We start from the raw sequence: 64,083 nt of genomic DNA, 5'->3' as shown, positions 1-64,083 counted from the left end.
GGGTTTTCTGCAGTGGAAACAACCCATCTCTGACATGGGCACAGCAGGCAGTGAGTGTTTGGCTCTGAGCAACACAGCCTGGCTTGAGTTTATCAGTGTAAGAGGCATGAAGATATGTTTACATAGTGTGATACCCAGCAGCGAGGCATCCTTGCTTATTTTATGATTCCATCAGCATGTTCTTGACTGATTATGAATGGATTCCTTGCAGGTTAACAAGCTGAAAACATTTTTGTTATGAAAGAGAGCCAAATCAAACTTTATTGAACAAATACATCTTGGATCTCTGGCTAATGAGTTTTTCTGCTGTTCAAACATGTTATGTGATGTGAATGAAATTGCAGTTGAATTAGACTTAGCAGTTCGTGTAGAGTTCACAAGCTGCAATTTTTTTCTCACAGCTTTATTTTAGTCAGGTAAGTTATTTTTGGAGGAAATGACAGTTTTGCAAAATTTGGCTATGTAAAAGTGATTACTGAAAATAGTATTTACAGGTCCTATTTTATGAAGAAATTGAATCAGAAGCATACTTTGAAATGCAAAAGGGCTGATCCTTGCATGCTTCCCATCACTAACTCCTGAATGAAACACTTGTTTTGTGGTTTGCTTTGTAAAGCTGTGCCCTGTCAGAGGAGCACAGGACACAGCTGCTGCAAGCCCAGCCCCAGGACTGTCACCAGAGCTGAGTGCAGCCCCCATTTTGGTACCTGCAGTGACTCTACTGACTTTGATTTATTTCCAATAATTTGGTATGAATAGTATCAGAACCAGGGTTATATCTACATCCATTAGTGATGCAGAACAGAGCTTAAAAATAATCCTCCACTGACATGCACATTTATATAATGAAAGATGGGGCCATTCCAGATTTCTCCAGCAAACTGGTGTTAAACAAGCTGCTCTGAGTGCTCGAGACCTAAAGGCTGTGATGGAAAAGGAACATTTAGACAGATCCTATATGTGAATGATTTGTGGAATTATTGTTAGTCAAATCTATTATGATGCATTATATTCTATTTTCACCTTTTAAAATAAATTAAGCTGTAGCATTACTAAAAACTAAGAACTGCCAAACTAAAAGAGGGAACTGACATTTAGAGCATTTTGGAGATTTCTTATACTGTAGAAGGATTTTGTAAAATTTAAACTGAAGTCACAAGCACAGATTTTCTCCATTGGGAACATTTAGTGTGATTCTCCTGTTTCTCTGGCACTCCCCATGAAAATCTACAGTTTTTAACCTATAGAAAAAATAGAGCCCAAGAGAGCAGATGACACTGATGTCCAGCTCCATTGGAGGAGATTTGCTGCCATCTTTTGGTAGATGTGTGTTCCAGAAATTAACGAAAAATTCTCTCTCACAGATACTAAACACTTCTCTGCTCATTCTTAACCCACCGGCAGCATCAGCCCCTGGAGGGATTAAAAATTGTGTAGACATGACATTTAGGGACGTGGTTTAGTGGTGGACGTGGCAGTGCTGGGTTAACAGTTGGACTTGATGATCTTCAAGGTGTTTTCCAATCGAAACAATCCCATGATTCTGTGATCCTGTGCACTCAGCCTCTACTGCAGGGGCAGCCTGTGAAAATTAATCTCAGCCAATGATACCCCAAGGAGCTCCTAAAAACCCTGTGGGGCTGGAAGGGCTCAATGCAGGGCAGGGCCTGGGCTGGTTTCTTCATGGTCTGGCTGCTCAGAGAAAAGCTGTAAGGAACAGGCTGCAATCTCTGCATGTTTACAAGTAATAAAATACTTCTTTATGCCCAGAGGTAATAAAATAATACATTTGATAATCTGGGGCAGCAGGAGGATGCTGCATGGGGAGGCAGCAAGGCTGGGAGACAGTGCTTCACAAATCACACTCATTGCTATCAGATTTACCTTTGCAGAGGGCAAAGAGCTGAGGCTGCACTTTGGCAGGGGCAGGTTGAGGAGCTGCTGCTCAGGGTGAAAGTGCACCCTTGTGACCTGGCCAAAGGGATGTTGGGGAATATCCTGTGCCTCTGCTCCCCTCCGGGGTCCTGCCTCTGCACCAGCAGCCTCCTTGCTTCCCTTGCTCCTCTGACTCCTGATGAGGAGGTTCAATGCACCCCAGCAGAAAGCTGCCCACTGTTTTTTTGCTGGGCTACGTTTTTTTATAGGGCAGTGAGTGAAATCCAGGGCAGGCTTTGACAAGCCCCAGGATGCAGGAAAAGAGGCAAGGTACCAGCTGCTGCCAGAGGGAGAACTGAGAGGGTGTTGAGAGCTGGCACTTCACCCTGGCTGCAACTCAGTGCTCTGGTTACAACACCCACACTCGTAGTGGTGCCTGGATCAACAAAATGACTGTGGTTAGAAGAACTTTCCAAATTTGAAAGAGACCTCTTGTTTCCGTGGGTTCCTACCCTGGTGGCAGACTGCACACTTTATTTTAATGTGGATTTGGTATCCAGCACAATTCCTTCAGCCTTGGCTGCCTCAGCTGCCCTTCTAAGGTCAATATGTGGCTACACACAATCCTTTCCCCTCTACCACCCTGTCATGACAAGAAATTCCTGAGATCCCACTGAGTTCCACAAGCCACTTCATTTATACACTTCAGTTCAACATTAAGTTCCTTGCAGGGTTTATTTAGTTTGAACCCTGACCAAAGTTCCCAAGTGCTGTGTGTGTGCTCAGCTGAATGACTCCAACCTTGCTCCTGGGCTGTGCCAGGGCAGGCACCACTCACATGATGGGGTACAGCCCTGCCACGGCTGTGGGAGCAGTGCCCTTCAGAGAAATGCTGTTGGGAAAACAAAGGTATGAGCCCGGTAAGAGCAGAAGCAGGGAAACTTCCTCCTCTCACCATCCACTGCCACTGTGCAAGGGAGAAAGAGTGGGAAAGAACTAATTAAAAAACAAACCGAACCAACGTTCCTGTGAGTGGGATGTAAACTTTCAGCAATGATTCTTTTTTTGACACACACATCCCTTGCGTGGTGGGGGCAGAAGGGTGACCAGCCAGACCATCAGCAGTTCCCTGGCTGAGATGATTCCCCTGTTTATCTTGTGGGTGATGCTCTGTGTGTCCCAGGGACCTCCAACAGTGCAGGACTTGGTTGGGATCTCATCCTGAAAGTAGCCCAGTTCCACCTCTGTTCCCCTCTGATAGCAGAGCACTCCCTGCCTGAGTGTTTTGTCACCAGGAGAGTGTTGCTCTGGACCCAGTCCAGCTTCCCTGTAAGCTGTGAGGGCTGATTCGTGTATCTGAGGGAGAGTTAGGAAAGCCGTCAGCTCCCTAATTCATGAGAACCTCTCCACGCCCTGCAGTCAGTCCCCGGGGGGGGAGTCTTGCTGCCTCGCTGACCCCTGGCCCCCTGGCAGCTCCGTTGGACACTCACCAGATATCACACACCTGCTCACAGATCCTCTTTCAAATCCTCCCTTCCTCCTTTCCCACCACTCTTGCCTCAACCAGGATATGGGGAATTGAAATTTTTAAAGGATGCAGAGTTAGAATTAAATTCTAAATTGAATTCTAGGCAATTCTAATTTAGCTAATTCAGACTAAATGGGGATTTTCATCGAATCAGTGTAGTTTGGCTTGGAAGGGTCCTTTAAAAGTCACCTCGTCTCGTTTTCCGCAGAGCCGGGGATCCTGGTACCCAGGCGGCTGCAGATGCCCCGGCTCGTGCCGGGGCTGGCGCATCCCGCGGATGCCGCAGCCGGGGGCCGGTGCGGCCCCTTGTGCGGGTGCGGCCGGGGCGCGGGGGCTGCCCGGCGCAGCCCCGTGCCCGGGGAGCGGCCCCGCAGCCCGGGCCGCCCCGCCCGCCGCGGCCGCCCCGCCCCGCCGGTCCCCGCCCGCCGTCACGCACCGCCGCCGTCGCAGCGCCCGGGGAGGCACCGGCCAGGGGCAGCCGCCGCCGGAGGAGGCCGAGGCGGAGCGGAGCGCAGCTGCCGCCGCGGCGGGGGCAGGTAGGGCTGTCCCGGCCGGGGGTCCCGGGCCGCGGCGCGGGGCGATGCGGGCGGCGGGACCCGGGCACGGGGCATGCGTGGGAGCGGGGGCAGCCCGCAGCGCCCCGGGCGGGTTTGCCCACTCGCGGCCCGGCGGAACGGGGATAAAACTGTGTCCTTACGTAATGCCGGGCATTGCGACACGGGGGCCTGCCGGGGAGGCGCGGGTGGCCGGGACGTCGCGGCCGGCGGGACCGCGGGCGCGGCGGGGTCCCGGCGCCGCATCCCGGGATGCCGGCGGCCGCAGCCTGGAGGCCGAGCTCAAGGAACCGGGCGCTGGCCCCGTGACGGGAGGAGAAAGGTCACTGGGCCACGGCGGGCGTGCGGCTCCTGACGAGCGCTTCAGCATGCGGCATCGTTCTGCTCCTTCCCGGGAAGCAAAGGTCGAAGGTGGCCGTACCTGCCCGCGTTTAGCACCATCTTAGCTCTGACATCCCTTTCACCTCGCTCCTCCGGACCCCCGGCATCCTTCTTGCGGGTTGGCAAATTCATTCTGATATGTACCAAAACCCCAAGCCGCAAGCCAAGCAGGCAAACTGATTTTTTCTTCCATTTCATTCTGCTTATTCTCAGAATATAGGTTTGTACTTGTGGGGAATAATGTCACTTTAAAAATCCCCATGTCTCTGCTTTCTGCTCCTGTACTGAGCACTGTGGGGCCACAGCAGCAGCTACCTCAATTCTGCCTTGTCACAGCCCTTGCTGGGAACAACTCTTGCTGGAGGGGGGAAAAGTCTTTGACTCGTTCAGTCTTTAGGTATTTGCAAAACAAAAAAAAACGGTAACAAAATTTTCAGAAAATGGAGTGGAGCTGACTCATCATCAGTGACCAATGCAGGGTTGCGTCTCTGGGGAATATTTATAGTGATTCTAGCAGAAACAGATCCCAGCTTGTTTCTCAGACGACTTAGTGAGAATAGAGGTGTGTTGCAGTTTGTTTTGTTTGGTACAGTGGATGGTTGAATAATCACCTTTCTCATGGCATTTCAACTAAGAATTTTTGTCAGAAATGGGCTTTTTCACTATTGTAATGACATTCCAGAATAATGCCTACCCCTAGCACTCTCCATCAAAGGTTTGCACTGATCCACCTTTTCTTCCTGCCCACATTTTGGAGTGTGTGTATGGGGGTGTAAAGGTGTGGGGGACATCTCTCAGGCTGGTGTAGCAGCAGGAGAATTTCCCCAGCCCTGGCACTGTTAGGATGGAGGCAGGATGCAAAGCTCAGGCCCTCCTGGGCTTGGCATCTTGCTGCAGGTAGGGAAAAACACATCCACCGGTGTAGCAGATGCTCCATTTCTGTGTGAGCTGTCACATTGTGCTGGAAGACAAAATTCCATTTTAATTACTCATCCCCATTGATATGGTGCTGGGTGTTACTGCAGTGGGGCTGGGAGCAAGGGATGTGTCCCTTCCTGAGTGTGCTGCCGGGCATGTGCTGGCCTGGGCCCTGCCATGCTGGGGGCACAGGGTGGGACAGCAGCACTGCTCTTCTCCTCCTCCACAGGTATTTAACAGAAACAGGTTAATTTAACATGTGGAGATGTGGTTCTGTGTTCTTCCCTTGCAGTTTAGTAACTACAGTAGCTACAGCAAGCTGTGACATCCTCTAAATTAATTTAATCAATACTTATATGTTATAGTTTAATAAGGGGTTGCCATACAACACTGCAGATCCTAATGTGTACCCATACAATTAAGAACAGGCTGTGTCTTTCTTTAATTCTATAATTAGTATAGCCTAAATAATAATATTTACATTTGCTTTTAAGGGGTTTATTTCCTTTATGCTCCTCTTTATTGGGCTACAGAGGTACTGCATAAACCCTTCTTTAAATCTGCTCCATCATGCATGCAGTTCCAGAGCAAAGCTCCAGCAGGAGGGCTGGCATCCTGCGAGTGTCACAGGGATGCTGCATGGCTTTATAATGCCTGCAACAAAAGAAATTGTGGACTCCCAATCTTAAATTTTGAGTCATAATGGTGCATGGATTATATGATGTTGGCATAGTAGCAAGCTGGGACAAAAAGTGTTGTTAAGTATTGTGTTTAATAATGCCAAGTATTTACAAACCACGTGCTTTTACTGGCTTCTCAAAAGCCTCGTGAATGTGCCCAGCTTGATGTTTGACCTCTGTGTGACTGTGCATGTATTTAGGGGTAAATGTGCTCTTAAATCTCTGCACAGTGAGGCTGCTGAACCTGATCTGAAGCAGACTGTGGGCATGACTTGAAGGGATTTCAGATCTAGACCATAAAACCCAATGTGTGGAGCCAGCACTGAGCACCCCTTGGAGCCTGGGATGTTGTAGAGGGATGCTGGTGCCAAGTGGAGCTGGTGCCTCCAGGCAGCCATGGGACATGGAGGGAGCTGAGCCCTGCTCTGTCTGAGAGCAAAGCCCCATCCTTTGAGGTGTATTGCCACCACAACAGACTTTGGCTGGGAAATGACACTGCCCAGGCTGGGGGTCCAGAAAGGCACCTAAAAGCCGCTTCATTCCAAGGAATAATTTTTCCTTTATTGAAGGACATAAATGAAAAATAAATTAGTATTCTTTTTAACCTTGAGGCAAAAGACCCTCATGTGGGTTTTTCCCCATGCATGTATCCCCATGTATCTGGTTGCATAACCCAATGCTGTCTGTCCCTCCCAGCTGTCCCTAGCAGCTGTAATGTGTCCACCTTGCAAGTAGCATCTTTTGCTACTTGCAAAAGTAGCATGTACTATGCTACTTCCATGCTTTTGGAGACAGGGAGCTGGAATATTCAGAACTACTGGTACAATCAAGAAATGGTACACGAGTTCAGATTTATTTGGAATAAAATGTGGCTACATAAGGATAAATCCAACCTTTTTACTTTCTTAGCTTTCAATCTGATAGAATTCAATTGTCTTCATGGGAATTTTATTCTTATAATGGACTTGATTCTTATCTTAAATTTTTAGATTGTTCCTTTCCCCATGTAAATATGATAAACCTGATAAATATGTGCAGGGAATCTTTAACCTAGGCATGTATGACAGTTATCAAGCACAGAGGAGTTTTCCTTTGGTTGCAGCCAATCCTTGTATTTGCCAGGGCACCCTGTGGGTTCGTTACTTTTTGGACTGAATTTGATTTAATTGCCCAGAACTGCATCACAAAGTGAAAACTTTGCCATCTGTGACATTGGAAAGTACTCAAATTTGGCCTGCTGTAATGAAATCTTCACTGGGGCTGCCTCTTGGGTCCTGCAGCTCCGCAGGGAACTCCTGTTTTCTCCCTGTGGCAGTTATAAATCAGGCATTCCTGGAGGTATGCTCACAGCAGCACTTGGAGCTTACTCCTCAGTTCAGGTTTTCTTCAGTCATCATTTGTGCTATGGTGTTTCTTACTCAAGAAAACCAAAATATTTTCCCACTTAGAACACGTTACAGATATTCTACGTGGCCTGCTCTGTGCGGGCGTTGAGGTCCGTAGTCACGCTGAGCTATTTGCACAGTTGGACAAGGATAAAAGCAGTGAATTCATTTCAGTCCAAACCTAATCTGAGTTAATGTGCAGGGATCCCACTGGTGAAAAGCAAGGGCACTTGGCCACGGCCATTCCTTGATCCTTTAAGAGTTTGAATCCCTGCTAAGCATGCTTGTCTTACAACCTGTACTCGCACAGGATGTAATCAGTTTTGTTTTCCATCTGTTAAACAAGAAGCTTCTTATTAGCCAGTGCAAACAGAAATAATTATTTTTGTTTTGTTCTTGCTGACAATGGCAAGGTTAACCACCAAGTACACAGCTCCTAGCGTTTTCCACACTCAGCAATTTTAAACACCTTACTCTGTGTGTGTTATATGATTTGCCTTACAACCAGCAGGGATTTGGCTTTCAGTATTGTCCCCTAATTACAGTAATTGTCTAAGTGGAGCTCTCATGTCTCCCACTGTTCTGGGCCCAGACTGCAGCAGTGGAGCAACCTGGCACAGCTCATGCACCTGATGAGCCTGGCCAGAGCCAGAGGGGATACACAGGCATCAGGGAACAAAATTTGGCTTCATGGGTCTGGAGAAGGGAAAAACATGACTGAGAAAATCCAACCCAAAAGCATACAGCATTCACTTATGAAGAAAATATTTTGATTTTATGAAGTGACTCAAAGGGACTGTTGATAAAATTGATCTGATAGATTCCGAGATGCAGCTGGCAGAGCAGTGCATTATCTTTCAAAGCAATGCTTATATGATTTTTCAAGTGTAGAGATTTGTAATATTTTTAATTTTTGATGATGCTAAATGGCAATATCCATCAGAGGGTTCTCATGGGGCTGGGCTGCTCTGGCAAGGCAGAAGCATTTGCTGTACACAGACAGCTCTTATTGACTCCTGCCATCCCTCTCTGGAGTGCTGCCTGACTTTGGGGGGTGATTTCCAAGCAGGATATTGTATCTGCTTCTAGTGACTTCAATGAGGAGCAGAGGAATTACTTAAACAAATGTGGTAATACTTTCTTAGGGGTTTTTTTCTGCTTATGTTTTTGGGGTTTTTTTCCCCTTTTTCTCCCCCCTTTTAAAGGCTGATTTTGTGTATAAAAATTAAATCCCTGCTTTTATGTTTTCACAAAACAAACCCAAGCAGAGACATTCAGGTGCAATATAAGCAGCTAAAACTGCTTTGGAATATGAATTTGAAAAAATTAACACTCTAGCTGATTGTGTATTTGGGGATGCATTTTAATACTGGATATAACAGGGAAGAAATTACATGCACCCAAGTAGTCTGCAACTGAAGCTACATCATAATATGTGCCCTTGTATCCTACTTTATGTTCTGAAAAGACTGTTTGCTTTTATTTAGCCACCAGATCTGTTTTGTTCCCTCTAGGACAGGGATTCTTCCTTTATGCAATGGCAATATCCTGCTTTAACAGGCACCAGCTTGTTTTCTAGAGTGCTTGAGGCGCTGAGTGACTGCTGAAAGTCCCTATCTGATCTCCATGGGGTGGGGAGCTTGCCTGAGAGCTGCCTCCCAGTCTTCAGCCAGAGAGATAATAAAGCACCCTCGTGTTCAGAGCTAGTGGGTTTGTGTGGGATTTAAAGGAGTCGTTTTCTGCTAACATTGAATTCTCTGGAGTAAGAATGTCAGGCAGTTTTTTAAAGCATTTGCATGCATGTGTAGTAAACTGCTTATTGCTTTTGAATAGCCAAAAAGTTTGTGAATATGGAATTTTAGTGCAACATCTGGTATCGAGAGGATTAGCTTTGTAAGTACAATTTATCCCCTTTGCTGTGTAGAATTTGGAAATCTTGTCTACAGAGGCAGAAGATGTGCATCATTTCAGATTGCTTGACTTTGTCTCCCCTAAAGAAATTATTTATTTGAATAAGAGAGAAATTATTGTACTTGGATAAAAAGGAGATTCACTTGGTTTGTTCCTCTCAGGATGCTATCTTCTCCTCTGTATATGGTGAGAGAGTTTTCCAAGTGGCAGAGAAAATGGGATGCATTTATGTCTTCTGCAGGAGGCCACTGAAATAAGAAGGTCAGGGCCTGCTGAAGATGGGAAAGTGAGGACCTCCATGGCAGTGTGGGCATCCCTAGGAAACAAAACACAGTGCAGGAAGCTGCCCCTGCAGTGTCCCCAGCACTGGGCTGTGCCTTTGCAGGGAGCTCCAGTCTGCATTTTGCCGCTGAAGCGGGGTTGTTGCTGCCCTCCTGATGGCCTGGCTTCACAGGGTAGCCTCCCTGCAGGCTGAATTTTTATCAGCAAGGTCATTTTTTCTCAGGTGCACAGAAAAACACTTAAAGGTCAATGTCTAAGGAGACATATTAACCCATTAACAGTGATAGCAAAGTCAAAGAAAACTGAAGTATAAGAATGACCATTTATTGATTCTGCTGGCATAAATGTTAGCCATTTGCTGTTCTGAATGAGGGGAAGAGAGATGTTCCTGATGGTAGATGCTCGTTCTGGTTGTATTTCCTTAGTGAATGAGTTGGGGTCCTAATGCTTTACATCAGAATGCAGAGATCCATTGCGAGAAACAGGAGAAACATTTCCAAGAAATGGTTTGAAAAAACCATAAGCTCATTCATGCAGTTACACTGATAAGAAAACAACAGTTAACTCTTTGGAAAGGCATAGACAGTTCCCTTTATTTTAATGTATATTAGCTCTGCAGCCTGTTTCACATGCTCAGTGGCAAGTACATGGTCATTGCTGCTGCTGGCTCCCGAGCAAAATGAAATCACCCTGTTTGCAATAGCTGCTTTCTTCAGGCTGTATTTAAGTGGTGGGTGAGGGATACAAAATGAAAGGGGTTGAAATGGGCTTAAGTTTCTTGTTGCTTAAATGAATTAAGTAAATTTTGAACACTGTAGTTTCCTCTTTTTATTTCTTAAATTTTCCTTTCCAGAAAATGGCTGTTCCACCTGCTTATGCTGACCTGGGCAAATCTGCCAGAGATATTTTCACCAAGGGATATGGTAAATAAAGCCAAAATAATTTTGGTCCTTTAGTCTACCTGATCCCTGAAACTGTTAGGATTTTATTGCTTTTCCCTGAGAAATACTCCAATTATTTCCATTAGAATTCACAGCATCACAGCTTCACATTGGCCTTGCTGTTTGGAAAGGGAGGGTAACTTACTTTTCTTTGATAAAATTCTTCCTGTTCCCCATAGAACTGTTGTTGGTTTTGTGAGAAAATTGTGTGCTGTATTTTGGCTGTGCCCTTGTATTGATGAACAGGATCACTGATGGCAGTAGTTTGCTTATGAACAGAACAGAACAGAATGCTGCTCACTGTGAATAAAAGTATTATTACCTAATTTGGTCCCAGTTGTATTGCTGAGGTCAATAGGATTCATCTGTCAGTTGTTATCTGAATTGAGTACAAGCTGCTTCTTAGAAACACATGGTTTGATAACTGTGCCCTTGGTTCAACTATTTAATAGTTCACAGGTGATATAGAACAGCATTTTAAGAAATAAATCAGAAATGCTTTTCAAATCAACATATATATGATTCATATTTTTTACTCACTCCCTAGGTTTTGGGTTGATAAAGCTTGATTTGAAAACAAGATCTGAAAATGGATTGGTAAGTTTGGAAGCACATTGAAATGCAAAACATTGCAATGGTTTTGTGATTACTGTATATTTCTTTTTAAAATAAATATATTTGTATTTATATGAACCAATATTTAACAAATTATAATGACTGATACGTTCTATAAGTATAAGCATTTGCCTGATTGCATATATGTATATATTGACAAATATATATATTTATAAATTATTTTCTTCTTTTAGGAATTTACAAGCTCAGGTTCAGCAAACACAGAAACAAGCAAAGTCAGTGGTAGTTTGGAAACAAAATACAGATGGACGGAATATGGATTGATGTTCACAGAAAAGTGGAACACCGACAACACACTAGGCACTGAGATTACTCTTGAAGATCAGGTAATTTTTGGCTCCAATAAAGCAATTTGTAAATTCATTTACACTGATGTCTAACTAGAAATCCAATCACTGAATTTCTTTTCTGTTCAGCTTGCACGGGGCCTGAAGCTGACCTTTGACTCCACCTTCTCTCCTAACACTGGGTAAGAAGTGAGTAAGCTAAAGTGACAAAAAAGGCATTTTTAATTTTTTGTCCTGAGGTATCAAGACAGGTAATAATCAGCCTGAGTATGATGAAATCATGTCCGTGTCACTTAGACCTTAGTGTTAATAATCCCTTTATAATCCTTAACTATAGCAAGCAAACTTAAACACAATTGCTTGAAAATTATAGTTAGAATTAGAGAGTGAAGAAAAAGTTGTGGTTTTGCTCCATTCTGTATTTCTGGCCATGTCAGAGGATGAGCTGCTGCATTAATAAAAGCCCTAAACAAGTCAGCTGTAATGCAAAGCTTAATGAGCTCCAGGGGCCAGTTGGCCACAGCTCTGATAGGCTGACACAGAACTGGGCTCTTGTCCCGAGCTGAATTTATCATCCGAATTCTTGCAGGCCACAGTGTGCCTGGGTGGTGATGGGTATTTCTGACATGGTGATTGGATGCCATGTTTTATGTGGGCCAGAGGGATTAAGCAGCAGCTGTAGGTCTAGATGTTGGTTTATTTTTTTCCCCTGATTATCTTTGTGCAAGCAGTGCTGCCAGTGAGTCAAAATACTCTGCACATCAGCTTCCCAGAGCAGCAGGCTGCACTGCAGGCTCTCAGGGTAATAGTCCCAGGGGACCTTTCACCCTGCCTTTTAGATTTAGTGTTCTGCATTGTCAACTGCTTTCAGTCCACTCCTATTCTAGATTAACAAGATATTTTTGTTAGTCAGAAAAATCTCAAGCAGATTTTTATAGTTATTTTTTAACTGGTAGGATTCTTAGAGAAATTAAAAAGAAAAACCTTATTCAAGAATGATGTTACAGGTCTAGAACTATTTCTTGGGCACTTCACAGACACTGTAGTTATGATTGCCTCGAGAGAACTGTTAAATGTGGGTAAATGGAGTGAGATTCAATCCTGGTGTGACCTGGCTTAGTTTGACAGTGATGCACCATGTCTGAATATAAGACTTCTTCTCCCCCTCCTTATTACTTACTGACTGTGAGGAATCTTTCAGCAGGTAAAGTAATTTTTTGGAGCACTCTGTGTTCCTACCTCTGTCCCTGTGACATTGGTGCGAGGTACTGCTGACTTTTACAGAAGTTGCAGATCAGTGCTTTTGGCACTCCTACACTTTATTTTTGATTCTGCAAAACAGAAGAAATTCCTGGGTCTGAGCTAATAATAATAAAAAAGAGATCAGTCTATGTGTGGCTCTGATACTGGACACTTGGATAGCACCAGTACTGTTCTTGGAGGTTGTTTCTGTTAGCTTATGTGAAAGGTTGATTTGAAATTTCAAATTAGCCTGACATTTCCAGAAAGATTTCAGTAAAGATTTGGTCAAAGACAGAAGACACTTGTAAAAAGAGAAGAAAAAAATCTTAAATAAGAGTAGCTGAACATATTAGATATAACTCTCTTGCCTTGTGAGAGTCTGCACCCTTGATGAAAATCAACCTAAGGACACATGAGGAAATACTGTTCTGACCAATAGTATAAAAATAAACAGGTGACTCAGGAAAGTTTATTTCTGCCAGATTAAGGCTGTAACCTTTAAAGTTCTCCAAGTACCCTAAGAAGAAATGGGGATGTCAGAGCCACTGAAGCAGCCTGCTTGCTTCACAGCAGAGATTGTCACAAAGTAGTGATTTTCTAATGTCTGTCACAGTAAATAAAATTACCCAAATCACTAGGATTGTCAAAAATTGTTTGCCTGGGACAGGCAAGCAAGTCCACTACTGTGAACTTTTGGTGGCAAACCTGTAAACTTCTACAGTTTCCATTCCTTCCTTGTATGTACCAAACTTCCAAAACCATTGCATCAGTTGGAGATGAGGATATGGTTTTGTCACTTCCCATCTATGTGCAGCTGCTTTTCAGAAGACAGTCCAGAAGTGCTTTGTGGGGCACCACACCACCTTTTATAGCTCATTTGCAAAGAATTCACTGTAGCTGACTTAGGATTTTGCAAAGGTGAACACTGAGAAGGTGACATATCATGTGGCTCTCTAGGGATGAACATGTCTTCAGGAACTATTACACTGAGTTAAAGTAAGTGATATGATGGAATTGCTACCTACAGGTGTGCCTTTGCAAAGATATGATATCTGTCTTTTCTCTTTAGGAAAAAGAGTGCTAAAATTAAGACGGGCTACAAAAGGGAGCACATCAACATCGGCTGTGACATGGATTTTGATATTGCGGGTCCTTCAATACGTGGAGCTCTCGTGCTTGGCTATGAGGGGTGGCTGGCAGGCTACCAAATGTCTTTTGAGACAGTAAAGTCTAGAGTAACCCAGAGCAACTTTGCTGTTGGCTATAAGACTGATGAATTTCAACTTCATACTAATGTGTAAGTACTGGCAGACAGGCTAAAAAGGAATTTGGAAGGATTTTGCTGCTTACTAAACAATGAAAGGGTCAGAGGTTCAGCAATGGTGAACAAGGGAATGGGGAATTGGAAAGTAATTCTTCATTAAAGATGTCAAGCTGTATTTTTTCAGCTGCATTACCTTTTCTTTGAGTTGTGTGGGTGAGGGAGTGCATGATGGAAGGAACTGGAATTCACTGAGCACCCAAGGGTCCAGTGTCTGTCTAACAGATAAGGACTGTTAGAATCCATTAATGGTATAATAAAAAAGTAAGTTATAAAAATACTCTTTGTGAAAGCTGAAATAAAAGCAGTGCTTTCCTTTTACACCTGTCAACATCAAACAAAATGGTGGTTTGATGTGTAGATGAAAGAATTAATCAGAGGATGAACAAGAACAGGCAAAAGGGAGTGACTGGAAGAGACAGGGACTGGGTTTGTTTTAGTACTGGAAGGGATATGGTGTAAAAGTTTATTTGGTATTGCAACTTCTAATAATCTATTTAAACAAGTATTTGTCCTTTCTGAATGTATCAACAGTGGGAAACCAGGATCAAATTCATGAAAACCTTAAATTCACAGTCTCTTGTAACTCCTAAAAAGGCAATTTATGCCTTTGGGGAAGACAGTTTTTTAAGATCAGGCAATCCCTAACCCATTCTCCTGCCCCCCCCATTCTGTGCCCTTGGGTAATTGGATATTTTGCATGTAGCAGAGCTATTCCAGGCTGTTTCCATCTGAGGGCTGAACAACTGTTCTGCCTTCCTAGAGCTACTTCTTCAAAGGCCTTCTGTTCCGTTTCATGCTGTTTTGCAGCGATCTGGTTTTGGAAGCTCCCGCTGCCTTACAGAACAATCGAACCCCCACAGCCCAGACAGTATGTTTGAAGGATTGCCAAAGCACAAAAATGTGGGCAGAAAACTTCATCAGAACAATATGTGGGGTCCCCTTCCACTCAGGAGTTAGAAGTTACTCCTTCAAGCACAATGACTTTCAACTTAGTTGTGCTGTAGCAGTTCAAAACATTGTATTATTGGCTTTTGCTATAAAATGCTGTAGTTATTATTGCTCTTAATTAAAGCAACAGCAGAAACAGCAGCTCTTAATTAAAGTAACAGCAGTGAGGGCTCAGATCTGTTTCTTCTGCTCCTGAGGGTCTGCATCTCAGGTTGCTGTTATTGTACAAAACTATACGTGTATTGTACAAATAGAAATCTTATTTATTGTTAATAATAGATTAGTTAGGTGGTTGATGTATTTCAGCTTTGAAGATGTGTCAGAGCTTTTATGTAATCCCAGAAAGAGTTGTGTATGGAACTCCCCTCACTAGGCTGCTTGGTTTTTACATCTACAGAGGTCAGTGTTTCACTGGGATGCCGTGGCAGAGCAGATAATGTAACTAGGTGGGGCATGAAACATGTTTTTTTTTTTTGTTCCTGGCATTACACAAACCAGCTGGGGACTCTAGAAAGTTACTTGCCTTCAGAGTGCCTTAATATATTAATTTTCATAGGAGGCTAGTGTTATTTTTTAATATAACTACATTAAAAGTGCTATTATTGGCACAAAAAAGTGCTGTTATTACTATTAGAGTTACAAAGAAGTTGACTTTATTATTATTATTATTATTATTATTATTCTTTAATAATATAAACAAAGGAGGTAGGGCTGGATAATTTCTAGTTTTAAATATGACGTTCCTCATTTTTTAAGCATAGCTCAGACCGCCCCCCCCTAATGTTGCAGGTCAAGACAGAGCTGTGTGGGAACCTTGCACAAAATCTGCCTGTATAACCACCTCTCCTCAGTCCTTTTTAATCCCTCCTTTTCTTGAGAGCCAAGCACATGCAGTTAATGTGAGCTTCAGTCTTATCTGAAGTAAGTATTGCAGTGTTTTTCTGGAAGAATTGCTCTAACCATTTAAAAGGCTGTTGCTATTGCTTGAACTTCTAAATAGGCTGCTTTTTGTGCAACTCTTATGAACTAAAGAATATCAGACCAGAGGGGTAAAAGGGAAAAGATCCTAAATGTACCCATTTTGTAATCACTAAAGGTCTGGTGTTATTTAATAATTGGAACCAGATTGTTTCACAGTTTAGAAATAACCCTAAATCTTCCTGGGGTTTAAAGCCTGTTTTCTACAATATGTTTGTATCTTCTCTTTAAGAAAATAAACAAAAATGGAAATACAGATGCTCACTGGTTTATGAGGAGTGCAAAGCCTTTAGCAGTCTTTTGGTCTTGTTTTTATGATCTGCATGCTCTACGTTTTTGCCTTTTATTTACCACACTTTATTCCAGTGTGACATTGGGGCAGTAGTAATTGGAATAATTGGAGTAATTGGTGCCACTCACCATTCAGCTGTGGGCCAGTGCTCTCTGCAAAGCAAAATTAGTTCAATTTCTGTTTCTAGTCCATAGACCATAGCACAGATGTACCATAAAGACTGTTGCAAATGGAACTCAGTTGCAAAAGCCTATAGACTTGCACATTAAATTGGCATCTTCACCTGTGATACAGTTCCTCTGTGTCTGGTAAAAGCACGCTGACATGGCAGTTTTGGGATGACTCAGGCTCTGTGACTGGGATACAGCCCTCTCAGGGCACAAGGAGACTTTTGCCAGGGGAAGATAATTATTTCAGAGTCACGCAGGGAAAAATAAATCTCTCTACTACAAAGATTCCCATCTACAGGAAAGGAAAATTTAGAAGCTGTCATCGTTGGTCTAATTTTTGATAGTTTGTCATGGTTTTTTTTCAGTTTCAGAAGTTGTTGATATAATAATCTGCAATGAATTGAAGTGTCTAAAAATAGCTTCAAAACCAATCTGGCCTAATGTCTCTATCTTAGTTGTTACAGGGATATTTAATGAGGTGTAAGTGGATGTTGTGCAAATACAACTCTTACTGGAATAATAAAAGATGATTGTTTTGGGGTGCTGTTTAAAACGACACTAATGCATTCCTTCCAGGAATGATGGAACGGAATTTGGCGGCTCCATTTACCAGAAGGTGAATGATAAACTGGAAACTGCTGTGAATCTGGCTTGGACAGCTGGAAATAGCAACACTCGCTTTGGAATAGCAGCCAAGTATCAGATTGACCCAGATGCCTCTTTTTCTGTGAGTCCTGTGCATGTACATTTATATGCATTTGAAAAGAAGTGCTTGTAATGGAAATGGAGAGCAGCCTTTCCATCAGCAGAGCACAGCCTTGATGCAGTTCTGTGCTGTGCAGTTGGATCTGTTTGGTTTGGTTTTGGCAGCCTGAGAGCACAGCTATTGGATTTTCCTTATAAGAGACACAGAATGTTTTATTGTATTACTGGGCACTATTTTGAGACTCTTTTTGTGTCAGTCTGGAAAAAATTAAAAATTATGTTAATAAACCCATTCTTTTCTACAGTGACTGTATATTCTTTGAGATTTGGGATTTAAGTTGTAGAAAACTTAACTCTAGATTTATCTGGGATTTAAAACTTGAAATCCCTACATGCTTAAAAGCTGTTGCATAATTCTCAGGCACAGAGAACTTTGAAGAAAGATACTAATTTAATACTAAATACTATTTAATACTAAATATTTAATACTATTTAATACTAAATATTAATACTATTTAATACTATTTAATATTACTATTTAATACTAAATAATGCTTTATTGTTTCCCTTTAAGGCTAAAGTGAACAACTCCAGTCTGATTGGGTTAGGATACACTCAGACTTTAAAGCCAGGTAAGTCTATGCAGAAAAAAGTCAGAATCAGTAAAGTGATACTTTAATCTTGAAATATCAGAAGTTTTTTGGTGATAAAGTATGATGGGTTTTGTAAGAGTGCTCTTCTTGCTTGGCAAGCCAGTGATGAACTTTTCTAGGGACTGTTCTGTTAATTTTGGATGTCTGCTGGAAGCAGAATTATTAGAGACTATTGTCCACTGACCAGTCAAATAGTCTCTCATGTTGACATAAAATATGTGTATAATTTTTTGTGTCACAGATCTGTAACTAAATTTTTAATATTTCAGAGGCTTCTTATTACGGAGTTTATTCTTCTTAAAAATGTGACTTTCTCAAGGTCCCCTGGCCCAGGAAGAGGGCAATCTTTCTGCTGCAAAATTGGTTTTAATGTAGTGTAATAAATCTGCTGCCAGAATACTGAGCAGATTGACATGAGATATTACAGCAGATGGGGATTGGGCTTTTTCATACCCAGATTTTAAAGTGGTTTAGGAAGGTGAGTATGTATCAAGGTCCCAGGTTTTTGTAATTCTGGACTCTAAAATTAGATTAATCAATAGACCAGCAGCAGTGAATTGGCTCAGAGCTTTAATTACTCAAAGTGATAAAAAGCAGAATCTATCATCATGGTTTATTATAAATTTCATAATTCAGAAAGATTTCTTATCTGCAAATTGTTTTAAAATGTCCAGTCCTTCCAAGGCCAGCTGCCAAATCCCATTAACTTGGCTACCCAATAAATTAAAGCAGTAACAGACATGGCACTTTCTGAACATAAAGCTCATTCCAAGTTTTAAGTTGACTTTTCTCTCGCTTTTGTCTTTTGCAGGTATCAAACTGACGTTGTCAGCTTTGTTGGATGGCAAGAATGTCAATGCAGGGGGTCACAAACTTGGTCTAGGATTGGAATTTGAAGCATAAGAAGTGATTTCACAATTGCTAATCTGAAAATACAGCATAGCTACCTTCAGAAAATAGTGTACCTTTCAATGTTTTGTCTGGGGTGCAAGTGTTGCTACGTATGTGTCCTGCTAGTCCTGGTTAAAGACAGCTAAGCTTTAAAAATGATGTTAAAGAAGTGGAGACAAAATCATAAATAAAAAATCCTAGCTTTTTTTCTTTATGTAATTGCTCATCTCATCTGTCAGCTACCATGTGATAAGAAGAAGGAAGGTGTTGATTACCTCTGCTAATATATTGATGGCACAAGGAATGTGATAATGTGTTATAAAACCTGGGAATTGCAGACCACTATATTGTACTGTTCATTATGTAAGCAAAATGTTCTGACACCTAAGGTTTCAGTCAATGAGGGAATGTGCAAAATTGTCTGAAAAAGGGATTTTAAAATTTATTTTTTTAGATATGTGTTTCATTAATGGTTTGTCTTACTTGGTTATCCCACACCTGCTGCTGTCTCCAGAATGCTTTAGGTTGTCTACCTTGTCCAAGTCCTTGTGGAGGAGGTTTGATGTGACTCAGCCAATACTGCCTGTCCTGTGTTGTGGTTCCTTCCCCTTGCACTGATGAAAAAGCTTGTAAAATGGACATAATCAGGGAAGAGTCTTTGCAACTGCAATCACATAGTTGCATCACTAATTCTAAAACGGAATTTTCTTTTATTACCACTTTTTTTTAGCAACTAAATGGGTACATTTTTAGAGAGTCTTCCATTTTGTGTGGAACTAGACCCCAAAATGCTGTACTTGACACTACTAAAAATGGATAAAAAACCCAAACCTGACTTGAATAAAATATTGAAATGTCATCTTTTACTCTGTCTTCATATTAATTGTGAAAACAATTTCATCTACATTTGTGGCTCCACCAGAAGACTGGCAACATCTTGGTGCATGTTTTGTACCACACAAACCAAAAATACGTAGTAGAATTAAATTCCAGATGTGGCACTGTTCTTGCTGCTAACCTCTGACAACTGCACATTACACGTGTTTATCTCACGGGTAAAACAACATAACGTGACTTATTTGTCCTTTATTACAGACTTCAGTAGGTGAATTACCTGTCTATGAACAAGTGTGTGCAGTGAACAGTTCTGAGCTTGGATCTACTTCAGTGGCTGTTCATTAGTATTTGTATTTTCCACGTGTAGGCCCTTGCCGTGGGCGGCTGCAGATGGCGAGAGCTGCGGTGCAGGATGTGCCCGATGAGGCAATGCCATTGCGACAGTGAGAGAGTGCAGAGCCACCCCAGCGACAGCCCACAGGCTGGGCAGTGCTGACTTCGCCTCGCCGGGAGCCATTCCCGAGCATTTCCTAGCTCAGACATTTAACGCAGCACTGCGGGCAGGAGTGGAGCCCCTCCAGACATCAGCGGTCCCGAAGAACCGCGCGCAGGCAGCTCCCAGGCTGATGCAGGCAGTGAGAGGACCAGAGCCGGTTTAAAGCCGAGATTGGAGGATTCAGATCAGATATTCAGATATATCCGATAAAGGAAAAACCTTTTCACTGTCGGGCTGGCCGGGCATTGGACCGGCTGCCCAGGGAGGCGGTGGAGTCACCACCGCCGGAGGGGTCTCAGAGGCGCGGGGATCTGGCGCTGGGTGATGTGGTTGAGGGGTTACAGTGGCGGTGCCGGTGGAGGGCTGCTCTGGACGGTGTGAAAGCTCTCCCATGACCGTGTTCCATGACCGCCCGGCTGCACCGCCGCCGCTCCGCAGCGCCCCGCTCCTGTGACGCCGCAGCGCCGCCCTCAGCTCCCCCGCGCCTTCCCGCCCGTGCGCCTGCGCGGCCGCCTCGCGAGGGGCGGCGCCATCGCCACGTCCGCGGAGGGGGCCAAGATGGCGGCGGCCGGCGGCGAGCGGCGGGGCCCGGCGGGGCGCGCCCTGTGCTTGCTGCTGCTCTGCGGCTGGGCCCTGGCGGCCCGCGGGGAGGATTCCCTCGGTGAGCGCCGCGGGGCCGGGCGGGGGGACTGGCTGGGGGTTGTGGGCCTTGTGCGGTCGCCCCGCCGGTCTCTCTCATCGGTCTCTACGGTTGGGCCTGGAGCGCTGTGCGGCCGCGGCCGGCGCGGGTCGTGCCTTGCGGTGACCGGGCCTGATCCCGGGCCTGGCCTCGGCCTCTGCTCTGTTTGGGGCTGGGCTGAGGGCAGCGAGCGCTGGGCTGCGCGCAGGGGAAGGGCAGCGCCCGGGCGGGGGGCGGGAGGCCGCCTGCCAGGTGTGCAGCGCTTTTGTTGCTGGTTGCTTCATTCATCAGACTTGGGATTCTTTTTCTAAACACTCTGGCTGCGTGCCTGGTTTTAGTATCCCCTCCCCTTGAAATTAAGCTTATGTTATTCTGCAAGTTGACTCCTAGTTAAGTTTTTCTTTCTTCCCTTTGAAACTACAGATGGCTGTAACCAAAGGCTAATAAGAAATGCATTTTTCAGGGGCAGTGAGTTTCTCTTTGTGTTGGATGAAGGACTGGCTGGGCAGTGAAGAGAAAGGAATTAGTGAAGGAAAAAAGGGAACTCTTTGATCCATCACTTCCTTCCGTGCTTGTCAGTCAGTATCTCCACGCCAGCTGTATTTGTGTTGCCCCTCACCTGCTTTAATGGGTAGGCAGTAAGAATTTGGGACAGAAATCTGTAGGAAACGGAGAGTTTTTAACTTCAGGAGTCATGAAACAACTTGCTTTCTAAAAGCAGTTTTCCTGGAAGTGAGTTATGTGCGGTGTTTGTGTTGCTAATTCTGTCACCATGATTTAACATTAGTGTCTGTTTCTGAAGCTGAGGCATCTCTGGATCTAAAATCATCTGACTGTTGTGTAATTGTAAACAGTGCAACCACCGTTTATAACGCCAAATAGTTTTGGGTAAATATAAGAAATCAGTTGTGGTTTAGCTGCTAAACTTCTAGCTGCTGTTAAAACAAAAACCCAGCCATATTTTAAGAATAATAGGAAATGGCTCTTTCTCAGTCTGAAGGTGCAGCAACAGCCACTGGGAGTCCCTTGCATTTAAGCATATATCCTTCTAAAACTTCAGTGTTAAAAAGAATTCAAGAATAACTTGAAGTGTAAGGCCAGATGCAGTATAGATTTATAGGCAAAATATGCTTGTTTGTATTTTAAAAAGTTTAGCTATTACTCTCTAATAGTTATCTGTTTGGGGAGGGTAGCAGTAAGGTTGACCTCGCAATATGCCAGCTAGCTATAAATATGAAATTATTTTGCAATTGCCTTTCCTCATATTTATCTCTGCATATGCAAGTATCTGGCTTAAACCTGAGGAGAGATCAGAATTCCCTAAACTTGTCCAGGATAAGAACTGAACAAGTTAATGTTGGTATGATAATTCAGACGAGTAGTTTTTTCAGCAGCAAAAAGTGTATTAGATGTGAAATGGTTGACTTTGAATTTCCACAGAGAGGCACTGTGGTGTCTGCTTCATGTGAGCTGAGTTGTCTTCTGTGTTTTACAGTCGGTTAAATAGCAGCAATTCATACGGCAGAAGTGTGCCATGTAAACAAGAGCTCTGTTGTAACTGAACCTCAGCAAATATACAAAGTTCCATGAATAACATGATTCAGTGTCCCCTCTATAATATTTTATTTACAAGTAACCTGACACGAGCAATTGGTTGAATGCTTCATTTCTAGAGTCTGTGACTTTCCCGTGAGCCTTGAAAATGTTTAATGAAAGTATTGTTGCTTTTGTAAAATGAAAAATTAGTTTGGTGTGCCAAAATACAAGGCAAGTATGGTTTCCTGGTTTAAATGAAAATGCAGGCTGAAAGTCTAAAATTTGTTCTGCGTTTTTTAAGGTGCCTCTGGATTTGAATCTGGTAGTGATATGCTGCAAACATGAATAGTTTGCTAATTTTTAGGTTTAAAAAAATTGGCTGTTAAACTCTCTCTGCATCTTTTTTTTTACTGTCCTTTGGATAAAGAAAAGGGACAGTGGGCTCTGTATCTGGATTTAATGCTCACTTTGTTTTTTATGTAGTTTTGCAAAGCCCTCCCAGCATTGGAGAGATGCTGAATTTGCCTGAGGGTGTAGTGTTATGTGCTCTTTCTGACTTACTTCATTACAATAACTGCTGCCAACAAAAAGCTGTCCTCCCAGAACATGGCAGCGTTTCTTTTTAACCCGTAGTTCAGTAGTTTCATTTGAGGTAATATAAGGTTGGAAATCCGTTTCAGTGTCTACAAATTCAATAAAAATTAGTGCCTGGGAAGAGGTGCTGCTGTCTTGTGTCCTGATTGAAGGGGACTTTGCAGCGTCTTCTCATTTTTTGTTGGTAAAACATGCAATGGTGAAAGATGAAAAACTTAACTGCAGGAAAAGCTTTCCTGAGAACATCCTCCTTTGTAGACCTCAGCTCATTCTGTGGGAAGAAGAATTTGGTGATGGAGAAAATGCTAATCATGTATGATTCTACAAGATGTCATCAATCCACAGAGGGAAGGATGACACCTCTTTGAAGTTCTTATGTCTGGAAAACAGACGTGCTAATTTTTTCAGGGACACTTAGCCACACTAATCTACAAGGCACATGCTTACAAACTTTAGTTCCAGTCCCACTCAAGACTTTTCTTTGGAAGTTGCCAAAGTGCAGGAGTATGTATATCTGAAAATGAATGCTAAAAAGTGTGCAGTGTGATATATGCTGTGTTCTTTATATGATTTCTTGTCTATGAAGGAAATTTGTGGCAATAGTTTTCTGTCAGAGAAGTCAATGCTTTGTGCATAGTTCTGATAGTTTCTCATATTTTTCTCAGGTTCTGTGAAAGCGGATGTGGTTACAAGAAATATTTCTTCTACAAGTGAGAATGAAACACTGAGTAGATCCCAAAATTTGACAGACAGCTTGCAGAGTTTAACCTCAGCAAGAAAGGAGGCCAAAATCAATTCGGTGACTGCAGGAAAGCCACCTACAGCAAATGGTGACTCTTTGTCACCTGTTGTCCCTGCTAGTCCAGTATCACAGGTGGATGTTGATGCTTCTGAAGATACTAAAATTGAGGAAGAAGATCTTCTAACAGATTTGAAAGACACACTAAATAGTTCCCCACCCATCATAAAAGAAACTATGGAGTCAGATGGAGATGACTATGCCTATGAAATGACACCGAATTCTAGATACAATCCAGACCTTCTAGAGATGTCAGAAGATGACAATTCTGACACCATCAGTAATTACAACGAGGAGATCAAGACCCTTGATGAGAAGATAAAAGCTGTTTCTGTCTCAGGGTTGGATGAAGAAGAAGACAGCCATTTCTTTTTTCATCTGGTTGTAGTTGCCTTCTTAGTAGCGGTTGTTTATGTCACCTATCACAATAAGAGGAAGGTAAGTGTGCTCTGAAAGGTTGAAAGAAACAGCTGGAGTGTTTAAAATAAAGTTGCATTCCCTTGTACACATTTTTAAGAAGAGGAACTTAGCTTTTTGAAGAATTAAATCTTTGACCACTTAGTCTTGTGGTGATACTAATATTCAGATCATTAGTATAATTTTTATCTGCAAAATGAAAATGAACTTGAATCAAATATTTACAATAAGAAAATGAGTTAATTGGTAACATCAGTAATCAATCAGTACAGTAATGGACACTGGCAGTGTACAACATGAATTCTATAAAGGAGACCTGAGCCAAGTCAAGTGGGGGTGAACAATTAACTAATTTTTTTCTGCACAGGAAAACAAGAAATTAAGGGAAGTTTAACTGCAAATGGTGTGGGAATGTTCTTGTTATGATTGTGATAATCCTTCTAATAGTCACTTTAATATGGTCTTTATATCATAGACATTCTGAGGGTATAACTACGTACTTTGAGAAAATGTTTAATGCTGCTTCCAGTTTAACACAGAGAAGCTACTAAGTTTCTGTTATCAGGTAAATGTTTCTTCAGTACAAACTAATTCTCTGTGTCTCAAAAATAGCCTGATTGTTGTTACTCCAAAATATATTGCCAGCATTAAAAATTAACTTCAGCCCAACCAGACACAACAGAGGTGCATGCACAAATTTGCATTAAGCCATAGATTACTTTTTAGATAAGAGGAAAGTTTAGTGTTTATCTTTGGGGGAGAGACCACTGATCTGGGTGAGGATTTGCAGGACTCTAAAAAGAAAGCAGCTAAAAACCCAAAACCTCCTTTACTGTGCAGTAGCCTATTTGTAATGTGCATTTCCAACTCTTTATAGGGGAAGATGTTGAAGACCCTTGCATTTTGAAAATTTATCTGAGAGCAGTTCAAATAAGTGATTAAAAAATGCATTGTCTTTGCCCCAGTAATGCCCCTGCCAGCATGGGGGGTAAAACCGTGGTGTCAGTACCACTGTGAAGCTGTCTGTCAAACCCAGAATGTTTCTGCACAGCATCTATAAATTGTCCTGGTTTTCTTTCAGATCTTCTTACTGGTGCAGAGCCGAAGATGGAGGGATGGCCTGTGCTCCAGGACAGTGGAATATCATCGTTTGGATCAAAACGTTAACGAAGCGATGCCTTCCCTGAAAATAACCAATGACTACGTGTTTTGAAAGCACTGTGACTTGAGTTTGCTGAACTTATCACTTTTTGCCTGCCCAGTCATGTAATGATATTCAGGTATTCTAAATAAGCTGCTTGTACAGAAATGAGATGTACTTTCTTTGACCTGGATGTTTTGGAGATTAAATCTTGTGGAAGATTAAGGGCATGATCCATCTGTTTGCTACTTTGGTCGGGTTTTATATCAACTGTAAAGATAGAGAATTTAATAAATTAGTGCTCTTTCCATTCATTAAGCATCATTCCCTTCTGTCTGGAGCAGTCTTAATAGTCATACTACAAAAAAATAAGCATAAAATACTTTAGGTCTAATAAATTAATGACTTTGGCATCACTAAATCAAATTAATGATCTCTTTGCTAATCACTTACATGGCTCATAAATTCCACTATATTGCAAACTTTAAAATATAATTACTTTTTTCTATGCTTAAATTCTGATGCTGCAAGTCTTTCATCTCATTTTTTTTCTGATTCTGTTTTCTTGTTGCATAATTTGATCCTATTTTGGCAAAATAGCTAGAATGGCAATTTAATAATTTATGTATGTATTCATGCCGTAAATAATTTTAAAATAATTATGTATAACCAATTTTATTTCAGAAGTTCTATACCATATATCTCCTAAAATGTTTCATGTGTTTGTGAAGGTATGCAGCTTCTTGACTGTCCTTTTTTTCTCTAATGCTATTTATGACTTCATTGTCATTGTAATTAATGAGTGGAAAACAAGCCTTGTTGAATAATTGTACTAAAATGTAGATAGCTGACAGGCTTTCAATACATCAAAGCTTTCTGTTGAATTTTAAGACGGTTGGGAAATGGCTATGTGATTTGTTATATTATAAATGGGAGAAACTGTAAGAATAATTTATTTGGTTCTTTTTCTGACCCAGGTAACAGACAGGTGAAAATAAGGGTGTGGGGCCTGCCAGTCTGTGGACAGTGCACTCTCATTTTTGACAAACATTTATGCATTAGTGTAAATCAAGTTACTGCTACAGTAGTTTTTTTGGGTTTGTTTTTTTTTTTTTAATTTTGTCTTTTGTACTTCCATTATTTATGTTTTCATGAGTTGTAAAATATAAAATTTTAGTTTTTTGTACATTCTGTTTGTGATTTAGTTTTCAGACTGATACATTTGTAAATAATGGTGAATCAGAACCCTATAATTAATGACTTGGTATTCAAGTAGTTATGTAACATTTGGAAACAAATCAATTTCACGCCTGTTGGCATGAGGAGTTTGCAGGCATGATACTGTTTTAGGAATGAAATGCTAAAAGTTCTATATCCTACTGTTAAATGCGTTCTTTTCGTAACCACAGGAAGTAAAGCACAAACAAAATATCCCAAAACTCTTTTCTTGCAGTAATTTTTATTGTACTTGGACTTGTATCACTTAATATTTTGAATAAGGTTTTTAAAATAAATTACAATAATAAGCCTGTGTTTCTTAACTATTTCACTGCTTTTATACAGTAACTTATGATAAAGAACTTGTTTATGCTTGGAATTGGAAACCGTTTCAAAACCATCTTCTCTGTTGCACACACTGGATGTATGAAGGTTTGTTATATGCATCTGTTAAATGGTGCGTAGGGTAGATACCAAGGCTTAAATTAAATATTTTAAGCTATGGGAATTAATACATTCTTTTACAAGATTTGTTTATCTTAAGTTATTTAGTCTGTAATTCTTCTGGAAGATATTTGAAATTCTTACCTGAACATACCTGCTTTGAAGTGTAACACTGCTGTGGTCAAGATCTAAAGGGAAAGGTTACTTCTCAAAGCTTCTTTAGGATGTTTAAATATTGGAATTTGAGGAGGTGGCAAATGTTTTTGCACACAAGAAACTCAGTAACTTTGCCCTTAAAAAAAGTTACTGATTATAAAGTGTAGTGATTTTGATGGTAGAAAATAGTGCATTCACCCTTGGCAGAGGCTTGTGTTCCTTTCAGCTTGGTCCCACAGGCCTTACACAGGACCCACAGTGAGCAACCTGCCTGTGCAGAAGTACAGTGATACTCACATGAGAAGTTTCATTTTCTCTTCAACCCACCCAGTGAATTAGGCCAAAGAGACAAATATTACATTTTCAGCCACTTCCCTCATTATAATAGCTACAATACTGTTAAAAAAATTCATAAAATTAACATCAGTCTAAATTAGAAGAAACAAGGCATATTCTGTTACTTTCTGGAGTTCATAGATATGAACTTCACCCATGTTGACTGTCTTCCAAAGCTCTTGAAGCACAGTTCAATTGGTGGAATAAAACCAATGTAAATGTGTTCTTTCAGCTTTCGGAACAACTAACAGTGTCTTCTTTAGGACTATATGTTTGAGGAATAATCTTGCATTTCCTTGCTCTGCTTCTTTCAGATCGTCCTTCTGAATAGGCTGTCTTTAAGAAGAGATATTTATAAAGCTTTACAGCTTTTAAGCTGTTCCTTACAACAAACCCACTAACTACTGGGGAGGAATACACACAGCTAATAGCATGATTGAAAGCTTTCCCTGAAAAGCTCACAGAAGGCAAAGGCCTGGTTTAGCTCAGTTAGCAAACTAGGTTGTTTTGCAGTCAGCACATTTTAAAATGCTTGTAGGTTTAGCAGTGCCATGACAATACCTGTCCCACAGATGTGGGATGTTCATTAGGTCTAATGACCCCTGGGCTGGACTGCAAGTGTTAAATCAGTCCTTGGCTGAAATGCCCATGTAGCTGTTCTTTGAAAATGCTTTTCATGAGGTTACCTTAGAGGAGAAAATCACATTGTGAGCCTTGTGTTCATGAAGTCATACCAGGACTGAAACCTTGTGAGTTGGGTAAGTGATATTTGAGGTCATGAATGATGGTTTGCACATGTGTCTTCTCTAGCAGAGTACAGATTTGCTTCACTCAAGTACTACAAGCACTTAAGATGAGCATTTGTTCTTTGCTTGCTTTACTGTGGTGCACATCCTCTGTCGCAGAAGTAAGAAAAACTTTAAAAATAGAAATTTTTTTTTAATTATGTTCTTCACTAATGATCATAAGGGCAGCTTATAAGAACGATTTTAAATTCAAAGGGAATTTATATGAATTTGAAATCTTTGAAGTTCTTTAAACAGTGGGTTTAGTTGGGGAGTTACCTAAACAGATGCTCTTTTTGGATACTCATTTTAAGGGCTTGTGGTGAGTCTGTCAGCTTGGCAGTTACTGCAGAAAGTTGCTCCAGGAGATGGTTTGATCACAGCAAAGTTTGTGGATGCGTCACAGCAAATGATGCTGTCATGATAATATCAGTGTTCTTGAAACCTGCGCACTGCTGGTGCCCAGCGTTCAGTAACGGAGGCTGCAGTGCCAGCGGGCAGCGGTGATTTGTATCCTGAAAGGGACGCGGTGCCATCCAGGCCCTGCCGTGTGGCAATGTAGGAGTGCAGCTGCCTTGGTAGCAGGGTGATCCCAGTGGCAGTGGCAATGTCTCAGCTCCACCCTGACCCACAGTGGTGCTGAGTTGTTTCTCGGGCTCACTTGTGTCGTTCTCCCGTGGAGAAGGGACCTCGCCCTTGCGCACCTGAAAGGTTTGACGCGCACACAGTGACTGACTTTTTTTTTTCCAAGGATAATTTTTCATTCTCAATAGCTCTTGGGCTATTGCCTGAGCAGGGGAAGTGCTTGCTGAATTGACTTGGGCGGTCAATAGCTGTTGCCTAATAGCACCAATAAAGAGAGAAAGGTTTTTCCTGATCCGGTTTTACAAGGGCTCCAGCAGCACCAGGAGAGCATGGCATGTGTCATCCACTGTGCAATAAAAGAGCCATTTGCTGATGGGGCAATCAGGGTTGAACTACTGGGTTTTAATTTCTTTAATTGAATTTGCTTGTGGAAAATTAAGAGCAGGCAATCAAAAATTCATAAAGTGCTGAGATCAAACAGAGGAAAAAGCAAGTGGATTTATGTCACATCTCACCAACAAGAAATGTCTTGATGCATTTCTTTAGTGAAGAAAGGAAACTTTCTCACATTAAGGTGAATTATGACTTCCATCAATATTCTGATAAAAGGAATAAAATATTCCTGAAGAGCTTTCTGATTAAACTTCCCGAGATGAAAGTTCAAGCTCTATTTATGTAGGTTCTTGTTAGTGGCTGGATGTTATGAAACGAGGAAAGAAATAATGAATAGGATAGTTTAAACAAATGATACATTTCACTTTTACTATCCAGGAAATCAGGTATTTTAAAATATTAATGGTTTAATTTTCATTTAGCACCAGGGCATATTATTCAGCTTGAAGTCAACTGTCCTTGGCTGCTGCTCAGTTGTGTACAAGGTGAAGAGAGAAGGGTTTATCTGAGCGGGGTGCTTTGAGTTATGGGAAATTAATTTGCAAGGTGGAGATGAAAAATGTTATATCTCTTAAATGAATTTCAAGGCTATAAAAATAATAGAAACGGAAAAGAGAGTGTTCTGTGTCTCTAACACAGACTCCTATTAGTAAAAACATTGCTCAGGGGTTTTCCAAATTATGGTCAGTTTAGGAAACCTGTGATGAGCCACAGTGGGAGAGATATTATTTGCTTTTATTGTTGGTGGAAACATGGCATGCTGAGCAAAGAGAAACCTGGCTGGCAGCAGATACTTGCTCAGGCTTCAATTTTCTGCCTAAAATTGGAGGCAGTGAAGCTTCCTGGGGTTGGGGAGTTAGGAGGGACTTGTTATTTGGCAGCTGTTCTTGTTCTGGAAGGGAAGGAGCAGGGTCTCCCAGCAGAGTCCTCACCTGAGCAGTTGTTAGGGAGTGAAGGCTGCAGGTGTGTGCTGGGAGGTCCTGTGGGCAGCACTGGCCAGGACCTGGGCACTGAGAGCCTGACAGCCCCAGGGCAGGCTCTTGCTGTCCCTGCCTCACCATGCTGCCTGCTCTGGAAGGTAAGTGGGCTCCTAACCCAGTGAAAAAATTCCACTTTCTTTTTGAATCTTATTCCTGGGCTGATTTTCAGTCATTTTAGGGTTCTGAGCCGGTTCACTGTGCAGCCAGACCAGCACCAGAGGTGGCTCAAGGCAGGTGATGGGGGTGTTGAGAGCAGAGGTGGGGCTGATCCCTACTCAGTAGCAGCAAACAGTTTATTCTTGTTTCTTGTTACAGTTATATCATCATTACCATCATCAAGGTTTCCTGTAATCTTGAGTTGTCCCATGGCAGGGGAGTTTGGAACTAGATGGTCTTTAAGGCCTCTGTCAACCCAAACCATACTGGGATTCTGTGATTCTAGAGCTGTTTCGAAGTCATCTCAGAAAGCCAAGCCCAAAACGAACATTTATACAGTAGAGGCCAGGTGAGGCATGGTTGCTGCAGTCTCAGCATAATTTTTGTTGCTGAGAGGCCAAGCCAGACCGAGGATTTGGGGTCTCTTCTGGTTTGCATTGTTTCTTGTGGAAATTTTCTTTTGGGGACATCCCTGGGTGGATTCTCTGGGGAAGCTGAGGGCTGGTGCTGCCCCGTGGCAGGGCTGGTGTGTGCATGGTCTGCAACACTGCAGCACCTCCTGTGCTGTGCAGCTTCCCTGGCCTGTCCCAAATCCAAACTGAAGCTGCATTTTGTGTTCCTACAAGGCTGAGTGGCTTTATGTGAGTGCTAAATCCTCATGTAAAGGCTGATAGAGCAGTAATCTTCAAGGCCATATATCCCAGCCTCCACAAAGCAGCAGAACACAACATCATTTTTGCACCTTTTTTTTTTTTTTTTACCATCAAGTGTCCCCTAAAGAGAAGTCCCTGTACTGGGTTTTGTTAAACTTTTCTGATACAGATCATATGATTGTCCTTGCTGTAATAAAAAAATGGTTAATACAAGAGCTTCTCAGCTTTACTGTTTCCAATATATCTAGCTAGAAAGAGAAGAATGACATCTCTTCTGTAATTGATCTTTAAATCATTATCAAAATCATTTAGCAACTTCTAAAATTTATTTTTAATTACAAGGTCTGTTGCCCTGTTATTAATGCTGAAAACCACTAATCTATGCAATTTCCTATCTTGATTTAAAATATGTAGTTTGTGTTATCCTCATTGAGGTGCGCTCATTGAGGTTTTATGAGAGATTAAGTGAAACCAGATTTAATCCTTTTGTACTATTCTGTAAACAATGTTGAAATGTTGGTATTTAAGGAAATTGATGGGGTTAAGAACTGGAGTTAAGTTTCACAGGTGTACCCAGGCTACTGAAATATTTAAAATTGAGATTACATGAATTGGGGGATCCTTGTGTTTGTTGATCCTTGTTATCAGCTGGCTCTGCAAGGCAGTAGGATTATGTTGTATATTTTTGTCAGCACCTCCAACACTATATTACTGTGTCACATGGTGGCTTGTGAGGACTGGTGGAAGTGCTTTTTGTCCTTGGGGAAAATGTTTATGCTCTCCACATAACTGTTCCCCCTCTGCAGGTTTGGGACAGTGAATTAAAACTTCAAAAGTACCCACACAGCATAGTTCTTCCATTGCAACAAGCCCTAATGACCCACTTTAGATATATCTTTTCAGGTTAACTCATGCTTATTGTTAATAGTTAAATTTCCAAATTGTAACAGGGTGAACATTCTCGAGTTGCAGTCACTGGGGCAAGGAACAGCTGATCATTCTTTATAAAGGTGCCAAGGTTTTTCAACATTTGAAATGGTGCTTTTAGTATTAGCTGACAAATTCAACCAGTTAATCTGGAATTGGTTTTAATTTCTAATGCATGCTGACTGTGAATCCTAACAGCTGGAGTCCCAGATGTTCAGAAAAGGAGAATTATATTCCACATTGTTTGGGGAGGAAAAGGATGGAGCAAAGGGCATAATGGCATCATGCAGAAATTATGATGAAATCTTCCAAGCTGCAATGTCACATTTTCAGTATCATTCCTGGGAAAGATTCCCTGCATTGGAATAGGTGATCCCTAGTGAAGGAAAGCTGTCTTTGATCCTGAGTACAGAGGGTTCGGGCTGGGTTGTACCACAAACTGACAAAAAACTGACAAAAAACTCACATATCTGTGAGATATGATACCTTAGCAGTTTTGGGGCAGTTTGAGAGGCAACCTTCTTTTGTGCAATTTGTTATAATTTTAGTTTAACATAAGGTGTGCAGTTTATCCAGGGGCACTCCCAGGGAGCAGTTCAGGACTGGGGAGGAGGTGTCATTTGAAGTCCTCTGCTGTGGCTGAGTGGTTTGTGAGAAGGATGTCCTGCATCATCCTTGGTCTGCACGGGACTGATCTGCAGGAAAGCTTGTTAAAGAGAACCAGGACAGCAAACGGGTCAGTTTTCTTATCTTCCTACCCCAGAAAAACCCTGTGCTCACCCTTTCTCATTTCAGTGTGAATATTTTGGGTGTCACAGCACAAACAAGATGTATTTTGCTGCTGGTGGGCAGTGGCTGTGAGAACAAAAGGATCCTTCTGTCATCTCTGCCACTTACCTGGAGTGCTGCCTGCTCCTGCCTGGGCCTGGGCAAGCAGGCATTAAAACTATTAAATAAAAGTTGTATTGCAAAAAGAACTCAGTGGTGAGGCAGAGGAAGGTATTTTATCCGGCAAGCATGCTTACCTTGCTGGAGCTGTGAAACCATCATTGCTGAGGACAATTTTTCTCGAAGTAATACCCAGAAGAAAAATAGTAATCACCTTAGACATTAAAATAATTTATTTTTCACAGCTTTCCCTGATGCTGGCCAGCCCTTGGAGCAGCCAGCAGGGGGGAGTGTGGCTGCGCCAGGGAAGGCTCCTGGCAGACAGCAAAGGGCTGGAAAAGTGCAGAAATAAGTTCAAGAATGAGTGTTAGGGTAAATTCCTTTATAAAAGGACAAAACTGACACAGTGAGACAGACAGCAGGAGCCCATAGAGCAACTGAGATGTGAAGAGTTGTTAAGGGTCTTTACTTACTTTTAAAAAAACTGTTTATTTTCTTTAAAAAGTTTTATTTTCTTTAAAAAATATTCAAGAAACAGTTTTTTACCCTGAAGTAATGATGATCTTGCACTGTCTTTTCCAATCTAAATGATTGTATCTTCTTCTTACACTGCATTCCCAGGCCTTTATTTTTTAGTTTTGTCCTGAAAAATGCATGTCTCTAACATCAGAAGCTCTTCTGTATTAATCCATCTCAGCTGTAATAAGTTTAAAAGAATAAAAAATGTCTTTACTCCTGGGGGCCTCAGAAAAATATCCTCCAGCTTTGAAATCACACAGCTCTTCTCTAACTCAGGGAAAAATAAATGTGTTTCCTCAATCTAACATATATTTCTATTATTGTGCAAGAGGAAAACATTGGAAAACAAAGGCACCAATCTCCCTAAATGTTACTGCATGGGAGCAGAAATTATTAGAAAGAAAAAAAATGTTGCTATTTATAGGATTGTAATATGATGAATTTTACCTGACAGCACCTAACCTTTTCCAGGGCAAATATACAAATGATTGCTATGTGCTTGAGTAAATACAGATTTAGAAATACATCACCAAAACACCAGTTAATTGATTAATTACATGCACACTGCTAATACCTAGTTCCTGTTGAACTCGATGTCTGAAAAGTGGTTATTTCATGTCTGTAAATAGTTTGCCTGCCTAATTACTTGCTCAGCCATTTCTCCTTCCAATTACACACATGTGCAGCCATCATATAGGAATTGCTAATGCTTGTGGAGCTGCAGTATTGGGCAAAGATGTCTTAGAAACTCAGGAAAGAAATTTCTTCATTTGGGAGAAACATAAAAATTCTCAAATCTACAGCAGCTGCTGTATCTGGGGGGATCTCCAGTAAAGGTCTCCTTCCTCCCCCAGTGCTAAAGGAAAAGTGCCCAGTGCTGAAAAAGGCTCCAAACCAACGAGCAATGCTGGGAATTGTGCATCATCTGCAGTATCCATTTGTCATCCTCCTTCTTGAAGTTTTGACCATTGGAGGTTCCTCCAATGGCTCTTGAGCCACCAAGGGTCAAGAGAGCCCTTCTGAGGGCTGTGGAAGATGCCCAGATGAGTTATTCCATGCCTAACAGCTGAGAGCAAGAGAGGGTCTCCCATCCCTGTCCTCAGAAACCCCAGCCCCAGAGTGACTCAAGTCAATCCTTACTGCTGATTCATTTTCATGTTTACAGCAGCAATTCACTTCTGTTAAAATTGATTGTAACTCCCACCAGGGAGCACTCAGAGCAGAGCTCTGCTAATGTTCAGAGGACTCTGATGTGCCTCTGAAGCCTGGCAGTCCTTCATACTATTCCTCTTTTTGCTCCATGCAAAAAATTAAATTAAACTTAAAAGTCAAAACAGTCACTAAAATTGGTACTTCCATTAGCATGCCTCTTTACCCAAGATTAAGGTGATAAATTTCCTAACAAATATTAATCAGAATTGCTAAAGGAAAAAGAATACTATCATGGTGGCACCCACCAAGCCTTCAGGTTAATTTTCTTCTTTATTTCTCTAAAACTTGCCAGTCCTAGAACACAAAACATGATCCAGAGGTGGAAACAGCATCAGGAGAGGTAATGATAAAAATTTTCTGTCTTTCTCCAGAAAGACAGTTTCTGTCCAGCTTCTTGTTGCTTTGAGTGCTTTTAATTCCCTCCCTACAAAGCATTGCAAGCAGATGCTAAGGTAATTGAGGGCTGAGGCTTTAGAGATGATGGTCCAGGCTCTGAAGCTGTTACCCAGGCTGGATTACACTTCCTTCAAAAGCAATCCCACCAGCTTTGGTACAATAAACAAAACAATACTGAAGGGGAAAAAAAGCCTAAACCAAACTGAGCACTGTGTGCAGCACTGTAAAGGAAAACTGTTCCTATTGAAACGCCTCTGACAGCTTGTGCTGAAGTTGCAGGAAGGACAAAGTGGTCTCTTAACAGGTTTGCTTCTTTTTGCCAGATGGTCTCAATCTTGTTTGGGTTTACAGAGCTCTTCCCCCCTCTGTCTGAATTGCTTCTGAGATTAATGTCAGCAGTTTCTGCAGGAGGCTCCTCAGAGGGTGAGGAGCAGAGGGGCAACATTCTGTCTGAGTGAGGAAGGTAGAGAAAAGCAAACACAGAAAATCACGGGGAGTTTTGGCTGCTTTGGCCTTGGGTTGAGAGCAGGGGGAATATGATTTCTTCCCCTCTCTCTGCTTACACCTTGGCTGGAGGAAGGATGCCCTGCTGGGGATATGGGTGGGAGCTGCCAGCTGTGAAAGGAGGAAAATATGCCACTTCTCTAAAAGTAAACAATTTTTTTCCTCCATTCGTGGCACTTGCTGCAAAGCAAATCTCAAAATGCCCTGCTGATAGAGGGAAGGAGTTGCCTACATTCCCTGTCAAATTAGGGAAGTCTTCTTGGGAAGAAGGCTTTTTCTTGCCACATCAGTGCTCAGGGATGGGGATGGGCAGGTAGATCTTGCATAAACACTCAACAAATCTTTGGTTCTGAGGATTTCTCTGCTATACCAGCAAACCTCCCCACACTGCCATCAACCCCCTTAGCCTGGTTATGTTCTCCCCAGTCCCAGGAATGCATGGCTCCACAGCTTGGTCTTGCTGAGCCTTAGTTTGCTGTGAGGAACCCAGCAGAGATGAAGGCACTCAAATCAAGCAGCCAGTTTTCTATTTCAGGATAGATTATCTTGAAATATCTACTGTAGAGGGGCTGATGGAACCAGCATGTTCATGTCAAAATATCTGACTGACATGTCGGTTTTCAAATAGCCTTTTGCTCTTGAGACACTTAAAAGCTTTTCCAAACATATTCCTCTATCTCTGGGGACATAATCTGCTTGTTGCATTTATGGTCTGCTAAAGATTGTCTTTTTGCTTCAGGTGAGAATTTTTGAATGTCACAATTCCTCCTACTTCCTAAATGGGGCATTTACAGATTTTTATACCAGCAATTTGTTGTGGAAATTGCTAGTTGGATAAAGGTCTTCACTACAGAAATTATTTACATAATGCATCTTCTATTACCATCAATCCTCTTAAAAAAAAAGGAAAGAAAAAGTGAAACCCTCAAATATTTTCTGCTTCTGAAAACACCAAAAACGTGTTGCTTCTAGCAGAGCCTGCTCATCTTCTTCTGCATCACTGAAGCTCAGGCCATACTTTAGACTTCATATGCAGAGTGTAACTGCCCCAAACTCAGAATTTCAGGAATGCTTGGCATCTGATAGCTGCAAAATTATGTAGCTGAATCCCTTCCTCTCCACTTAGAGTTTTCATTATTTCTCCACATTTTTGGGCTTACATTTAAAATTTTGCCTTTCCCTTTCTTTAAAGACAGATTACCACTTTATAAATAAAGATATGAGAATTATGAAAACTCTGGAGAAAGATGGGTTTTGTGGTGATAAATTATGCAGCAGCCCTGTCAGTGATGTGTGTTCATTAACAGCGTGATGCTACATGTATTTTATTTGATGCCAAGCTGCAAGATGAGCCTTTCCTTGCCTGTGCAGCTGATCCACACATCCTCATTAAGCAGCAGGATCCCAACCCTGCACGTGCTGCAGCCTGGAGTGATCCCTAGGAGGGTCAGGGGTCTGGACCACAGCTCCATCCTGACAGTGCTGCTGCTGCCTTCAGGGGCTGTTTCTGATTCCTGTGCCCCAGCTGGGCTCAGGTATGCTGTCATGTACCTACATCTCTTTGCAATAACACAGCAATAAAACTGCAAGATGCTTACAATCTGTTTGTAATCTCCAGAATATCACCACCTGCATCCTGTGACTAAAGGATGTAAATACTTCCTTCTGTGCAGAGCGGCCAAAACTTTCCTGAGGCTCCATTGCCAAGTGAGCAGCTTTAGTTTTGCAGAGGTTGCAAAGCCTTTTTTTTCCTAACAATGTAGCTTTTGTCCCTTTTTTTTTTTTTTTTTTTTTTTGGTTTTTTTTTTTTTTTTTTGTTTTTGTTTTTGTTTTTGTTTTTCCCTTTTGCTCACTTCTCTTTCCAGGGAGCCTGTTGTTCAAAGCTCAGCCCAAGGATTTGCAGAGCCTAAGGCTACTCCAGGTTACAGCTATCCTGGAGGCTCTAGAGGAGATGCTTTGCAGCAAAATTGTGAACAGCACCTGACTGGTTCTGTATTACAAAGAGAGAGAGGCTGTTAGATCAGGTATGTGTTTTCCAGTCCACCCAGGTGACTTTTCCAGCTGCAACCCTCTCTTATTCTGAGGTAGGAAGCTGGTAGGAGCTGTGAATACATTTATTACTGAACAGTAGCAATGGGATATGTAGAATGTGCAGGCAATAAAAACATGGACTCTTTCCAACTGCTCTTGGCAAAATGCTTGATTTGGTTGAGATTTATTATAACAAATCATCTCTGCTGGAGGTGAGCTTTCAAATACTCAGGTATGTGAGGTGTACAAAGCTGTTTGTGGTGGAAGAGCAGCAGTTGCAGTAGTGGGGCTGAAGCTGTGACAAAATCCAGCAGAGTTCATCCTTTCCGACACCTGCAAAGTGGCCATGTGCCTTGCCTTTGCTGTTCTAGAATTTACTACAAATAATTTTATTGCAGTGCTGTCCAAAGGCCCAAACTCCACACAGAGCTGTGATGAACTGAACATGCTGCTACGCTGTAAAAAACCCCTGAAGTTAAACTGTTCTTAGCCCATCCATGTGATGCATCTCACAAGTGTTCCAAGCCTATCCATGTTGTGCAAAATACTCAGCACTTTGCTCTCCTGCTCTTGACTGTGATCTTTGCACAGCAATTGCTATCTTGGGGCGGTTGCAGCATCTGATTTATACCCAGGCAGCTTAATCATCAAAGGGAATTAACATTTCAGTGGCAGCATCACTTACAAGGAATAGCACATTGCTTGCCTAGATCATCCTTGCTGTAACTAATTAACCCAGCATGCTTAAGTGCTTTGTGCAATTGAGGGTGGAGTTCCATTTACCTCCAGTTAGGTGGAGGGAGCCTGGTGAGCCCCCCCAGTTGAGAGGGAGAGCAGCTCCACTGCTCAGCCGCATCGCCCCAGGGCTGTGCCAGGGCTTTTGGTAATGGCAGAGCTGCCACAGGGAGTGTGACAACTAAAATTATTTCCATTAAAAAAAAATCTCCCATGACTGAATATTCAGAATACTTAATTAGCTGAAAGCCATGATATCTGTCAATCATGTGTTGCCTCAGATTTTGCATTTAAAGGGCAGAGTTATTACCGAAGACTTATTGTTAAAGGAAATTACCGGTATGCTTGGCTCAGATCTCACTAAGAAACAAGATTATAGATGAGTAATGTTACCATGGAAAGCCAAATATTTTAATCATACCCCAGCATGTAGTAATAGAGTTTCAAAAGCCACACTACCAGAAAACTTAACAAAGCCCAGGTGCTCAACAGATACTTGAATATTAGTGAGCACTCAAGGGAACTTTTAAAGGATTGAATTCATCTTGGGGCTTTGCTGCTGCAGTAGTGAGTCCTCCCTTCTGTCTTGCATGTGTTTGACATGCACAGCCTTACAGAGCAATGGAGAATTAAATCCTAGGGGAAATAAATCCCCAGACTACCAGATTTCCAAACATTAGGAATGTCAGGAATATGTGTCCCACAGAGGCTGCTGTGTTGGCTGCTGGTTCAGTTCACAGGTGCAGTATGTTTTACTGGTTTGGTGCTCTTCCTGGAAGACTAGGACTCAAGTGTGCACTCATGATGAGACTGGGAAACTGAAGGGAAAGCCTTGGGATGCAAGAGAGCTGATTGGTTGTGGGTACATTGAATAAATAATAATAATAGAAGTAGTAGTAGTAATAACAACAACAACAAAACATTTTGTCTGTTTCCATATACTTCCTGTGATCTCATAATGTTAATAAGATCATAATGAAATTCTGGATAATGAAACCAGAAGGGGATGCTCTGGTCTTCTTCAGAATGTCACAGGACAGTGGCTCACTATGCTGCTGATTAATCATAGTTTCTTCTCATGCAAAGAGAAGTTATGAATATTTGGAAGCATATTCTCTTAGGCAGGATTTAGTGCCTGAACTGTGATCAGTATCAGTAATGAGATAATACCATTCTTTACCCTTCTCCTGTCTGTGCATAAAGAACAGGTATTATCAAATACATCAAAGAGGTGAGTTTGCTGCCAGCCAGGAGAACTTTTTGATTGTATTCCTGTGAAGGAAGCCTGATGTTTAGACCTTATGAATGTGCACTAGGGAGTTCCATAATCTTCTATTTGGGAAGACATTTTAGGTCCATTTGATTTGGATTAGTTTCTTTCCTGAGCTCTAATTTCTGAACCTCATGAATCTGGGAGACAAAATGACAGCTGTTGCAAATGGATCAGTGCAGAGGCTGATGTAAAGAAAATATGGACAAGTTCCTTTCAAAGAGTCAGTGTGGTCTGTGAAATTGGATTCACAGCTCAACAATATGAGAGGATGCATGAAGAGGCCATGCCTAATCCCAAATACTCTCAGAGTACGGAGCAGTCGCTCACGGATTTCAGGCTTTGCGATCTGAGAGTTTCAGACTCACTGGTGCTTGTTAATGGTCCTACCCTGTCATATTCTCATTCACTGTGGAGTAATCCCCTTTAGGTTAGAGCATAACTCCTTAGCTTTTCCTTGCTCCTTTTGCTCCCACATTTGGAGGGATGCCTTCATGCCTCACTGAGCTGTCCTGATCTCCCCCACGACAGGATTGCTGTCTCCTTCATGGCAAGTGCCTGTCTGGACCACACTATCACCCTTCCTCCTTTTCCTTCCCACTTCCCACCTCTGAGGTATTGAACTGTGGAATTATTGTTAGGCAAACTACGGGTCCCTCCCAGGTAAAAGCTTTCAAACCCTTTGCTTGAGTTTGTTGGTTAAACCAACAGGTACAGAAATGGCCTCATGTCCCATTTGGTGAGCAGTGAACTGCTGTTGTTAACAGGTAATGAAGTAGGTACATTTTCTTTTTGATCCCTGAAGATGAGACTAAATAATATCTCATTACTGAATTGGACACGTGTCCAGTTTTAGTGATTTATTATGCCTGAGACATGGCAGAGGAAAAGAAAATGTGTGACTGGGGAATACCCAAGAAAAAAAAAAAGCAAAGAAAAAGGTTGTCCTTCTTGGACATAGCTTTTAAGTTTTAATTAGCTAATGTATATCTATAATGTTATCTCAAGAAAATAGATATTTCTTTTGCTAATTAGTTAATCCTTGTCTGGTGCTAATATAAAATCGTGTTTCAGGGTGGTTTGTTGTTGCACAGCTGAGGAGTAAAGCAATTAGTAGTAACATTCACTAAAGCTGAGTCTCCGAACTTACACAAAATGTTTAACGAGACAACTGGGATGCATGTGATTGGGAGCCAAATGTGCTGCAAGTTGCTTGCTGTTATTAAACAGAAAAGACGTGGTTTGGAGCTTCTCCTTATAACTGCCCTGTTCCTCCCACTCGGCAGGATCGAGCCTCCCAGGACAGCAGATGCTGGAATCGGGGTGCTGTGGGCTGAGTTCCCTGTCCAGATGTTTTACAGAGCTGTTGAGTGCTTTCTCCTGCTGCCAGATCTCCAGCAAAGTGAACAGCTTCATGGTAGGCACTGAATGGCAATGTCAATAATTGATTATTTCAACTCCTACTGAGATCTTGGCAATCAAAATGCTGTCAGCCTGGAAAATCTCAGCAGTGAGGTAGAAGACCTTTTACCTTGGAACCTTGTATTTTCTGAAGTTGTATGTTTAATTGATGTGACTGTTATCTCACCTGGAAGAAGGTGTATTATCAAATAAACACACTTTAGTCAGGAGCCTTATGAATTCCTGTAACTCGAGTCTTAAAAAATCAAAAACCCATGGACTGTGTGGATCTTGACTTACAGCCATCATTCATTAAGCTGAGCCCCAAACCCACATTTGAGGGCTGTTTCTCTGCAGACTTGCCTGTGTGCAGGCTTTGGGTGGAGAAGAGCCAAGTTAGGCAGTGCTGTTGGGTGCTGCTGGTTTGGGCTGGGCTTTAGGTGCAGCTTCTTCAAACCTGAGTTTCTTCTGATGCTGGAAGGAAGTTATTCCCGAAGTGCTTGTGGTGGAGGGAGAGCTGGGTCTCCATCTACTCATGGTGTTGATGCTTAATTCAGGTCCATCAGTCTCACGGGGGATGGGGAGCATTTTTCTTGGACCACTATGGGCTACGAGATTTATAGTTCATCCAATGGTGTCTTGGATGTGAGTGCAGCTCTTTATCTCCTCAGTGATAGGATGAGGCTCAGGTGACTGGTAGGGTGGAGACCTATAGGTTTTCATTTTATTTTGTGCACGTTGGACAGGACTCAGAGGCCCAGTGTGCTCCATGTCCAGTGCAGCTCATGAGCAGGTGTTTAGCAAAATAAAAACATTTTTATTTTGAATGTCTCACCGACTCATATCTTGAGATCAAGATTAAGCCCTAGTTTCTGGCTGCTTGTCTCAAAACTTAAAATTGTTCCATTCTGATTTCATAGCATCACAGAATGATTTGGGTTGGAGGGGACCTTAAAGCTAATCTTGTTCCAAACCCCTGCCATGGGCAGGGACACCTTCCTCCAGAGCAGGTTGCTCCAAGCCCTGTCCAGCCTGGCTTTGAACACCTCTCGGGATGAGGCATCCTCAGCTTCTCTGGGCAATAATTTCTGATATGCAATTTTCACAGTGGAGTAACCTCTTTATTTTTGTTACAGAGCTGCTGTTAAGAAACAAAGCTGTCCTTAACAACCAGTGTGATGTTGCTGCCTGACTTGCATCATCCTCCCTAGCTGCCCTCCAGCAGCATTAGTCTAAAACTCAAACAACTAATCTTCTTCAAATGAATAACAGTCCAGAATGAACTCCTAGGGTGTCTGTCTGGAAAAATGGTCAGCTCCCTAGCAGTAAATGGCAGTGTAGTAAATTAGAAAGGCATTTCATAACTTCAAAATTGATAATTTTTTTAATAAATGTTAATATATTCAAAGGAAATTCTGTGATCTAACTGTGCCAGCCAATGCAAGCATTAAAGCTAAGAGTCAATCAAGATGTAATTTTGTGATCATATAATTCAGAATGGCTACGTATTCTTTCTAACTCATTTTTTATTGCTTCAACTCTATTATGGATAGCTGTAAAATTCTGTTTATGCCTATTCGTTCCATTTCTTGACCCTTATTTAAAATGTACGATTTTAAATTCATTTTTACGATTCATTTTAAGCTGACAACATGTCAAACTCTGCAGGTAATAAGTGTGTTAATAGGAATACACTCTTTAACCACAGGCTTTCTCAATACATTACACATCAGTTGCTAATTGGATTTGGAGAAATTGCTAAAATATCTTATGAAAGTTGGGTCTGATCCACAGAAGCATTCCTCTGGATCTGTGTCAGTGCAATCAATTTCCTGACATCTGGTCCCTTTCCAGTCCCTTATGCCCAGAATAGCATCCACGTAGTTTGGATCTGCAGAGTGCAGAATTAAAAACTGGCTAAAAGTGACAGAAGTGATCCAGGTCACAGAAAGCACCAATTTAGTTTCTTAGCTTGGTTTTCTAAAGAAATGACACTTGTGGTATCAGGCTTGCAGTGTTCATGCTTGTGTGGAGGTGTACCATTTCTTCTTGCTACTTTTGAACCTACTAATTAATTTTAACCCTATTTTCTGATAGTGGAGGCTTTAAAGTGATGATATTCCTGCAAAATTAGTGAAAACAAACAGGCAGCAGAGAAAATCCTTTTCAGAGATTTAGACTAAGGAAAGGCTAAAGTATTACCTCAAGTCCTTGCTGAGCAGTGGGAATCAGTAGAGGAGAGGGATCCTCTCACAGGTTGCTGCAGGTGAGCAGAAATCTTCCCCAAAGCTCAGGCTTTTAAATGCAAGCAAGACCTGCACTGGCTCTTGCAAAACTGCTTTTTTAGATCAATAGGAGAAGAGCTGGATTTTCCAAGTGAGTCACAAGCCCTGTTATTTTTCTTAACTGCTATAAGACATCTTTCATACCCTCTATTTTATCTTTGGATTCTTTGCCTTGGAGTCAATCCAGAAATGAAGCAATCAGAAAGCTTCACTGTGTGTATATCTTAATAGTGCTGGTCTGATGTGCAAGGCTGTGGCTCTGGCTGCTGTAGTGTGTTGGTACATCTAATTTTTTTCAGCAATCCATTTAAGCACCTGCTTGCAGGGGCTGTGCCAGGCAATACTTGCCTTTCTGTTCCTCTGTTAGGTTTATTGTTACTTATAATACAAGGCTGCTGCTTGCTTTCATCTTGCCTTTTTACTGCCTTGCTTATTTTTGTCTTGATCCCACTGTTCTCTGTATGAAACAGTGTCTGTCTTCTATGAACGTCTCTTTTATTAATAATTCATTAATCAATTTAGACCAGACGGAAAAGAAAAGGCACCAAAACCAACAGCTAAAAGTGATCACAGCTCAGGAACAACGCCGTGCATATTTGACACCTCAGGCTGCATCATTTGCGAGTGCTACCTGCAATACTCCTGCCAGAGAGCACTGGAGCGCTGTCTTTGTAGATCAGCTTAAAAAAAAACCCCAAAAAGTTCTTTATTGCTACACGGAAATATGTTCCCTGGGAAATCAAGTGATATTGAGCAAAAATGACATCGTGTTTCTTGATTTTTGTAGGGATGCAGACATTAGTGTGTGCTTAGCCATGTCTGCTGGGCAAAGCAATTAGAGGTTCATCAAGAACTAAAATTCACCAGTGGCTGAACACTCTGGAATCTTCTGGTAATGAAGTCAAATTTTTTTCTATGACGTGCAGGAATTAATGCCTCATTCTGAGCAGGCCGTTTGCTTTTGAGCCTGTATGATTTACCAGTTACTTTCAATACATGTTGGAGAGAGAGCAGTCTTCCTTCATCCTACTCACCCTGAAGAATCACAGAATGGTGTGGGTTGGAAGGAACCTTAAGGATCATCCAGTTATGATCCTCTCCCATGGGCAGGGACACCTTTCATAGAACAGGCTGTTCCAACACCCATCCAACCCAGCCTTGAACACCTCCAGGGATGGGACATTGGCAGCTCCTCAAGAGGCTCTACCTGATGGCGAGGCAGGACCAGGGCACTGCTCTGTGGAACACCCAAAAGAAAGCAACTGGATGGCAGCTGGACAAGGGTGTGAGACCACTGTTGTTGTGCTCATATCTAATTGCTCCCAAATAAGTGCTGTCTAAGCACCAATGCTGTCTCCAGTGCTCCTCTGGCAGCTCATGCAGGGCAGTTTGATCATAATTCTTCTCCCTGGCTTCAGTTATGCACAACTCCTCCAGCCCGTGCTCACCACTGAATTGTTTTGGCTGTTTTACCATAACCAACTTTGCTCAACATGCCTCAAAGCTTCATGTGAAGATTCTTTACTTCTGTCCTCCAGACAGAAAACATTTGCTTGTTTTTCCTATAACCTTCAGCATGTTTCATGCTAATCCTGCAGTGCTGAGGCAGTTTAGTGCTCCATTAATTATTTTGGAGGCAGTCTGGGAACTGCACGTGGTAAGACCACGCTCCTCAAAGGGAAAGAACTTCTCAGCACAATGTGCCTGGTCATCAAGGAGAGACTTCCCCCTCCAAGGATGCTTAAAGCCTTTTCTTGGTCTGCTTCTGACCTGGAGCTTGCCCCCTCTAATCCTCCTTTCAGTAGGCACAAAGCACCACATTATGAATTAATGGAGCTCGAGCACCTCTCTGGAGGTGAACAAATCCCCAAATACATAAGATGTTAAAAAAGTTCTGATACTGCATCCAAGCTTCTGCCACTAAGTCACAGCAAGGGATAACATTGTGCGTTTGTAATTTATTTCCATATTCCTTAATCATATTTCAGTAGCTGTTTGGTTTATGACCTTTAAAACCACCTTAGATTTAGATTGATAAATGGGTAGCAAATAAATTTAGCAAAATAAGCAATTTCAGCCTATGGAAGGTCAGCAGAGGGCTGTGCAATCACAGCTTCCATTAATATGTTATATTTCAGTCAAAAGCTTTTAAATGCTGAAGGTTTTCAGAGGGAAAACCTATAGCTGTGATGAATGGATTTCTTTTAATAGCTGAATGGGAAATGAAAATCAAAGTTAGGGGAAAAACGCATTGTTTTTCCAGCACAGATGAAGTTGGAAGTGGTTTTCTTCTGGCACAGGGGCGAGACAGTTGAGAGAGATCAGTAACAAGCAAATTACATTTCAGCTCGAAGACCATTTGAATAGTCTTGTAAATGAGTTAATTGACAGAGATTATTCATAATAGCTATTATTATTATTATTATTATTATTATTATTATTATTATTATTATTGATATGAGGCTTGAGCTGAGGCAAGTGACACAGGACAGGTAAACTAAATAGCAGAGAGAAAGAGAGAGAGAGAGAGAGAGTTCAATGATGTCAGCTCTCCATTTCCCACTGGCAGCTCTTCCAGCAGCTTCTGTCAAAGGAGGCTGACTGGGCAGGGCACTGCACCTCTTTGAAGAGGAAAAGTTTCTGAAATTAATTGTTAACTGCATGTTAACTTAGCTGTGTTCATGACCATGTGTAGGGCTCTCCTTTTCACCAGGATACAAACAGACATTAAATGAGAAAGGGATGCAAAATCTTCTTTGTGGGAGTGAGATGATCTTTCCTTCGTGTTTAAAGCTATAGAACTTTGGATGGGAGCCTGAGAAATTTGATCTAGTGCATGGCATCCCTGTCCACGGCAGGTGGATTGGAACTGGGTGATCTCTAAGGTCCCTTCCAATCCAAACCATTCTATGATTTTTATATGGTCTATAATCTGTATGATCTATATTCTGTCTGTTCTACATGATACATAGGATCTGTCAAAAGCAGAATTAAGGGAGAATCATTAAAGGAGAGATCCATGAGGTGCAAAAGAGCTGCACATTAAAAGGTGAATTAGAACTTGTTTCTACTTCTCACAAAAGAGTGCTTTCACAACAGATTAAGTTAAAAATCCATTACAAAATCTTTTTGGGTGTTTTTAAAAAAATGAAATAAAGTCAGTTTCTAAGAGCTGTGGGTCAGAACAGCCTGGATAAAAATCTCTTGGATGGCTCCCACAAGGCAAAGTTGCCTTACAGTGATGTGACCTGGTCTAATGGAAAGCATTCCTGCCCATGGCAGGGTGGCTGGAACTAGATAAGCATTAAAGTGCCAATCCAAGCCATTCTGTGATTCAATGACTTGTGGGACTGGCATTTGCACAGGACAGGGAGTTGGGATGTCTCTGTCCCCCATGTGAGAGGTTGCTGGGGCAGGCTGTGGTTGAGGTGCCTCAGCCTGCTCTGCCCTGGGACTGACAGGAGAATGTCTTGCAGCCCCCAGCTCCTGGGAAGAGTAGTCAGGGATGTGTCATTGCCCCATTTCCCTCGTCCCACAGGAGGCACAGCTCAGCTGCAGCCTTCTCCTGTCACCTAAAATTAAAATGCATGACCTCTGAGGGAAAGACTCATCTGGGGGGTCAATGTGCACAGCAGCAGTGTGGGGACAGGCTGGCAGGAGCAGAGTAGGGGCTGGCTCTCTGGGAAGCCGTGAGGGTTATGTTGTCAGAGGACCTGTTGTCTTTGGAGAAGGGAACTGGTTATTAATGCTTGAATTGCCGGGGATGTTTGCGTCTGATTTAGTATCACTTAAGTAAGTGATGTACGATTTCAATTAGGAAGCAAAGATGCTTACTGCATCTCCATGATATGTTTGGATGGAGAAAAGTGCTTTGCACAGTCTTTCTGTTTCGGGGGAGGTAAATGGAGCACAGGGTGTCTGTGGGTTGCTTGCTGCAAAGTTATTTCAATGTCAGCTGGGAAAGCAAACTGTGCCAACTTCCAAAGTCACTGCAAAGCCACTGGGGTGGGCTCAGGCTCTGGCTGGCATCAGAGCCAGGCTGGTGAGTGCCATCAGGGGATGCTTTCTTTTGGGTTTAATGCTCTCTGCCAGTTGGAAGAAGAGTAGCTTTGCTGTGTGCTGTTGGCCCTGCACTGCTGACACCCAGCAGATTTTTAGGGTTGTAAGATCCCCATGTCTTGTAGAAAAATGAAAGGTTTATTCTTGTCACTAATATGAAGTTCATCAATGTCTGTGTTTCATGGACTGCAGCAGTCTGAGGAGCCTCTGTATTTATCAAAGTGAAAAAGCTTTGTCCTGAAATAAGGGTACAAAACAAAGCCCAATGCTGAGCAGGAGCAGGCAGTGAAATGAGGGAAGGCAATATCAAAAGACTTCTGACTAAGACCAGCGCTGTAATGCTTGAGTCATTAACATCTGAAAGGGCTTTGTGTAGCAGGATACACACATATTTCTGCCTGGAATTAGCACATTGCACACAAAGAGAACTATACTGATGGCAATAGCTCCTGCTCCTCCAGCTGTACCCTTGTGCCCAGATCCTGCTCCAAGCCTCAACCTGAGATGTCAGTGCCACCATGTGCCACGCAGTGCCACCAGCACCTCAAAAATACCCTCAGACCCTGAGTCTGTGTTGCTGGTGTTTGCCTTCATCTCCTGCTGTGTGTTTTAGCAGGAAGCAGCTGGAGATGGGCTGTGGGCTGTACAGCCCAGCAGCTGCAAGGGAAGGGAATGGCTTCAAACTAACAGAGGGCAGGGTTAGACTGTATATTAGGAAGATCTTCACTGTGCCTGAAGGTGTTGACATGGGCTGCACAGAGAAGCTGAGGATGTCCCATTCCTGGAAGTGTTCAAGGCCAAGCTGGATGGGGCTTGGAGTAACTTGGAATAGTGGAAAGTATTTTTGCGTATGGCAGGGAGTTGAAATGAGATGCTCTTTAAGGTCCCTTCCAACCAAAACCATTCTATGATTCTATGTTCCCATGATACTGAGATCACTGATGGAGAACAGAGAGGGGTTAGAATCAGATTATATTTAGAAATGAAATAAGTTTTAAAACTACAGGTGAGAAAATATACAGTACCAAGAACAGCCAAATCCAGGATCTGTAACTTGGTGTTTTTCACACTGCCCAGCATTCCTGCTTGGGTCAGCTGGAACCCAGCATGCTCCAGGAGGTAAAACACACAGAGTACAGAATGTGTGTAGGTGTGGGTTTGGGGACCAGAGCTATGCTGGATTTGGTAGGAAAGTGAGAGTTTTTGGCTGTCTCCTCGCACTCTCCATGTGAATGTTGCAGTAGCACTGTGGTTTTAAGCAGATTAACTGATACCAATACTATTATATGTAGAAAATAAATGCCAGTGGTGATTTAAAATGCTGTTTTCAGAACTTGGTTGCTGCTATCTCTCCTGGTGAGAGATGTTCCCATGTTTCAGCCAAATGAACTTTCAGACTGCTGAGCTAAATGAGAGAGAGATAATTTTCCTTTAAAATAACATGGTGACGTGGTTATAAATGGATGAGAGTTACCTTGTGCTGATTAGAGGCGTAGTTGGGAAGCCTCTGTATTGCAGTAAGAGATGACTTATTTGCTCAGTGTGATGCATGGCCAGTTGTGGCAGTGCTATTTTCCTACCAGATCCCATCTGATCTGGAGGCAAAGCAGATTTCCTAGCAGAGGCAAATCCCAGCCTTAGCTTTTACCTGTGGTAGCTGGGACCTTGTCTCTCAGTGAGAAGACAGAAATCTTTTATGGGAGCTGGGGTGGTTGGAGGTGCTGGGTGAGGCTGCTCTGCTGACTACTGGAATGTCCTCTTATGGTCTTTTCCAACCTTAATGATTCAATGATTCTGTGATCTTCTAAAAACCATCATCCTTTCTCTCCTGCCTCCTCCTATCTTGCCCATGACCATTCCTGCTTTACCTGCACAGTCCAGCACTCTCCTGCATCACTCCAGCATACTCACTTCAACTTCAGGAAGGGTTTCCCCCTTAATAAAATGTATTTTATTTACATTGTGCTGAACTTCAAAGACTTGAGAGCCCAGCCCTCTCCCAACAGCCAGGATCAGCTCCTGAGCATGTTTTCTATCCTCAGCCAAAGCTTCCTTCAGGTCTGGGTTCCCACAAGCCACATTTTCAAGCTGAAGGTGAGGATGACAGCAAAACTCTTCAGATTCATGCACTATTCATGCAGTCCTCTGGGCTCCAGTGAAGCCCTTATAAGATAATAAGAAATTAATGAAACGTGGCAGCCTACATCTCCACTCCAGTTTTCATCCAGGGATCTCTGCATTTCACTAATATTTATTAACTGAGTCTTGTGATAGTATAGTGAGTTCTGAGATTAATTTTAGATCTGGGGGGCCCTTGCTGTTCAGTGAGTCTGTGCCAGGGTGGAGGTAAAACCTCAGCTCCTGTTTCCACCTGCTAATTGCTGAGCGAGTTGAGGCACCCTGTTTTGGACTTCTCACCCCCATTTCTCTCCTTAGGGTGCTATGGGTTTTGATGACAGAGTTCCTAGCACCTCTGGGTGCCTCCAGCACAGTGGGAATGACAGGAAAGCTTTGGATCCAGTACCTAAGGAAGGGAAAGCAATATTAAACACAGTCGTGAGTAGAGACTGGTGCAGGTGGAAGGATAAAAGGGGGGCTGAAATGGAGAACAAGGTCAAAAATTGTGCCCTATTTCTCAGCTCTCCTGGGGCAGATGGAACTGAAGTATCTTGGGATAGAAAGTTACATATGGGAAAGGAAAGGAGATTAGGCAGGAAAATTTCGGCAAGGGCAGACCTGAATGAGAAGGGAACGGCAAAAGAAGGACCTGGAAGGTGACAAGAAGGAGGTGCAGGAAAAAGACCTTTGAAGACTGACAAAAATAATGGTTTGGGAAAATGAGAGTTACCAGAAGGGATTAGAAAGCATCTGTAAGCACCTGTGTGCTGCTCTGTCTGCTGCTCTGTGTGCTGCTCTGATTGTGGCTGAATCAGTGCCTGAACATTTCCTATTTTTAGGGAGGTGTCGATGTTTTTCCGACCCAGATGAAGTGCGGTGGTGGCTCTGACTGAGATCACCCAACACCAGGACTGTTCTTTCCCACTTTGGCATTTGGAGCTCCAGCCAAGACACCAGGATGACCCTACCAATGCCCGTGCTGGTCCCTCACTGTCCTCCTGGAAAGATGTGCTAGAGAACATCGCTGCTGTGATTGATGTGGCTGCATATCTGCAGCCTATTATGTGTAACGATGAACTTGAAGGAAGAGGTCCATAATATTTCAGGTTATTGAATCTGTCAGGGTAGCCCACAGATACAAGGAAACCAATATTCTGTTGGCTTCAGAAATGGGAATAATCCAAACCCACAGGCTAATTCCCTTTCACAGAGATTTCATATGTTTTGTTGCCTTTTTTTTTTAATAAATTGGACAATTAGATTGAAAAGGACTTTTTTATTCTCTATGCTTCCTAAGCAATATTTGGAAGTAAGTTCCTTCTGTACTTGTATGGATTTAATTTAAAACTGTTTGTTTAGATCTGTGATATTAAGAAATGAAACACCTTTCCCACATAGGTGGTAGCATCCTTGCAGAGACAAGGATTTTAAAAATTGCTTGAGTGACTCCACTCCAGGCCGTGTCGACTTTTTTCATGGAGGTGGATATCAAAAGCTGGAAGAGTCTCATTGTAGGCAGATGTTAGATAATCTACCTCTACCTCTCAGTACCTGATTCTAACCCCTAAGAGACTGTGGGTGTCTTAGTCCAAGAAACCCCAAAGTCTGATATTCTTTGTAATGTTTCCTCCTGTTTTTAATTATAAACCTCAGTCAGCTCTGTTGATTTTCTGCACCTTTATCTAAAATCCCTGGGAAAAAACCTCATCCCAGCAATTTAAACTGAGATTGGTGTAATTTCCTTTCTCTGCCTACTAAAATTAGATTCCCTTTATATTATGTACAGTTTGTCATCATCCTGCTGCAATAAATACAACACCTTTGCAGTTTTTCTGCAAAATTCAGTTGCTAACTTGTCATGACAACCCCTCACAGGACCATGTGGCAGCACAGGGTGCTCCTCACGCGGCGTGTTCAAAGTCAGGAATGATTTACATCTGTGAAATGTCACTTGCTGAGGTTACTTGTATGAAAATCAGTGCTTATAACAGCTACTCACTCTGGGTTTTTTGAAGTGTCTCACCCTCTTCTGTTGGTTTCTGGGGGAGGCTAAGCCTCAGAGGAATTTGGGGTCACATGGAGCTATTTCTCTTTCCTTGAGCAAAGAGAGTCCCCATGATCAAAGCAAGAGGTGACAGTGACAGATATTGCCTGGCTGTGCCTCTTCTTTTATAGTCCCAGGGCTCTGGCATTGATACACCTTGTTTCTCAATGACAGGGGAGAAAGAAAGACTTCCAAAGCACTGACTGAGATCCTGAAATGCAAAGCCTAAGGGATGATGTACACCTGAAATATTGAATTGCTGTAAAATCACTCTTTCAAAAGAGTGGAGCAAGTGAGAGAAGAGGGTTTTTGGCTTCAGTAAATGAAATAAGGTGCCTGAATGAAAACCAAGAGCTCCTGAGGGGTAGGAGTAAGCAAAGACTCTCCATTTTGGGGTGTGTTCATCATTCAACTCTGGAAATTTGTGACACTGAGATCTCATGGCTGAGACCTCCCATCTGAAGTGCTCATGGTGACCCAGGGCTGCTGGCCAGGGCTGGCTCCCCTGTTCCCTGCTGCAGAGCAGAGAGGGGCTCTTTGGGGCACTCATCCACACAGATTTCCACCCAGTACTGTACATGTCACCAAAAATGCAGAGAGGTATATCTCACCTGCCAAGGTGCTCTGCCTCTTGCACCTCCATGTGTGAAAAAGGATAATTTATTTAAATTTATGATGGCTAACAGGCTTATCTAACTACAGTTAAAATAACTTGATAAATTACTTGTGTGATATTTGGAATCATGGCTGTGAGAACAAATTAGCTGAAAACTGGAGACGGATATTGCTCATTAATAATTCATGGAGGGAGGCTGGTGCTGGGTGGGAGGCTGGTTCCAAGCATACAAATGGGGTGTTTCCATGGTAGAAATTTTCTCCCTGTGCAGAGATTGTGGGAAAGTTACAGGTCTGAGTGGTCAGCTGTGATTGCAGAATCAGGAGTCTGTGTTTCATTGGTCAGGTGTTCTGTTCCTGGTGCTCAGAGTACTGGAGAGCTCAGCTGGAGGAGCTGAGGACCATGTCCCAGGAATATGCATCTGCATCCCATGGACAATTTGATAAGCTGAGGACCATAAAGAGTAGGGGGACTGAGGAGCTGGAGGATCATGTCCTAGGCAAGTGTATGGCCATCACACAGAGAATTTTTGCTTTTAAAATGTCTCCAGAAACACATGACTGTTGCCAGCTTCCCTTGTGCAAGTAATCCCAACAAGGACATTTGATTCTAGAGTTTCCTTTTAAAGGTTAATTGGTACCCTGGGTCACTTGTATTTAGCAGAATGATGCTTTCCTTCTGTTGGGTCTTGTTTAACAGGTCAAATAAAATGGTGGATGTGTAAAGAAAGCCCTCTCATCACCTGGATGTCATCTAATAGTCATTGCTCTACATAGAAATCAGTTCTTGCAGCACAAAAGAATGGGAAAATCTTTAAGGACTCAGGATTGTATCAGCCCTGAGGATTTGCAGATGGCTTGGTGTGCCATCAGATAGGATGATATAATACAAACAGGGCACGACTTGGATAATTGGGGGCTATAAGTAAAGTGACATGATTGCTTGATTAGGATAATAGTTGAAGCATGTGGAGAAGGAAATTATAATTTATATATTGATGATTGTCAGGTTTATTTTAAGGACATAATTTGAAGATTGTCAAAATCAGAGAGATCACAAGTATAAGAAAGTCACTGAAAGAAAAAAGAAAATTCTACCAAAAATTAAATATCTGAAGCCAAACAAGAGGCAGGAAGCAAAGGCTGAAGAAGCCAAAGGCAGGAGCTCCTGTTCTTAGAAATGGACAGAACCAGGAGCCAAACACCTGTTGTGGTGAGGAAGGGCACTGGATGTGTCTCCCTCATCCTTTAGGGGTGGATGCTGCTTGAGCCCAGCTGGATGCAAAAATCTTCTCTCCTTGCTTTTCCAGCTACCTACACCCCTGTGCTGGGGACACCAGTGTGTGGTCTGAGCCAGCCAGCTCCTGTGCATGGCTGAAGCCACCTGCACAGTGCCACCATCTTCAGCTGTGGGCAGGCATTGGAAAAATGCCTGAAGCTGGGGGAAATGATGGTGTTCTCAGACGGGGCCAATACACCCCGAGTGAGTGTACCTGTGACCAGCCTTTGGCGAGGGGTGAGGGTTTGGTGACGGGGAATGTGGGATGGTGGAACACTGCTGGGCAATGGGGGCAGGGAATGGGACCAGCGTGGTCACCATGGTGCTGGCACGGCTCACAGACATCTGCAGTGGCATTCAGGCCTCCCTGTGTCCCCAGTGTCAGGGGCATTTGAGGACTTTCTCCAGGGCAGCCAGTTTTCTGCCTGCATTGCTGATTTGTTCATCTGCAGTGTCTTTAATATGATTAATGTAGAGGGGTTTGCAAACTGATCAAGACAGACCTGGTCTGCCTGTAATTTCAGTTAAATTACAGAGATGTTCAATTTCAAGCATACCTTTGATATGGTAATAGAAAAAGCTAATTTAGCATATTGCACAGCCTCTGGGTAAAGTGGAAGTGATACTGAATATTGATCAGATCCATACACAGGTAGCAATATTGGGGAATAGTGATAAATATTTCTGTAGAGTGTGAGATTTATCTTGTTATCCTTCTGCAAGCTTGTACCTTAACTCCTAATACCTTTGACTGAAGCTGTTGGAGGCAGGCTTTCAGCTTGCTCCCATTGTGCTCCCATTATGAATCAAAAGTTTATTTGCCTCTCCAGCTGATGTGTGGGAAATAATGATATGGCATATGAGCTCCCACCTAGCACAGCCACCATCAAAATGCCACGGTGAGTGAAACTACCCATGTGTTATGACCTTGATGCACAATTTAAATAGATTCTTTTTCAAGACAAATAAAACCTATCACATTAGGCAGTAGATGAGCCACCAGTATATGCTACAAATACTGCTCCCCCCTCTCCTAATTAATAATACAAAATAGTGTTGGAATAGATTTATGCTTGTCAGCAGAGCAGTTAACTGTCATGCCGCTGATGAGTCAATGGCTTGTTGTATCATAAGTGCCATAATACCCAGATCTGGGCTGGGCACTAAGCTGTGATATGGCAATTTAGTTTTCACACATCATTTACTTATGCTTTTATTTCAGATTATCTCTGGTTTTTTACCCTTTTTATTTCTGTTCTAATGCGATAGGCTCAAAAGTGACCCAGGTCACAGTGTGAGAACTTGCTGTCACAAGCTGAACTTCAGCTGGAGGATTTGGAGAGGAGGATGCCTGGCAGAGCCAGGGAAACAACCAGCTCATAGGAGCACCAGCACCTGAGCTAACTAAGAACCAAACCTGGAGGTCACAAAAATCCTAAAAGCAATAGGGGAATGCTACCACAGCTAACTGAGGTTGCATTTGCCTTTCCACAGCAGCATCCAGTTCAAGAATTCAAATGAATTTCAGAAGGAAAAGGTGTCCTGTTCCCAGCCATGTATTCTTTAGAGAAAGGGTAATGTTATGGCTTATAGGTTGCACCACTGAGCAGCTGTTGCTGCTCCATGTGGGATTTAAAGTGGAATTTGCGATGAATTCGGGGAGTGCAGGAAGGGCCTGGGTCAGAACTTGGAGCGCCTGAGCCTGAAAAGCAGAGTAAGATCTCCCATGCACTTGGGAAAGTAGAGGGATGTCTGTCCAGCCGCTCTTCTCTGTATTTTATCTCTCCTGGTGATATAGTAGTGAATTCACAATTAGTGTTTATTTCTGCTGCGCTAAATCTCAAATTTTTTTTAAAAAGTCCGTCTGAATCGTCTTTGTACTTTTGATCTATGCAAAGGAAAAATTACAGTCATCTGGAGTAGAGGCTGGAAGTTTATAGAAAAATGCAACAAATCTTTTAGAACTAATTGCAGAGTGTTCAGATGGAGGGGGATGCTGGAAAAACTAGTATTGAAAGAGGAAATATTGTGTGTGTACGGGCAGCTGCTAACACTGCGATAGATATTCTGCTCCTCTGAAATATGAATGATTTATTCTGTATAGCTTGGCGGCACATTATACCAGAGATGGTTCTGACCATTTCTTTGTCTTGGTGCTGGAGCAAACAACCCGTTTAGGGCAGATGTCCTGCATGCCATGCTCGGCTCTCACAGAGGGACCTGCAGTCTCAGCAGCAATGAGGAAATGTTATTTTTTTCCACTTCTTACTCCTGTCTGGCAGTGTCAACTCTGGAGCATGGAGCCTCTAGGAGAGGAGAGAGCTGCACAGCTGAAAGAGGGTAGATTTAAATTGGATCTGAGGAAGAAATTCTTCCCTGTGAGGCTGGTGAGGCCCTGGCAAAGGTTGCCCAGAGAAGCTGTGGCTGCCCCATCCCTGGAAGTGTTTAAGGGCAGGTTAGATGGGGCTTGGATGGTCTGCTGGAAGGTGTCATGCTCTTGGTGGAGGAGGGGTGGGACAAGCTGGTCTCTAAGGTCCCTTCCAACTCAAACCATTCTATGGTTCTTTGAATGTCTTTGTTCACTGAGGGCAGAACTGAGGTGCAGCAAATAGCATGTAGGTGTCTGAAAGTACCCACAAATTGGTAAAACAAGGCAGATCCTCCTTTGTTTTAAGTGTCAGGTTGTCCTTCCCTTGGGCACTGTGCTAACATTGTCATGTACCCAATACACATTATGCTGAGTCTGCTCTACCTGAGTCAGGGAAACTGAGCTTGACTTGCCTGTGGCCAGTTAGGTCTGGTTTATATCCCACTACCCATCACATATTCTTTGTTCATATACATAAGATAATAAGGCTGAAAGATGAAAATGGGTATGCTGATAGAGAATATATAAAAAGAGCAGATGATGCTAAGTAACGACCATTAAACTACGTAATAAATCCTAGGTGATAGTGCAAAACCTGCATCTGCTCACAAGGTAGAATTATTTCATTGCTTGCAGGCCTCATACATGGAGATATGTCAGTGCATCAACATCTTCAGGGACACATCCATAATAAAGATAATACTAATTTTCATAGCAATGCTTTTTCCTGACAGGCAAGGGTAATTAAGTGGTTAAAGAAAAACTCAGTTTGCTACATAATGTAAAAAATAACTCATGCATTTTATGTCTCCTACTCTTCCAACTTTCACCAGTGTCAGGCCACATTGGTTTTGCATTTATGGTAACAACCTTTCAGAAGATATGAGACAGAGCATGCTAAGTGTGGGGTTTCTAATCACTTTTCTTTTGTGTCTGATGTCTTGGCTACCCACAGACATTAAATGTGAGGTAGGCTCTGAACTAAACAGATTTAATGGTGAAATAAAATAATATATCCAAAATGAGGTGGAACTAACAAATGAAAATAATAAGAAAATTAAATGTCAGTAATGGAAAAGGTTCTTAATGTCTTAGATCCAGTACAATAACTCTCCTTTATGATTTATCCAACCTTGACACCAGTTATTTGCTTCTGGAAATTTTTGTAAAGGTATATAGATTGATATAAGCGCTGTATTTTCTACACTTACTCTACCTAGACTAATTGAAAAGCTGTTGCAGAGAGGAAATTGGATTGGTGTAGGGAGTTTGTGATTGTGCTCTGATCTTCAGGAAGCTGTGGAAAATCTCCAGAAAATTAATTGTTTAGACTTGAAAGTGCTCCATTAAGCGGAGGTAATGGGCAGATTCAGCATTCCTCAACAGTGATCTCGGGTTTCTTCAAAATCTCACTACACTAATCATTATTTCTGCACCATTCAGTACTGTATTTTCTAAGTTTGCATAGCATAAATTGCCAAATTACTTCTGCAGTTGACAAGGCATCATGGCAGAGGCAGGTGCATTTTAAATTATAGTACGTTTTGCATTTCCTGATTTAAAAGAAATCACTATCTTAGGGCAATGGAGTTCTCACTCCCAGCACTAGAGGAGGTGTTAAAAATCCTCATAAGAATAAACACGTGTTGAAAGTTCATTTTTAGTGTTGTTCATGATTGTGTGTATAAAAAGTAAGCTTGTTTTTGGGCTAGACCCCTGTGAAATCCATCCCTTAGAGGACCACACCCCTCCTGTGCTGCAGGAGCAGCCCCTGTGCTGTCAGACTCTCTCAGCTCTGAATCACTGGTGACATGTCATCATAGAAGCATCACAGAATGGTTGGGGTTGGAAGGGACCTTAAAGATCATCTCATCCAGTTCCACCTCTCTGCCAAGGACAGGGACACCTTCCACTAGACCAGGTTGTTCAGAGCTCCATCCAACCTGGCCTTCCAGGGATGGGGCACCCCCAGCTTCTCTGGGTAACCTGTGCCAGGGCCTCACAGTGAAGAATTTCTTTCTAATACCCAATCTAACCCTGGCCTCTGTCAGTGTGAAGCCATTGTCCCTTGCCCTGTCACTCCAGACCCTTCTGCAAAATCCTTCTCCATCTTTCTTGGAACTGTTTAGGCACTGGAAGGGGCTCTCATGTCTCCCTGGAGCCTTCTCTTCTCCAGGATGAACAACCCCAGCTCTCTCAGCCTGCTCTGTGTTTCATATCCCTTCTGACCTGCAGTGCCTTCCAAGTCCAGGAAATTATTTTCTTTCCTTTTTATGCTTTTCTTTTTAATGCTGTATTAGTGTCAGAAAAGCCCCAGAAATAAAAGCTTTCCACAAAAAAAGCTGCACCAAAATACTTGGTACCTGGGAAGGATAAATGAGATCTTGGAATTACAGCCTGCAATATATGGCTCAGTCCTGCTCATTGGTACCAAAGGTGTTAGTCTCTGAATACTGTCTGCTTTGGTAATTTTTGTGAAATGCCTGGAGAAGCTGTTGCATTTTCCCATATATTATAATGAAGTATGGCAGGTTTTAGAGAGATGAAGGACTTTGCAAAGGTGCAGCAGCCTGACATAAGGATTCATTCTGAGCATGAACTGGTTCCTATTTTATCTAAGCCTGATTCCGTCATCCTTGGAAAGGAGGTTGCTTGCTTTTGATGGTGAATCTTGCTATAAGTACTTATTTGGCATGCCAGTGAATAATAAAAGCTATCATGATTTGACATGTGAAATGTGAAGTCTCAGTTACTTTTATGTTGTTTTTCCTTATGTAGATAGAGAGTGAAAAATATATTTTAATTAAAAAGTGAAATATGATATCCAGATCTCAGCATGCCTCGTGAAGAACAATTTGAATTTTGAAGTACTTCCTAAGTCTTGGAGCAGAGCTTATGCTGCACTTCACAGGCACGGGCAGCAGCTGTGGCTGATAATACTGACTGATTTATTTGGCCATTATCTGACAGTTTCTTTACTCACTTTAAGGGGAAAAGAGGACTGCAGAGACATCCTGCATATTCAGATAGCTGTTATTGTAACCTTCCTTTGTGTATTTTACATTTTGATTCCTTTTCCCTCGCAGACCTATTTTTCTTGATGCATATGATAGTTATGAGAGTCTATTTTGTACCTTCCTGCATCACCTCCTGCCCAAGCCCTTTTGTGTCCCTTGACCAGGCTCACCTGAATTTGATCAGCTGAGGGCTCAGAGATATTAAATCTCTGAAAATGCTGCACCAATAAGCAGTGAAGGAAAATTTGGCACAGGTAAAACCAGGGTGAATTTGGTTATTACTCATTTTTGCTGATGTGTAGGTTATTAGCAGGCATCTAAGAGGGGCTGGCTGCAGCAAATGCAGCAAACCAAACCAAAACCAAAAGGCACAGAAAATGCAAGGGCATTTCTGAACCTGTTGTGCTGGGAGAGTGGTTGCCCCTGTATTAAGGAGTTGAGCCTCTATCCCCCATGCCACTGGAACCTGGCATTAGATTATTTTGCTGACCAGAAATACAAGCAACTCTGTTGCTCAAATGAATGCCTAAGTTAAAATAAAAAGGATAAATCTTGGCATCTAGGGCATAAACTTCTCCCAATGCGTTTTGAAGAACTGTGTCTGAAAATGGAGTGTGTTTTCCTTGCTTGTGTTTCTTTGTGGTCATTAAAGGCATCTCACTCTTGATAAACAGTAACACACTTCTTGAAGCACTCTCTTTCAGGTAAAGACCTTGGCTCCTACTCCATTAGGATAAATGGACTCAAGCGAAAGCTTTTTATGGAGCTCCCCCTAATTTCCAGATGTAGTGCACAGCTTCAGCAATAGAACAGGGCCTTTTTTAAAAATAGATAATTCTATTTACCCAACACTTTGCTAAGCTAAGGCTGTTGAAAGTAAACCATCTTTAATATCCAGCCCGTAATGATGCTTGTGCTTTCCTTTGAAAGCTCCAGCTGCTTGGGGCTGAGATCACCACATATTGACAGATACTTCAGCTGGTGTTTCCTCAGAGCAGCCTCACTAAGTGAGCCTAAATTTAGTCCATGTCTTGTTGAATAACATTAGAATTGTAAGATCCTATGCCATGAGATTGGCAATCACTGTGCTTGGTTGTGTGTGGCTTAAGCAGTGATCTGTGTATTTAAAATCAACAGCTTGAAAAGGAACCAAAATCAGGTATGGCAAAAATACAGATGGTTAATTTGCAGTATTTTAATAGAATAATTAAAAAACCTATTATCTGCACATCATGCTCTCTTGAAAAAAGTAAACCAGAAAATTAAATATTTAAAAAATGTGACTTCTTTTAAATTAGAAAGTGCTGCAGAATTTTCTGTGCTTTGCTGCAGAAATGGCCCAGAGGAAGTTCATGGCATAACGACACAAAACCTCAGTGACTTTAGCACTGCAGTAGGTGGAAGCTCAGGAGCAAGAAGAGGGAATGGGACCCCATTCCCAGCTCTCTGCATCCCTCAGCAGAAGGCTGTGCTGGGATATCAGCACCCTTCCCACAGCAGTGCCAGGGTTTGTCCTCTCCCTGCCAGTGCCAGACTGGGGGAAGGTGTGGTGCATGTGGGTGAAGACTTCTGCTCCCATCCCCTGCTGAGGGATCTTATCCCCATCTCCAGGCATGTGTGAATGGTCAAGACTCACACAGTGTTGGTTTAAGCTTTTCAATAGGGGCTGTTATGCAGATTTGGAGTGTGTAGAACATGCTTTTAATTGGGTTAAGGGATCCATGAGTGAATGAACAGGGTCTTCCTACATTAGCCCTCTTGACACTTAATAGATAGAGTTCATAATAATTGTTTATTTAATATTTAATTTATGTTACCAATCATATTTACTTGCAAGGAACTGATTATATTTAAGCCCTAGAAAGCCAATGAGTATTTTACTACCAATTCTATTAAGGCCAACCTTTTATTCCTTGCCATCTAAATCTCCATGTTTGAGTAGGAAAGTTCATTACTTTAAATATGAGAGCAATGGGGGAACCTTTCCAATCACACCATCTATTATTATATTTAATACTGGGGTAGCTGCAATGCTAGGACTCTTCAACTACACAGTCACTAGGTATGACAGTAACAATGGAATGTGCACTGTGAAATTATGTAATTCCTGACACTTTCAGTCTGTATCAACAATTTGTTTTGAAAAATAATATAATTAAATTATTTTGCTCCAAGTACATCCCAAAGAGCAATAAGCTTTCAGACTTTCACAACAAAGAGGGAACAAAATCTGCCATGTAAGGATGATTTTGAACATTTGGAGGATAATATTCTTGCAGAAAATGTTTGTCATGGCTACCATTCTTGGACCTGTTTACTGGGCTCTGTTAAAACTCTGGGCTCTGTTGATGGTTATGGAAATGAAAAGGAGGTTCCCAAAGGAAAGGGAGAAGATGAGAATAGAAACAGATGCTGCAGCACCCCAGAATGCTTTACTATTGGTTAGGGAAAGTATCCAGAGTCTGATTTGAACAGTAATTGCTTTGTTTGGTCACAGCTTTGAAAAGTAATGTAGCAACATGAACAGATGCATCTAATCTGTTATTTGGAATAAGAATGATTATAGATGCTTTTCAGGGTGGAAGGTCATCACTGCAATTTGTTGATACAGATTGTGAAATAGAAATACAAGTTGGACTGTGAAGTAATATTCAGAGTTAACTGGTGTCCTGGTCTTGGCTGGGATTGAAGTAATTTTCCTCCAGCTGAAACCAGGACAACTGGATGCTTGGAAAGATGTCTGATCCCACTCTGCTAGTTTTGCACAAAGCTGAGTGTGTGAGTGCTGCAGGGCCAGGCTGTATTTGGCAGAGGTGGAAGCCCTGGTGGGAGCATGCCTGTGCTGCTTGTGATGGAGAGCAGAGGGAAAGCAGGACCCAAAGGAGGGGTGGGGCTGGGAACCCCTCACCTGTGCCATGGGTGCTGCGGGTCTGCTCATGGGACACCCAGATACAAGGTGCTGTGATGCTTTCTGTCTCCTGTGAGCATGGAATGAGCTTTGCTATGAGTCCCCAGTGGGGAGATAGACTCCAGAGGTATTTCAAGGGAGGCCTTTCCAGTCCCTAGTTCATGTACCCCTGTCAAGAGTAAGAGTAAAATTCAGAAGTGAAAAGATGTCACAGGAAAGAAAAAATCTATTCCACATTATACTGCTTGTATCTTGCTACAGCTCCTCCCTGCTTGTCTTTAACAAGAAATCTAGGTTGCATGCATTTAAAAAAAAATGTTGCTTTTCATCTACTAGTAAAAAAAACCTTGGGAGTAGCATTCTCCTCTCATCATTTTTCGGAATTAATTAAAAGACAGATAACCCAGCAGCGTAAAACAGCCAAGAATGTCATCTCTCAGGTATCACAGCCTTTAATAAAAGTCAGTGGCACCGTTTGTGACCATCTGATGTTTACGGCTGCTGCCTCTGAAGTTCATTGTGTTTCAGCAGCCACCTTGGCTTGTCTCCATTCTTGCTTTAACCTCAATGACTTTGGCATAGTTATTCCAGTGCTGAGCTTCGCCCATTTTGTCTTCCACAGAATATGAGGTCTGCTGCTTGCTTATCAAATATGAAACTGTGTGCAACTGGGCAACCTCATGCTAATGGAATCAATACAGTGAAAGAGATCTCACAACCTCACTGCACTTTTTACAATTTACTTTGTTCGTCACCCATTAATTCTTATATTGATTTTGCTATAAAACACAAACTGCATTCCTATCACAGCCCGAGAAAAAAGCGCATTGATTATATTGGAACAAGGTACGTTGTAAAAATGAAATGCCCAAAACATTTAAATGTAGTAAGCTCTGCTAAAGTCCATAAATCACATTGTTTAATGTTGTGAATGAGTGGTGCTGCCTTAAACAAGGGAAAAATATGGCACCATAAACCAATTTTGACACAAAATAACAGTCTGTGTTTCTCTGTACCTGCCATTCTAGAAATGCTATCAATAATGGTTATGGTTGTTTGCAGGTGTGGGGGGGAAACATTTTCAATATCCCCTTTAGAAAGTTCCTTCAAAGTCACTTTGTAAAATTGACAACAGCGGTGTTTTACCTGGCTATAAATAAAGTCTGATTATTACCATGTCCTGTTTACTTTTATCATTCACTCATCAAAAAACTTTTTGATGGATCATTACTAATGATTGTTTCGGGAGCCAATGTCAAGCCATGTGCTTGACTGTTATTGATGGGGAGGGGCCGCAGCTGCTTCCTACCAACCTCAGCGACCACACCATCTGCTGAGGATCGTGGTCATCATTCCACCAGCTTAGAGAGAAGATGGTTCAAAGGGAACGTAACTTTCTGCACCACTTAGAGTTTAACCCTGAGTAGAGAAAGCCACTGCTGAGGTATGATTCTGCATTATTGAGAGTATCGTGGCAGCGAGGACCAAAAAAGGAGAATTTTGTGGTGATTACAAAATAGGTGCTTTTTATGAGGGAAGTTATGACTGCAGAAACCTATTCCGGTTGAGAGTCCCTTAGTGTTTCAAGCCTTAATCATGATCCAGGACTTCACTAAACCCAGTACAAGGTCAGAAATGTTGTCTTGGAGAGCCTGCAGTCAGCAACAAGACAAGTGACAACAGCCAGTCAGGGATGGTTTTGAGTCCAGCAGGAAACAAAGAAAGGATGGGGGTAAGAAGGATTTGGACTGCTGTCAGCAGCTTAAAAACTCATGCTGTTTCCAAGCTTTTCAGGATCTATGGAGATAGACTGAATAGAGAGGAAAAAAGAGAGGAAGGCAGGAAGAAAGAAAAAAGGAGTGTGATCAAGATGGATATTGTGCATTCTTTTAACATTAAAGCTGGTCAGAGAGGGGGCCTTGGTTTCCTGCTCAGTGTTGTATCTGTGCATGGCACTAGTGCATCATCCCTTGTGCCAGGTTTTCTTGAATGAGCTTGGGAAGGGGGAGAAGAAGAATTAACACATCTCAGATCAGAGATCATAAACCAGGGATGGGACAATTTGCTGCCTAAACCTTGAATGGGTGCTTCTGTTTAGTTCTTGTTTCATCTTGTTTGATACCTTTACCTGTTTGATTCATTTTTCTTGTGTGTTTTTCTCACATGTGAATCAGAGCAGCTGCTGCAGAATCTGGGACAGCTTTGCCAAACTTTATCTGCCAGCTAAAGCCTCCCTGCTTCCAGCTACATCACTCTAAATCCAAGCAAAACTCGAGAGACTGTAGAGAGGCTGCTCTACACTTTGTCTAGCAAGAGCAGAGTTTGTTCAGCTCCTCCGGAAAGAAGAAGATAATCTGTTTTAAAGGATGTGAAAATCCATTAAAGCTGCTGAGACTCTTCCCACACATGGACTGTCCCATGAGAAGGCTGGTAGAAGTGACGCTGGGTGACAGCTCCTGGGACAGGCTGTAGCACTGGAAAAGCACTGAGGGAAAGCAGACCATCTGGAAGATGTGCTGGGTACAGATCCTGTTTCGCAGGGAGGGAGTATTATCTGTAGTAAGCTGGCAGATGTGAGACTGCCTTTGCTCGGCAGGAAATTTGCAGCTGCAAAATTCCAGTTAATTCCTGTGTTCTTCCTTATTTGAACTCATTAGCAGCAGTTCTCACTATGTGACTGTCAATCTTTATTCCTTTAAAGATAGAATGGGTTTTTCTGAT

At 42.3% G+C, this 64,083-nt stretch overlaps 2 protein-coding genes across 3 annotated transcripts; both read left to right on the top strand.

Moving 5' to 3' along the window:
• Positions 1 to 3,719: 3,719 nt before the first annotated feature.
• Positions 3,720 to 19,440, top strand: VDAC1 (voltage dependent anion channel 1). Of its 2 annotated transcripts, none has more exons than XM_068205737.1 (9): positions 3,720 to 3,939; positions 10,368 to 10,437; positions 11,003 to 11,052; positions 11,265 to 11,417; positions 11,508 to 11,560; positions 13,690 to 13,917; positions 16,909 to 17,059; positions 17,612 to 17,669; positions 18,502 to 19,440. In XM_068205737.1, the coding sequence occupies exons 2-9, from the start codon at positions 10,371 to 10,373 to the stop codon at positions 18,591 to 18,593; spliced, it is 852 nt and encodes a 283-aa protein (XP_068061838.1). In that variant the 5' UTR covers positions 3,720 to 3,939; positions 10,368 to 10,370; the 3' UTR covers positions 18,594 to 19,440. The 2 variants fall into 2 exon arrangements, with proteins under 2 accessions (XP_068061838.1, XP_068061839.1); XM_068205738.1 differs by lacking the exon at positions 3,720 to 3,939 and adding an exon at positions 4,540 to 4,558.
• A 978-nt stretch (positions 19,441 to 20,418) lies between these two features.
• C15H5orf15 (chromosome 15 C5orf15 homolog) lies at positions 20,419 to 26,606 on the top strand. Its single transcript, XM_068205736.1, has 3 exons — positions 20,419 to 20,575; positions 23,389 to 23,960; positions 25,021 to 26,606. Exons 1-3 carry the CDS (start codon positions 20,473 to 20,475, stop codon positions 25,150 to 25,152), a joined length of 807 nt encoding a protein of 268 aa, XP_068061837.1. The 5' UTR covers positions 20,419 to 20,472; the 3' UTR covers positions 25,153 to 26,606.
• The last annotated feature ends 37,477 nt before the right edge of the window (positions 26,607 to 64,083 follow it).

This window comes from Anomalospiza imberbis, chromosome 15 (genome assembly GCF_031753505.1).
Source record: "Anomalospiza imberbis isolate Cuckoo-Finch-1a 21T00152 chromosome 15, ASM3175350v1, whole genome shotgun sequence".
Taxonomy (NCBI): domain Eukaryota; kingdom Metazoa; phylum Chordata; class Aves; order Passeriformes; family Viduidae; genus Anomalospiza; species Anomalospiza imberbis.
The sequence above is the reverse complement of the archived record's forward strand: the minus strand, read 5'-3'. Positions and strand labels throughout refer to the sequence as shown.

Bases quoted from the DNA above. Each gene is read 5' to 3' on its own strand.
- C15H5orf15 (XM_068205736.1), top strand. From the start codon at position 20,473: ATGGCGGCGGCCGGCGGCGAGCGGCGGGGCCCGGCGGGGCGCGCCCTG. The intron at 20,576-23,388 runs GTGAGCGCCGCG...TATTTTTCTCAG, and splicing joins CCGCGGGGAGGATTCCCTCG to GTTCTGTGAAAGCGGATGTG. The intron at 23,961-25,020 runs GTAAGTGTGCTC...GTTTTCTTTCAG, and splicing joins CCTATCACAATAAGAGGAAG to ATCTTCTTACTGGTGCAGAG.
- VDAC1 (XM_068205737.1), top strand. From the start codon at position 10,371: ATGGCTGTTCCACCTGCTTATGCTGACCTGGGCAAATCTGCCAGAGAT. The intron at 10,438-11,002 runs GTAAATAAAGCC...CTCACTCCCTAG, and splicing joins TATTTTCACCAAGGGATATG to GTTTTGGGTTGATAAAGCTT. The intron at 11,418-11,507 runs GTAATTTTTGGC...TTTTCTGTTCAG, and splicing joins AGATTACTCTTGAAGATCAG to CTTGCACGGGGCCTGAAGCT.